The following is a 66820-nucleotide window of genomic DNA, read 5'->3' on the forward strand; positions in this document are numbered from 1 at the left end:
GATTTTCAAATCGACTTCCGGACAGCACAACAGGTTTGCTAGGAGGGGGGGCAGAGAAGCTGAAACATGGACAGCTGCTCAACAGCCCCCCAAAAGTGATCCAGATTCCTGACCACCAGAACCTGTGTGAGATGGTAAATGCTTATCATTTAAGCCACTAGCTTCGGGGATGTTTTGTTACGCAGCAGTAGCTAACTAATACATCTGGATTTCTTTAGAAGCCAGAGCCGGGTCCAGGAGATCCCAAAGGCCACTTCTGGAATGGAAGCACCTTCCTCCAAACTCAGGTCCACGGGGGGGTCCAACCTAATGCTGTGATGTGGGCAGTTCAATGGCAGGAACCTAATTTAGATCTGGGCATTATGATGTTAGGGTTACCAGGGTACAGCCCATAGCAAGATGACCTGGGTTCAAATCCCAGCTTAGCCACTTAGTCGCTCTGTGACTCTGGGGAGGTGAGTTAACCTCTCTGGATTCGTGGCAGATTGAGTGGGTGGTTGTAACTACTTAATTTTTCTTCTGAGCCTGTTGAGAGGAGAATTGGGTCCTTCAAAAAGATTCCTTTGAGTCCTAATCTGCCAGTATCTGGGAATGTGACCTTATTTGCAAATGGCATGATTTCAGGTGTAATTATTTCAGTTGAGGTCATATTGGAGTAGGATGGCCCTAAATCCAGGGACTGGTGTCCTATAAAAAGAGGGGAATTTGGACACAGACACACACGGGGAGAAGCCCGTGTGAGGACTGACACAGGGATTGGAGGGATGTGTCTAAGGACAGGGGACACCAAGGAATGCTGCCCCCCCAACAGGAAGGACATGAGGAACCCTTCCTTGGAGCCCCAGAGGGAGCAGAGCCCTGCCACCAGCTGGGGTTTGGACCTCCCGGCCTCTGGACACCATCGAATGGATTTCCATTGTTTGAAGCCACCGGTATGCCCTCAATTGTCACAGCGGCCCCGGAAAAGAACAAGAGCCCCTCTCCACCAGATGGCAGAAGGCAACCTTCCATCGATTCTGGGTAATTCAATAAAATCACTTTTCCTGGGGCTAGGTCTAAGTTCAAGGGCATTCCGGGGGCCTCTGAGGGCGGGGCAGCTGAGGGGCACCCCACCCTTGAGTGTCTATCACCCAGCGCAGCCGCCGTCCTGAGAGGGCCCCGGTCCTTCCGCCTCTTGGTCATTCATCCACTGACTGGACACCAGGGTCCTTCCACGGACGGGCTTTCTGCAGCTGCTCGTTCCCCTCCGTCACTTGCTCACAGGGGCCACTGGCATGTCCTGGGGATGGGGGAGAGGACGGCGGCACAGGGGGCTGAAAGCTGTCACCCCCTCCCTGCTGTCCCCTCCCCGTGGTCACTCCACAGCCCCCTCTACACCCCAGGCTTTCCCTTGAGCCTTCTGCCTGGCCTACACCCAACCCAAGTAACCCTGGGCCTCCGGGCGCCTGGGTCTGAGGTCGCCAGGACCTGCCAGGGAATTCCAAAGTTTGGAAACGCAAACCCCTTCTCTGTCAAACTTCCTTCCAGACCTGGGGCTTCCAAGTCAACCGCAACAACTCAAAAGCCAAGAAGGAAATCTTTGCTGCCTCCTCCCCTCTCTGCTGTGCCTTCAGCCCTTCCAGAGGGCTCAGGGACGGCTGTGTCCCTGAGGGGCAGACTGAGGGATGCGGGGGACAGCGAAAGGAAGGACAGGGCCCGCTGTCCCAGCTCCTACCCTGCCCACCTGCGGGCTTCAGCAGGAGAAAGTACGATGGCTCCTGTGACATGCTTCCGACCTCTGCGTGGACCTAGGGATTCTCCTTCTTCAGGAACCTCAGATCTGTCCTGTCCGCTGGAACTTTCTGCCACGAATCTAGGATGCTAGATTTGCACTGTCCCGTGGGGATGGTCATCCCCACTACGTGGCTGCTGAGCTATGGACACGCGGACAGTGAGCCTGAGGAACTGAGTTTTTAATTCTACTTCATTTTAATTTGTTTTAAATAGCCACAGGTACCCAGTGGAAACCGTGTGAGACAGACAGCCTTGGATAAACTGGTGTGCCCAGCGACCACGAGAGGAAGAGAGCCAAGCGCACAGAGGGAGGCAATTAGCAGGCTGGTCCATAAATAAAATACGCTTCAATTAAGGGCCAGTGGAGGGATCATGGGTGAAAACCTTTTTTTTTTTTTTTTTTTGCGGCTCACACATGGCAGCCCTCACTTTCCCCTCCATATAGACCAGCCACAAACCCAAGTTGTGTGTTTACATTATAACCTCTGGGGACCATGCATCCCAAGATCTGAACCCCCCGTGTGCCCCTCCCCAGACAAAGCACAGAGAGGGGCAAGCGGAGTGTTGTCCCCCACCTCCCCCAAGCCAGCATACCTACCCGGGTGCCCCGGGTGCCCCGTGGCTGGTGCAAGAATGTCTGAGAACCCCATCAGCGGTACCTGAATTTTCAACACAGCAGGACTTACAGCCACTGAGATTACAACAAGATTAGTGCCAATTCTGGAGAAAAATTAAATAAAAAAGGGAGAAGGGCAGTGGTGGTGGTGGAAGTTCATTTTTTAAAAGGGATGTGAGGGGAGGCCTACGGAGGTGGTGACCTCTGAGGAAAGAGGGAGCAAGCCAGGGGCTGTCAGTGGGAGACTATTCCAGGTAGAGGAGGGAATGGTTAGTGCAAAGGCCCTGGGGTGGGCAGGACCACAGCACAGGCACACCTCCTGTAGGCATTGCAAACCCGGCCACAGCACAACTCTAGAATCCCTGACACCCTCCTACAACCCCCACCCCTTATCTTTCTATCATCCCAGGCCTGGAATACCCACCACCCCTTTCTACCCTGGCCTCGAACCTGCAAAAATTGTACCAGCTTCAAGGCCTCCGGAGTTCCTGCTTTTGGTTTTCAGATCCTGGGCTTGAGGGACAGTTGGGAAAATTCACTGACAAAAGTACAGAGCCCAGGCCTTGGTGCCGGATGAAAGGGAGCTGTTGAGTTTTCCCCATTAAAGGGGCTGGAAGCTTCGTTTGAACTGCGTTATTAATACTGAGGGAAAAGCTATTAGCCCCTATCTAAGGATTGGAACAGTGTGAAGGATTCTGCCCTCATTCCCAGCCCCACCCCTAGCCCTAAGCCACTCCGGGGCACCGCTAAAAATGCTCAGGCTTTTCACTAAACAATGCAACTACACGCCGCCCAGCCCCTTCCCAGGTAGCACCCTCTGACCCCAAGCCCCAAGGCCTTCTAAATATCCTCGCCCCAGTCTGGACCCCAAACTGCCTGCGGCTCTGCACGAGGCCCTTCCCCACAGCGGTACCTCAAGGGTTAAGCGAAGGCGCCGCGAGCGCTGATTGACAGCCCGGCCGGCGGCTGGGGCGAGCCGACCAATCAGCGATAGCGGCCGCGGCCCACGTGGGCAACCGGCCTCGCGATTGGCCAGTGCCTGCAGCGGCCGCCCGCGGAGTCCGAGCCCACGTGCAGCTGCTGCTCTTTCATTGATCATCCTCGTGGTGCAGGTGGCGGCGGGGCGGGGCGGGGCCGGGGCGGGCCGGGGCGGGGCCCGACGGGTCAAAGGGCCCCGAGAGGAGGGGAGGTGCCGAGGGGTGTTCATTCTGGGCCTGAACTTGGTTGACCCCCGCGGCTTCCTCCTTGCTGTCCTGGGCCTCCACCCTAAGGGAGGTGAGTAGGCGGGCGGGTCTCCTGGAGGACCCCAGCGTGCCACGGGCTGGGGAGGAGGCTGGAAGGCCGTTGAGGGGGCAGAAGCGAAGCAAAGGAGCTTCGTACCGCAGGAGTGACTGGGGTGGAGAGAGGTCTCTTTCCTCCGAATTCACCTGGCCAACTCTTACTCATCCTTCAAAACCCCTTCCCAATGATGTTCACCCATGCTTTAGGAAATTGTCTCAAAATTAAGGTTGAATTTTAGCGTCTTTCCCTGGGGTCGCCCAGCGGTGACAGCTCCTGGCAGGGAGTGTAACTGTTGGCACCATCTCCCCTCTACGTCGTGGAATGACGTCCCTGGGTGGAGCCCACTGTTAGTTGGGGCAGCCGGAGTCACCAGAGTTTGACAAATAACAGGGTATAGGGCATGCGGCGGGGTGCTGGAAGTCAGGGAGGGGGCTGGGGGTCCGGGACTGGGTCCTGGAGGGGAGGCAGGGGTGGGGTGGGGTTGGTTCTGTCCCTGACTGTCTGGCCTTCTGCCCTTGGGACCTGCCATCTCTCCTTGTTATTTTAGAGTCCTTGGCTTTAGTCCTTGGGCCTCCTTCCTGAAGATGACCTCTTGGGGCCATCTCAGCCCAAGGAAGCACCCTCCAAGGATGAGGAGGCCTCCGGGAACTCCGGTGAGGAGGGTATTAACCCCTATGGGGAGAGGGAAGAGCCTGGAAGCTGGGCTCAAACCTCATTCTCCTGTTCCTGATGGAGGGACAGGGCAGGTGGCCAGGCCTTTTGGCCGGGGGCTCTAACCCATCATACTACTGACAGGTGCCAAGGCACTTTCTTTTTAAATTAAACTTGCTTCTCATCACCCAGGTGATAAAACACATGACTACATCCTCCCTGGTTAATATTTTACAAGCAGAAGCCCCTCTCCTCCAGAGATGGCCCTTTTCAAGTGTTGAGGCCGGGGTGGGCAAACGTTCTCTCTCACGGTCTCTCCAGAGAATCTGTATTTGAGACTTTAGGTCAAGAGGCAAAATGGAAGGTACTCGGTGGAGACTGAAGTAACCAGAGAGAGCAGATCGCCTTCAGGCGTCAGGAGGTCCCAGCCCACCCCCTGGGGGGCTGATTGGAGATGTGACCCGAGGGTGGGAGAGTGGGAGGCTGGGCTTTGTCCACAGCCTCCTGTGACCTTCCCAGGCTCCTTCTGAACTGAACTATTGGGGTGTTCTGGATCAGCTCCGGCAGGAGTTCCCCAGGTGAGGGTGACTCTCGGGCCGGAGGTCCCACGGTGGCCCATGGAGGGAGGGAGAGCGTCCCCTGGGGTCTGAGGGGGTGGGGGCACAGAAACCCTGGCCCAAAAGATGGATCTGGGAACCCGAAGCAAAAGGAAAACCACCAGTACCAATCCTGGCCTTCATTTAAATTTTCGAGTTGTCCTTGTTTAGCGTGAATTTACTTGCATGGATTATAGGTTGAAAAACACGGCACTAAGATGGCATCTCTGATGCCACCTTGGGGTGGCTCCTTGGGGGGGGGCACTGGCCAGGCCCGGCGGGGGCGGGGCTGGTTCCAGGGAGGGGTCTTGAGGGCTCTGCTGGGTTTTCTTCCCCCAGGTTCCCCCCTCACCTGGCAGCCCAGGTGGAGAGCGTGTATTCCGAGGTGAGCCACACCAGGCAGTCCTGGGCAGCCCCCAGACGGCCTCGAGGGGCTGTTTCCTTTGGCCTCAGGAGCCGGGTTTGGGGACACCCTCTCCTCCACTTGTTCCTGCTTCCTTTGGGCAAGGGAGCGCACCCATGCAGGCCAGCCTCTTCAAAAGCATTTTTCCTCATGAATACTAACCTTGCTACAAAAGTTAGAAATTCCATATTTACAGGAAACGTTTCTGTGGCTGACAGCTCATCATTGAGGGACAGGTAACAGGAGTCCCTGCTTGTGAGCAGCGTACGTGCTAGTGTGGTGCTGTCTTCTAGAACTTTCTGCGGTGACGGGAATGTTCTGTACCAACAGTGCCCAATATGGCACCCGCCAGCCACGTGTGGCTATTGAGAACTTGTAAGGAACTGAATTTTTAACTTGATTAAATTTAAATAGTCACACTTGACTACTGGCTAGCTCCATGGACAGGGCACCCCTAGGGGGAAGAGAGAGACGAGTCAGTAGAGAAACGAGATTCACAAAATTTAACTTCTATAAAGAAAACAGAAGATGATGGATACACATGAGTAAAGATTTTGAGCTAGAATAGTCAGGAAGGGCTTTTTGGAAGAAGTGATGTTCACCAGGAGATAGGGAAGTTAAAAAGGTTCCACCATCCCTGAGAGAGCAAGGAAGGGTGGGCATTCCAGGCAGAGGGCACAGCCTGTGCAAAGGCCCTGGGGCAGGACTGGGCTTGGTCTGTTGGAGGAATGAGTGAGGAGGCCTGTGTGGCTGGAGCAGTGGGAGAAGGGGAGGGTAGGGAGGGGAGGGGGCAGGTGTGTAGGGTCTTCTGGTTATGGGGAGTCTTGGAACTTCACATCAAGCATGAAATCCAAGGGTCTTCCTAATTAGCTGCCACTCTGTGGTGGGTGGTATCCTATTTGATGAGTCTAGTGACCAGAGAGGTCGAGCAGCTCGTCCAGGGTCACACAGTCAGGGAGAAGTGCACACAGCGTTTGATTCCTCCCTCGGCCACCGCCGGCCACCGCCCGCCACCACCCGGTGCAATCCCTGCTCTTGCCTTGCAGATCCAGAAGCTCCGGCAGGGTCTCCAGGAACACCACCAGCAGGTGAGTGAGTAGCCAGGAGCTGGGCCGTGGCTGCCGCTCCTCAAAAGGCAGGAAGAACATAGGGAGAGAGGCCATGCGGGGGCCAGGTTGTGGGGGCCCTTGTGGGGACGGCGGGGAGGGCTTTTACCCTGAAGGAGGTGGGAGCCCTGGAGGGCTGTGGGTGGGGGTGGGACCTGACCTGGGATCCCCCAGGGAGCAGTGGATCTCCCCCCACCCCAAACACACACACCTTCCGGATGCGTCTCCCACCCTCCTGGAGGCTCTTCCTTCCTGGCCCGCTCTGCATGGCTCAGAGGAGGCCAGAGGCCTTTCCAGCACGTTGCAGGTCAGCTGCTTCCGCTATGAAGGGCCTGTTATGTGCCAGACGCACCCGGATTACGGCCTTCCATGTGTCTGAGCATTCTCGAGGGCCTGGATCACACGTGAGCCGGGGAGGTGGGGGGGCAGGTCTGCACGGGGCCCAGGCTCCCAGCACAGGGCGCCTTGCCCAGGCTGAAGCACGTCTTGCACTCCTGCCTGTCCTCCCACCACCTGGCCCCTTTCTCCTGGGTGCCGGCAGGGCTCTCTGCCTGTGCCAGATGTGCCTGGCAGAAGGCCAGGGCCGTGTCTGCAACTCAGCGGGGCCCGGGGTGGGCAGCGTGGGGAACTGGGAGAGACGGATCCAGAGTGAGGGGGGCCAGGAAGCAACCAGAACACGGTTATTCATTCAACAGATATTTATCCATCAGGTTCTTGCCAAGTGCTGTCGTAGGCGCCAGGGAAATCGCAGAGAAGGACACAGACAAACCTGTGCCTTGGGGTGGCGGGAGCTTGGTAAACAGAAGTGTCAGATGGTGAGGGCTGGTCGAGGTGCAGGGATGGACGAGAGCAGCTCAAGGGGATACGAGGGAAGGGGTGAGAGTGGGCCGGCTTGCTGAGGTGACATTTGAGCAAACTCTTGAAGGAGATCGGAGAGGGAGTACAGCTGTCCGGGGTGGGAGGAACAGAATAGACAGGGCACTGCTCATGCAAAGGTCCTGGGGCAAGACAGTGGCTAGTGTGTTGGAGGCACAGAGGAGGCCCCCTGGTTGGAGAGTGAGGAGGGGAGGGCAAGGAGGGGACAGGGCAGGTCCTGTGGCATCTTGGGGGCCCTGGAGAGGACTTGGGCTTTTCTACCAGGGAAGTGGGAGCCCTGGAGGGTTGGGGGGGAGGGGGACAATGGCGACAATGGGACCTGACTCCTGCTCACGGGCGCCCTCTAGAGGAGAGACTCTGGGGGCAGGGTGGGAGAAGGGGCTATCCGGGCGGGTCACTTAGACTGGTGGTGAGAACCAATCAGATTGCGGATTCGGGGGTGATCCTGACATAAGGATGTGAGGGGGGGGGGGTCTTGCCCCAAATAGCTGCTGTTCAACCCAGGGGCCTTGCTGGCCCTGGAGTCCCGCCGAGATTCCCCACTGTCCTCTCCCCTCGGCCTGGCTCCTTGTTTTCCCAGCCTCCCTGTTGTGCATTAAAAATCCCGAGCCGCCGCCGCCCAGCCAGCTCTCGCTCTCCCCAGGGAGGGCCGGCTAGCAGGCAGGAGGGAGCAGCGCTTTTCATGCTGACTGCATTCAAGTGCCAGTAAATTGCGCATTAACGAGCCGGGGCGCACTGGGAAGGCTCCCCTGGGTCTGTGCTGCTGGGAGGCCCAGCTGGGGAACCCATCACCGGCTGCCCCAGGAGGCGCCCCGAGCTGTGGGCTCAGAGAGGGGGTCCCGCTGCCTGGCCCCTCCCTTGCCATTCTGCCTGCCTGACCAGGCTGCCGACTGAAGCAGGTAAACACTGCCCGGCCCCTGTTCCTCCGGACCTGGGCAAATTGGCTTTGCTTCTCAGGGCCTCTGTTTTCTCATCTGCAGAATGGGAATGCCAGTCGTTCCCGGGACTGACTGCAGTTGGCACTCATGCTGCATTGCTTTAGTCATTCTTTCTTCGTGAATCAGAACGTTTTCCCCAGGACTGGGGAGTTGGCCTCGGGCCAGACAACTCTGGGGAGCTTCTTGGGGTCCACCAGGGAGGGGTGTGCATCCATGAGGCCCAAGGGCACTGCTGGGCATGTAGACCAAAGACCTGTCTTCTCCGGTGGCCACAGGACACATGTGGTTATTTAAACTGAAGCTGACCTTAAAACAAGTGCTGGACAGGCACACGAAGCTAGCAGCTACTGCTTTAGGCCTAGAATGTTCTCGCTCTCCCTAAAGATAGATGCACACAGGCACGTTCCCATCGAGCGCCTTATCAGACCCAGAAGCTGGGTCTCCCCATTCTGAATTTCTGGAAACACTGGCCCCGGGGCTCCCGTCTCACCGGGGCTGCCCTCGGCCTGGACACCGGGCTTGCGCTAGGGACCCGTTCTTGGCGTCTGTGCCACTCGCCTGACGTGGCTGTTGAGCCCTTACGTGGGACTGACTGGAGCCATCGCATTTTTAACCGGACTTCACTTTATATTTAATAGCTGTCTGCGGCCGGTCGCTGCCGGGCCGGGCCGCGCCATCTCGAGGAAGGAGCATGTTTCCTAAAAGGACAGGCAGGTGCCTGCTGGTCAGGGGGAGAAGGGAACTTAGAGCCCTCGGGCCCTTCCCGGCCCGTGGAAACTGTTCACTCGGACTGAGAATTGCTGGTCGTCACGTGGCCTGATTTTTAAGTATAAAATAACGTGAGGTGACTGGCCCATGGGGGTCCCCTAGTGTCCTGCTGCCCACCCTCCTCCCCGAGAGCTAATCACCGGGGTCTGAGTACCTTCCCCGCACAGAGGAACTTACCAACGAATTTGCTCCTTGAGGCCGTTTTAAGCAGAATGGTGTTGAGGCTTTAGTTTTTTCTTTCTTTCTTTGTTTCTTTCTTTTTCTTTCTTTCTGTTTTATTTATTTGAGAACATGAGGGGCAGAGGGAGAGGAAGAAGCCGACTCCCCGCTGAGCAGGGAGCCCAATGCGGGGGGGGGGGGGGGGGCCTGGAGCCCAGGACCCTGAGATCGTGACCTGAGCCAAAGGCAGACGCTTCACTGCTTCACTGACTGAGCCCCCCACGTGCCCCAAGGCTTTAGTTTTCAAACAACCTAAGAAAAGCACCTGGGAGGGGAACCTAGCTCAGACCCTACTTTCTACCACTTGATGATGATGACGGGCCTTCAGGGTCAGGCTGCGGCGTTCTGGGTACAAATGGGTACAAAGAACTTGCTTTACGCTCTGTCTAGTGGGGAGGGCCCTGCATTATCATGAATCTACCCCAAAACCTTCAAGGCAGGCCGGATATCCCCATTTCGCACCTGGGAAGCTGGTTTGCAGGACGAGACCTGCACCCAGGCTGTCTGATGACAAAGGCTTAGCTGGGATGTGTCCTCCCCCGCCCCCTCCGTCCCATCTAGGCCGAGAACTTCCTGCGGACCATGGAGACCTGGAGCCGACCTCTGGGCTTCCCGCCGGGGGAGGTGGGTACCTGGGCCCTGGAGGAAGGGGGGACCGGCCCAGACCACAGGGCAGCCTGCGCCTGGCAGTGCACACAAGCCCGGGCTCTTCTGGTAAGCAGGCCGACCCGGACTCCTGGGCGCCAGCTAGCCCCGAGGCTTCCCCGCACCCAGCAGCCAAGACCCCACAGCCCTCTGGGCTCCGGGGGCCCCCCTTCGAAGATGTCCTGGCTGCAAGGTCCTCAGACTGGCTCAGGCAGCTCTCCAGAGCCAACGCTGCCCCCGTCCCCCAGCCGGACACACAGCCCTCCTGGGACTCCGAGCCCCGGTTCTGGCAGGGTGTTCTCACCGAGCAGCTCTGGCAGATCTTTGCGGGGACCCACAAGAAGGACCAGCCACGACGCAGGAGTGAGTCTCCCTGGGGGTGGGGGATGGGGGTGGCCTGGGGATGGGGGCGCAGCAATGGTGAATCATGTTGTTCTACTTGCTCCCCCTCCGATGTCCCAGCGACAGGACAGTCACCGGGCCCGGTGAGTAACTGTGGCACCTGGAGGGGTGGGCTTCTGGCTGGTGGTTAGCTCAGGCGGGCTCTCAGGTCGGGGTGTCCGGGTTCCTATGGGGTCAGTCTGCGTCTTCCGTCCTCAGCCCCGAATGCCCTTAGAGGACTCGTTAACCCCAAGACTGCAGCTGCACCCGAGATAGGATTCGGGCTGTTAATGAGGCTTGTCTGCACTGCCTGGGCCTCCCCAAGGTTCTCTGGATCTGAGACTGACCCTGGGCAGGTCCTTTGGTCTGAACTGATCGCCCCAATTCCCATGGGCAGGAGAGCCAGGACCCAGGACCACACGCCTTGGGACTGGAACCACATAGCGAAGACACTCTGGGTAATCCCGGCGCAGGGGGGCAGCCTGCCCTGAGGAGCCCACACCTGCCACTCACCTGTCTTATCTCCATCCAGTGCCCAGCCCACTCGTGCCCTCCCCCAGCTCCCCCGAGGGCTCCCAAGAAGGGAGCACAGAGCCAGGCCCTGAAGCAGAGGGGATGCTCTCCCCCAGTGTGGCCCAGGTGAGGCCCCGTCCCGAGCAGCAGCCTCCGTGAAGGCTGAGAGGGCTGGGGCAGAGGGAGCTGACGTGGCTCCGCGTGACCCTCCTCCCACCGCAGGAACCTGCTGGGAGAGCCTCTCCGTTCCTGAAGCCCATGTAAGTCTCCATGTTGTCCCTCTCGTCTGTACCTCCATCCCTGGCAGAGGGGGACCAGGGGTGTGGGTGTGTCTTCCCCCTCCCCCCACCACCCTGCTACTGTGCTCAGTGACCAGAGCTGAGGGGCCTGTTACAATCAGGTCAGCATTGCTGTCTCTCCCAACATAACTGGCTCTGGGTTCCAGGGATCTGGGGAAAGACCGCCCATGGAAGGAGGGTGTTAGAGCTAGACATAGATAGTCCCAAGCTTGTGGTCTGAGGCTGGGAGAGCACGGAGGGGGACGAGAAGGCTTTCCTGGAGGGAAGGGGCATAATGGTTAGGATCTTGATGGATGAGTAGGAGTTTCCTGGATGGGGCAAAGCATTCCAGGTGGAAGGGAGTGATGTTTGGTTCTAGGAGAGGGAGAATCCTCGAGCAGCCCCTTAGGGGAAGCCCGTGTAGTAGGGAAACCAGGCCTGAGTGAGAACCTCCCCCATCTGAAGAATGAAGCTCCTCGGGGTTGATGGGGGCCCCCTGCAGGCAGAGAGGCTCACAGGTAGGCCAGTGACCCCAAGGCCTCCCCTCCCAAGATGCTGGGACCCTGAGGACTTCGAGGACATGTGGAAGAGACCAGATGCCTTGCCCTGGCAGTCCAAGAAGGCAGCCATCCCACATGGAGCAGAGAAGACATGGACGCTAAAGCATGGGGAGCCGGTGCTGGCCACGGCTGTCAGCAGCTTCACGCGACACGCGTTCACCTGTGGCCGGGGTGGCGTCAAAGTGTGGAGCCTGGTCGGCCAGGGGCTGGAGGACCGGTATCCTGAGAGCCACCTGTCTGTACAGGTGGGGGAGGGGCTGGCTCGGGGGCGGGGCTCGTGGGAGCAGGAAGAGCTCCGCGGGGGAGGACGGTCACCTGCATCTGTGCCCCCCCCAGACCCGCCAGGCCTACCTGAGCACCTGCCTGCTGTCCCCGACCAGCACGACCCTGCTGACGGGCGGCCACAACCTGGCCAGCGTGAGCGTGTGGGACCTGACTGCGCCCTCCCTGCGCATGAGCCACGAGCTGCCCTGTGCAGGCCTCACATGCCAGGCCCTGGCCTCCGGCCCCGAGGACACCCTGGCCTTCGCTGGCTTCACGGACGGCACAGTCAGGGTCTGGGACCTGCGGGACCAGAGAGTTGTCAGGTGAGGCCCAGGGCTGGGTGGGCTCATCCTGACAGCCCCTTCTCACCTCAGGGCTGGAGCAGGGATCCAGCAGTCCTGAGGCTAAAAGCCCCTTGACTGCTTAAATTTGCATTTGAGAGTATCAGAGGCCTGGGTTCCGATATGGCTGGGTTTCTTCAAAGCCCAGTCATGGTACTTGTTGTCAGCCTCAGTTTCCCCATCTGTCACCTGGGTGTGATTGGCTGGTGGTATTTCTGGGGCTCGGGCTCAGAGTCTCAGCGCTGACCCCTTCCCCATACCCCTTCTGGCCAGGGACCTGCTGGGCCCCCCGAATGGAGCCAAGAGCATTGCTATCAAAGACCAGAACATCTGGACGGGGGGACTGGACACCTGCCTGCGGTGCTGGGACCTGAGGAGCCCTGGGAAGCCCCTGGAATACCAATTCGAGTCTCAGGTGTGCAGGCTGGGATGGGCCTTGGGCTAGAGAAGGAGCTGGATGTTGGGGGAGGGGGATAGTGGGACCTCACGTGTGAGCGGTGCTGACAGAAATAGGGTTATGAGAAACATCCTCCCCCCAGGCCCCAATAACTTCGGACGCTTTCATACTCTGTATCGGGCGCTCGTAGCCCCATTTAGTTGCTGCAATATCCCTTAAGGTAGAGAGCACTAACCCACTTTACAGATGAGCAGACTGAGGCCCGGAGGTGTGAAGTTGCTTGTCAGGGCCTTGAAGCCAGGAAGTGGGCAGGAGGTCAGCTCCTAGGGTGGGTCCCTGTGCCCCTGACCATGCCCCAGGCCAGGCTGGGACCTGACCGGCCTCTTCCCTGCCACCCACTCCCCAGATAATGAGCCTGTCCCCGAGTCCCCAGGAGGATTGGGTGCTGGTGGGCACAGCCAATGGCCAACAGTGGCTGCAGTCCACCCAAGGGGGCCAGAAGCACATGGTGGGCTGTAAGGATAGCACCATCATGGGTCTCAAGTTCTCTCCACTTGGTGAGTGGCCAGGAGGGGGTAGGGGAGTTCCCTGTGGCCCCCAGCCTCCCACAGGGTCCTGTCCCCCCCTTCCTGACCATCCCCCATCGCCCTTCATCGGCAGAAAGCACTCAGTGACGCTCTCCATGGGGGCATGAGAGAGTGGGGTGCTACCTCTGTGCCCCAGGTCCCCGGGGGCCCTGCCCTCAGCTGCCAGATTTCCCATGACCCGGTCCCTCCCTCCCCTCCCAGGCCAGTGGTGGGTGAGCGTTGGGCTGGATGACCCAGTCAGCATCTACAGCATGCCCGCGGGGACCGTGGTGTTCCAGGTACCACCGTGGGCCAGGCACGGGGCAGGGGCCGTCCTCAGCTCCGGGTGCTGAGTGCAGGGGTCCTGAGAGGGATCAGGCTTGAAATGATGGGCAGAGGGTAGGGGCGGGGGTGGGCGAGCTCCCCTCAGCTCATACTGGCCCTCCACCTTCCCAGGTACCCGAGACCTCCTCTGTCCTGTGCTGTGATGTGTCCCCCAACAGCCGCCTGATGGTCACGGGGTCCAAGGACCATGCGTCGGTGTACCAGATCACCTACTGACGGTGGCACGTTCGTCCTGACTCGGGGCCCTTTTGTCGTCCTTTTCCCCCAACAAGGTGGAGGGGTTTCTTTCCCATCCCACATGTAGTAAAGCAATTGGAAAAAGCAGAGGGGGTCTGTGCTGCGTCCTTTCCTGCCCCCACCTATCTTGTAGACGTTTGGAAGGACTTGGACCAGCTGGTCTCCCAGCATCGAGTCCACATGCAGAGAATCTCATCAGAGCCACTGACCCCCACCCCACTGGAGTGGGGATGGGGTCCTCCACCCTTCCCAAGACACCTGGTGCATCTCACCTGGGGGTGAGCCCAACCCCGGGGGGCACATGGCAACATCTGTGGACATTAGTGGTCATCATGACTTTGGGGGGGTGCCTGGCATCAAGCTAATGGGGGCCAGGGATGCCACTTGGCCCCCCAGTGCCTGGGACGCCCCCACAGAGAGTGATGGGTCCTGGCAGTGGCAGTGCCCTGCGGGGAGAGGGTAGTTGACACAGTAGCTGGTTGGCTGGCTTCTCGTCCACCCTCTCCTGCGAGGGGGCTCTCACGACACCCTCGCTCACCCTGTCCCTCCAGGATAAGCGTCCCAGATGATGCCAGCGGGGCTGCTTTCCTTACCCAGAGAATTATCCTCTCCCCAAAAAGTGCCTCCAAAACTCCACGGGGGTGTGACTTGTTTTCCCCGGCACCCCGCCATCTCCACCACGGGGGTTTCAGCAGCATCCCGGCTTCACCCCCAGCCCCGCCACAGCCGCCCATGGGAGCTTCCAGAACACAGACCTGATTCTATGGCCCTGCCCCGGGCTGGCACCCCTTCCATAGGCTCTCTCTGCTTCAGCCTGGGCTGGAGGCCTTGTTCTCCCTGGAGCTGAGGAGTACCCTGCCCGCCTGGTTTCCACCTGGCCAAGCTCCTCACCTCTGAGCCTTTGCACATGCTGTTCCCTCTGTACCCACAGTCTTGCGTGACCACCCTGCCCCCAAGCAAATGACTGTTTCTCCTGTTAGCTCTCAGTTTACCGTCCTCTCCCCTGGGACTGTGGTGTTTGCTTAGCACCTTAGGGTGGGCCCAGGCATCGCCATGCACCAGGCTCTCAGGAATTTTCCATGGGTCTCAAAGGCAAGCACCCCAGAGAGCTATGTGCTCCACTATATTCCCCAACCCTTTGTATGTGGGCAGCGTCTTGGGATGATTCTGTCCAAAGGGCTGGTGGTAAAACAGACCCACGCAGCTCCGGGGCCGAGCACGGGAAGCCTGTGTGACTTCCTCTCCCCTGCGACGTCAGACCCTGAAGCGACCTATGGTCATGGCAGAAACTCCACCATCCTGGAGCCCTGAGTGTCTACTGGGAGCCGAGCCCCCAGCCATGTGGACACAAGCGAGCGATCAGCGTCTGTTGTGTTCAGCCACTGAGGTCCGCAGGCTGCGGGTGACATGGCGTCACGTAAGCCGTGCTGCCCCGTGTCACACCTGCTGCTTCCGCCAGACCCGGCGCTATTTCATGCAGGACGAACTCCTTCATCGTCCAGAAAAGGCTAAGAGGCTGAGAGAAGGAAAGCCGCTTCCCCGAGCCGCACAGCCGTCCCCCAGCAACGGTGCCCAAGAAAAACAACAGTCCCCGGTTCTCCAGCCCAGGACAGAAAGGCAGTTGTGATAAATACATTTATTTCCCCAAAGTCCACCTGCCTGCCCAGCCCCACGTCCAGCAAGAGAAGATGGGAGGGAGTCAGCCAGAGGGCAGATGAGACTTAGCACTCACAGGTATGAATGGAGAGGGGGTGTCGGGGTCTCTGTCCGGGATGCCCCTCCCCCAGGAGCTGGGCCAGGGGTGCAGGAAGATGGGGGGGGGTCTCAGTAGACCACCTCGTACACGGTAGCCTTCTTGTCCCCTGAGCCTGTCACAATGTACTTGTTATTTCCCGAGATGTCACAGCTCAGCACGGAGGAGGACTCCTTGGACTATGGGCAGGGATGAGGGGAGGGAGAGAAGGGGCAAGTGAGGCCGGGCCTTGCAGGACATTCAGAGGGAGGGAAGAGGCGAGGCGACTGGGGGAGTGCCGGCCCCCAAGGATGAGCCTATGGTCAAGGCTGGAGCCTAGACGGGACTGAGGATAGGGGAGCCCGCAGTGGGGGGCCAGGGCTCTCCCAGTCGGGGGGCAGATGATGGGGGAAGGAGGGTGACCCATTTTTCCACAGGAAGGGCCACTGGACTCGAGCTCTGGACCGGAGACAGTGCTCCTGGGAAGGGTGGGGCCTCTGTGCTCCTGACACCGAGGGATGGGACTGAAGGCCTGTCCTTCGGAAGGAAGCTCAGAGCGCAAGGGGCTCGCTAGGGCTCAGCGCCCGCTGACCCACAGCAGCAACCCTTTCCTGCAGAGGGCCCCACGGGAAGTTCTAGAACAGGCCTCGCCAAAGGTCCACACAAGTCTCTAGTCAAGTCCAGAGGCCAAATAAATCTGTCACATGATTCTCCTTTTGTTTTCCTGCCCTTTAAAAACGTAGAACCCCCCCCCCACCCACTAGGCTGGCGGTGACCAAGAAAGGCCCTAACGAGTGTCGGTGAGGGTGTGAGGGTTTTGATCCCGCGTGCGCGGTGGGTGGGGGGGAGCACCGGGCAGTCTGGCAGTTTGTCCCCAGGTTACACAGTGATCAGACATTCCGATCCAAGACGTCCGCCCGAGAGAGAACGCGTGCCCGCGGCTGCAGGGTTCACAGCAGCCAAAACGGGGCAGCAAACCGGGCGCCCAACCACTGGTGAGCGGAGAAGCACAATGCGGCCCACGGGCACTAGAGAGCACGACCCGGCCCTCGAACGGAAGGGAGCCTGACAGCGGCCATGACGCGGACGGGCCCTGACACCTGCCACGACGTGCACGGACCCCGAGGATGCCGGGCTCAGCGAGAGCAGCCAGACCCAGAAGGACACGCCCCGCAGGACCCCACTCCCAGGAGGTCCCCAGAGGAGTCCCGTCCACACAGACAGCGAGGAGCTGGTGGGAGCCAGGGCTGGGGCCGGGGGTGGGGGAGTCCGTGCTTCCTGGGGACAGAGTCTCCGTGTGGGGAGATGGAATGTTCTGGAGATGGGGGGGGCGGTGGCTGCAGGACGGGTGAGCGTGCTTCACGCCACTGAACGGTATACTTAAAAATGGCTAAGATGGCAAATTTTATATGTCTTCAAAAAATTAAATACACACACACACAGAGACACAGACACACACAGAGACACAGACACACACGGACACACACAGAGACACACACACACAGAGACACACACAGACACAGAGAGACACACACACAGACACACGGACACACACACACAGACACAGACACACACAGACACACACGGACACACACAGACACACGCACAGACACACACGCACAGACACACAGACACAGACACACACACAGAGACACACACACAGACACACACGTACAGACACAGACACACACACGCACAGACACACAGACACAGACACACACACAGACACACACGGACACACAGACACACACACAGACACACAGACACACACGGACACACAGACACAGACACACACAGAGACACACACAGACACACATGCACAGACACACACACGCACAGACACACAGAGACACAGACACACACAGATACACAGACACACAGACACACAGACACATACAGACACACACAGAGACACACACAAACACGCACACAGACACACGCACACACACAGACACACACGGACACAGACAGACACAGACACACAGAGAGACACAGACACACACACACACACACACACAGACACACACACACACACACAGGACCCAGGCTGCAGGCAGATGGCTTAATGGCTGGGGTGGGGGGGACTCGGAGGACCCCGGGGAAGTTCCGCGGTTTACCCACCAGTGCAGCCACCCTGGGGCCCCCGGACGCACGGCGCCCCGCCCCGCCCTGCCCTGCGGTACCTGGAAAATGCTGGCTCCGTACGGCGTCCTCCAGGCGTTGAGCAGGTTGTCCTTCCCGGTGCTCAGGAACCAGCGTCCTGCGAAGGGAGGGCAGGGAGTTCTCGGAGGGAGGAACGGAGACAACCCGGAGGGGCTGGCCTCTCCCTTTCGGGCACCTCTGCTCTCACAAGGGGCACACTGGGCCCCAGCCGGCTCCGTCTGGCCTTCGAGAAGGGGGAGCCCCCAGGAGAGGGTTGCCAGAGAAAATCTGGGATGTCCAGTTACATTTGAATCTCAGAAAAATCACAAATCCCTTTTAGTACCGACGCCCCATGAGTATGTCATGATTTATTATTTATCTTTCGTATATGTGTGTATCCCGTGCAATACCGGGGACGAACTCACACTACCGAACAATCTGCTAAGATTCGGATCCCGCCGGGCATCCTGTGTTTTGTGCTGTGGGTTGTGGTGTGCTGTGTTTTGGCGACCCCGCCCAGCGCCCTGCAGCCCTGCCCAGCCCGAGGACCCACCGCAGGAGGCGAATTTGAGGGCGAGCACGCAGCTCTCGTGAAGGTGCAGCTGGTACTTCTCGGGCTTGCGGACGTGCAGAACTTCCACGTTGCTGCTCTCCATGCCCACCGCCAGCCAGTCCTGGTTGGGGCAGTGGCCCAGGGAGAAGATCTGGGGGGTGCAGAGGGAAGAGGGGAGGTCAGAACCCCCTTCAGATGGTGGAGGACACCCAGCGGGGGAGGGGGGAGGTCCGGCGCTCTCCCACCGCAGCCCCGCGCACGGAGAGGCAGCTGGCCCAGGGCCTGGAACACAGCAGGCAACCGCATGTCGAATCATTAATATTAATCAGAATTACACGGAACCCTGGGGCCTCACATCCATTATCCGCTCCAAACGCACAACAGCTCTGGGAGGGAGGGGAGCGGGGAGAGCGTGAAGCTGGCCGAGGACAGTCGCCCCCCATGAGCAGATGGTGGAAGGCAAGCTGAGACCCCGCTCGCTCAAGGTCATGTTTCCACGAGGGATCAGGCCTTCGGACTCCCAGCTTGGAGCCCTCCCCGCTTGCAACACCGCTTCTGACTTGGATCTGAAAGGGTTCGGTGGCCTCATGATGCCAGGCCCCAGCCAGGCACCGGGAGGAATAGGGCCCTGTTCCACCCCAAACTTCTCAAATCTTACTGACAGGACACGTGCGGAAAGAACCATAAACTGACAGCAGAGAGAAGACCAGGTTTTACAAGTTCTCTCCTGGCCATACAGAAGTGTTCCTGTGTAAAGACAGGGGGCCCAGTGGGATGGGAGATACTCACCATGGGATCCCCAGAGAACAACCCACCTAAGTGTCAGGGACAAGGGACGGACAACTACACCCACCCACACCCCTGACTGCCCTATCAAAGAAACTTTTAAGCTAAAAACAAGAGAAGGTAGAACAGAAAGAGTTTGGGGGTTCAAGGAAGGGGCAAAATGGAGATGGGTTTTGAAGGATGAGTAGGAGCTCACCAATTTGGCAAAAGGAAGGGGAAAGCAAGTCAGCTGGCGGGAACAGTCAGTGGAGAGGTCTAGAGGTATGGCTGGGCATGTGAGACTAGAGCATGGAGGCCTTAAATGTCAGGCCAACGAGCTCATGCCCTGCCCCCAAGGCAATGGGAAAGAGGATCTGACCCAGCCCTGAGGAGCCCCCCGATTCTGTCCAGCCCCTTCACCATGTCCTTCAGCCTGGACTCCCACAATGCCCTCAACAGAAACCTCTCTGCCCAACTCCCATGTCAACCTCTACCTGTCCCCCCACACTAGTGGCTCCCCCATGGTGTGTCCCGGGAGGGGGTGGTGGTCAGGAACTCCCAGTAGGGTCAAGAGGTTCAAGGCCAGGAAGAGAAACGAAGGAATGGGGGAGTGGCTTGGCACAAGCATCTGGGAAAGCGATCTGAGGGTCTAAGTAGGCCCACAGCTTAAACTGAATCAGTTCCTTTGTGTTTCCCTCTATCTGTCTTTGGAGAATTAAGGGGGAAGCCTGTGGGCGTGTCTGAAGGACCAAAACGATGGACAGACGGCAGGTATTTGGTCCCACTCGGCCTGTGGAAGTGGGTGGAGAGGAGGGGACTCCGGATTTCGGACACTTCTAGGGCCCTCCGAGCCGAGCCGCTGCAGCACCTGGGAGCTGAAGTCGTGCTGCTGCAGCTGGCGGCCCTCCCGCAGGTCCCAGCAGCGCACCGTGCTGTCCAGGCCCCCGGTCCAGAGCCGAGTGCCGTAGTCGGAAATGTCGATGCAGCTGGCACCGTCGGTGTGGCCCTGGAACTGCCTGCAGGGAGAAGGGCCCAGGCGGCTGTCGGAGCGGGGACCCTCCCAGGCCACTCCCCCGCCCCCCACAGCGTACAAGCCAAGGGGGCGGGGGCCACCCACCTGACCATGGTCTGGTTCTGCAGGTCCCAGACCACGATGTTGCCATCGCTGCAGCAGGAAAAGCAGACCTTGGCGTCGGGGCTGACCGCCAGGGCGTAGCAGGCGGGGGCCGAGGAGGTCAGCTCCGCCTTGATGCGCGGGGTGGGCGCCGCCAGGTCCCAGATGGACAAGGTGCTGGCCTCGCCGCCCACGATCAGACTCCGGCCGTCCGGCAGCAGCTTGCAGGAACGAATGTAGTTGTCCCGGTTCTGGGACGCAAGAGAGGCGAGGGTGTAGGGCTGGCCCTCCGGACCGGGCCTCCCAGCGCCCCGGAGCCCCGTGCGCTCCCGGAGGCCGCGAGCCCCGCCCCCGTAGGACAAGCCCCGCCCCCGGCGGACAAGCCCCGCCCTCACCAGGCAGTCGAGCTGCGCCACCGGCGTCTTGGCGCCCGGCTGCCCCACGTCCCACACTTTGACGCAGCCCTTGCCGCCCGTGTACACGTGCTGCGTGGAGCCGCTGATGGTGACCGCGCACACCACCTCGCCGTGCGCCAGCGTGTGCAGCTGCCGCGCGTGCCGCGGGATGCCCGCGCCCACCAGCGCGTCCGAGGGGAAGGGCACCGGCTGCATCTGCCCGTCGGCAGACACGTGGAAGGAGTAGGCCCTGCACAGGAGGAGCAGAAGGGCCCTGACGCGCGGGGAGGGGACTGCCCTGGAGGTGGCGGCCCGCCCACGCGCCCCCCGGGGCCTAGCCCCCCGCCCAGCCTGGTGCCCCCATGCGTTTGGGGAAGGAACCCCATGACCACAGGTGACCTGACAGTCACTGCAGTCAGCGCGGTACAAAAGAGGAGGGGGTCCTAGCCCGGCAAGCAAGCACTGAGTAAACGCTGAGTAGAGAGGATCCAGGGAAATGCCGGAAGGGCTCCAAAGAGGGGACCCAGTAGTAGCCACCAGCCACATGTGGCCAATTAAATTCAAAAGCATTTACAACTTCAGTTCCTCGGTGGCAGAAGCCACAGGTGGCCGATGGCAATCACTGGACAGCTGTAGGTCCAGAACATTCCCAGCGTGGCAGAAAGTTCCGGGGTACTTGGGGCTGGGTCCATCTCTGGGTCCATGCCCTGTAGGGTGCGCAGCAGTATCCCTGGCCCACACCCACTAGGGGCCAGATGTGGGTGTCACAACAAAGAATATTACCAGACATGCCAAATGTCCTGGGGTGGGGGTGGGGAAGGCAAAATACCCCTCCCCCCTCGTTGAGAAACAGCTGTCTACATTTTGCTTGTTACACCTCTCTCTCCAGAGAGCTCCTCAAAGAGAGCTTCTGGAAAGGCAGCAAGGAACCCCAGCCCCCACCCCACAACGTAAGCGCCTGACAGGAGATACTCACGGCTTTCCGCCAGGGATAGCGGGCAGGGAGGAGGAGATGGACGACCCCCGGAGATGTGGGTGACACTCAAATGCCATCTGCCAAAGTGCCAGAGGGGGTGTCACAGCGCAGGTGACTCAAGCCCACCTGTGCCTTCCCCCAGGCTCACCTGCCGTATTTCTCTGTTTATCAGAGGATCCCGATCTGCTCATCAGCCCCTCCCCAAGAGGCCAGAGATGCCCTGTCCTCCACCCGCACTGCAGACAGGAGAGCAGAGGCTTGCGGGAACCCCAAAGTCTCTGCCCAGGGAATCCTAGAATCCCAGAGTTGGAAGGACCCTGAAGAGTCTTTCTGACCTGCTCTAGAGCCAAGAGTTGGCAAACTGTGGCCCCCTGCTTGTTTTTGTAAATTTTTATCAGCACATAGCCTCACCGATTCATTTACGTTTTGTCTGTGCTGGCTTTGAGCTGTGTGCCGGCAGAGGTGAGTAGCTGTCACACAGACCAACTGCCCAAAGCCAAAAATATTTGCTGCCTGGCCTCTTGCAGAAAATATTTGCTGACCTCTTTTCTACAACGTCCCTCACAAGTGCCCTCCCAGCCTGGGGTCTGGCATGCCCCCAGGGACAGCATTTTCTTCCCTCTGGAGGCGTCCTGGTCCACTTCAGTGCAGCTCACTCTATCAGCCATCTGTCCTTGCACTGCCCTCTGGGGCCCACACAGTCCCTGTCTGCTCCCTCTGCCCCAGGTCAGGGGTCTCATGCCCCATTCCTTCAACTCCTTCTCATGAGACCTCCCTTCCAGTCCTCTATCCAGGCTAGTCCTTCGTCTTCAGTCTACCAGGATCATTGCAGTCCCTTAGGGCTACCAACCGGACGCCCTCTGCCAGGAGGCTGAATGGGACCCTCACCCCTGTGGCTAGGGCTCTCTGCTCCTTAGAATGCAGCATAGTTACTGTTGCTTTTTCCAGTTATAGCTGCTTTGTATTAAGCTTGTGGGCTGCTGAGACCCTCAGATCACCTTCCCACACCCACATGTACTTGCCAAGCCGGATTCCTATCCCTTTCCCTATTCCCTTGTCTCTCCTTATGTAAGTGGTCTCTCCTCTCGGCCCCCAGCCCCCAGCCCTGCTGGTACCTCCTGGTGCCTCCACGCCGAGGACTCACCATGGGGGACCGTCCATACACTACAGAGCCGCTGACCTGGGGGGACAGGTGGAGGCTAACGTAGGAGCTGGGCACAGAGAGGTCCCCATTAAGGGCGCTGTGGGAGCTCAGGCTGAAGGACGTGGTGAAGGGACTTGACAGTGTCAGGGGGCTCCTCAGGGCTGAGTGAGAAGAGACAAAGATAGGTCTTCAGACACCTCGGACCCAGATCTGGCCTTCCACGGCCTTGGCTGGTCATTTGGGGCTGCTGTGCTCTAGTCCCACAACCACCACACCCTTTCATGTTTCCAGATGTTTGTCCCTCTGGCCGACATGCTCTTCCCTGTCCTTTCTCAGCTGCCGAGCTCCTAGTCACCTTTCAAAACCTAGACTCAAAGTCCAGCAATATCTCAGAAATATCACTGAGCCTCCTCACCCCACCCCCAGCCTCTAGCCTTGCCCCTTTGGGTTCCCTCCCTCTAGCCTAGTCACGACCACACAGGGCTGGGAGTTTTGGGGTCTGGGTCTCCTTCCCCACCATCTGGGAGCTCCTCGAGGGTAGGTTTCAGGGCTGATTTCTTTTTGGGACCCCAGGACCAGCACAGGGCCTGGCTGTAAGACACGAAAGAACAACGTCACCCCCCTCCCCCCCGTTAATGGTGGGGAAACTGAAGCTCAGAAAGGTTGAGTCACTTGCCCAAGGTCACACAGCTGATGAGTATCCAAGGCTGGCCTCAACCCCAAGGCTGTCTGACTCCAATCCTGTCTTGCCAGTGCACTAGGCTAAAGCTCTTGAGTAAATGACTGCCCCTCTGGGCCTCAGTTTCCCCACCTGTCAAACCAAGACAGTGAGGAGACAGAGGCCTCTGCAGAGTGAGTCAGCATTGGGCTCAGAGTCTCGGAAAGGGCCAAGGTCATGCTAGAGCTGGATTCACACCTCCTGCTTCTCCCGCCCCCTACTAATTTCTAGAAACCGCCCCCCCAGAAGAGACCTGTTCTGACAGGCCCCAGCAGAGGCTCACCAACACTGTCCGTGCAAGGCGCTGGCTTGGCCGCAAGCTGGCGGAGGTGACCGGCTGTGCTGGGCCCGGGGGTGGACGCATCCTGGGGTGGGGAGGAGTCGCAGGACTTGGGGGCAGGAGTGCTGGTGGGAAGGTCGTTCTGGGGAGAAAGGTCAGGACTGAACACCCCCTGGCACCTGGCACCTTGCAGCCCACGAGCTGGTGAGAAACTAGGTGAGAGGAGGGAGCAGGTATATCTGAGCCAGGCCAGGGCTCAGGGGAGGTGCCTGCGGGCCAAGCAGCGCCCCTCTGCGGTTTCAGGGGCCTGGGCCCTGCAGCTGATCCCCGGAGCACAGGGACACAGGGACACATGAGGGCCTGCACACGGGGAGTGCGAGCAGGAAGGGGCCCAGCATCTGCCGACAGGGCTGCACACAGGCGTGGTGAGGGGGGCCCACACCCGCTGCCAGAGCCGTGCATGCGTTTAATAAGGCATGCAGGGCGATACACGGTTAGGAGTGCGGGTGTAGACTGGCTTGAGCAGGGGCACGCCTGCAAGCAGTGCGCTTGTGAGAGAAGGGGACAGGAAGTCGGGAGGCTGTCCTGTCCTTTGGGGCCAAGGACTGGGAAACTCATGGGGTGCGAGAGCAGGGGGTAGCTCCCAGATGAAGGACCAGCACCCGGCACTGGCACTGGCCGTGCCCTGCCCTGCGCCCAGGGGGCGGGGTGTCCCCGCAGCTGTCTCTCCTGTGGGAACACCTGAGCAGAGGGGGAGCGGGCCTCCATGGACCAGCTCCTCGCTCCATCCTCTCCGCTGCACCTCCTTGGCCTTTCAAGGAACTTCCCATCCTTGCCCATCTTTCCACTCTACAGTCCCACGTTGTGTGCCCGCTGCACTCACACGCCTACGAGGGGGAGTGGGTGGCGACCACGTGGGACAGGGACGCCTCGTGGGCGCTTCTCCGGTAGAACAGAGCTGCCCCTCCCCCTTGGTCTCCTGGAGTGGAGGAGGTCACCGAAGATGCCTCGGGAGTCCCAGCCTCTGCGGTTGCCATAGCAACCTGCTGGGAGGGGAGGCCTAGAAACCGACGCACTCTCTGGGTAAGTGCAGGGCAGGGGTCTGGGGAAGATTTGGGGGAGAGGGGCGGGACAAATGGAGCCCAACTGTGAACGGCCCGGGGGCGGGGGGGGGGGGCAAGCTCTTCGGGGGTTCCTACACCTGGCACTGAGAAAGTTGTTCCCATAGTAATCGGCTTGCCTTTCGGGGACGGGGACGGCAGCTCAGGGGGCGCTGGTGTATCTCCAGCGCCTCGCAAAGGCTTTAACACTTGCGGGGCTGGGGCAGCCTCGAGGGCCTCCTTTCTGCAGCTCACTGTGCATCCCCAAGGGACTTGCTATTTCTTGCAAGAGAGGCTCTGTTTCTCCACAAGATGGGGAGTGGTCTTTCCATGTGCACTTAGGGTCCACAGAGCCAGTCCACTTGGGAAAAACACTGGGATAGAGTAGAGGCGGTTTTTAGGAAGGGAGGCAAAAAATCAGGGCCCGGCTGGTTTCTCCCCACTCCACACCTAATGTGGTGGCATCTGTTTCCAGGCCCCCAGGATGAATAAAATGAGTTTCAAGGCCTCCCCTACTCCTTACCAGGACAAGCTCCTTGGCTCTGGGGAGTGGGGAGCCGAGGCTGGAGGCCAAGGAGGCCGGACTGTCCACGAGGTCCCGACGGGCGGGGACACAAATGGGTGCCTTTCCACATGGGGTGGTAGCTGGGCTGGGGGGCTCCGAGGGTTGGTCCTGGGTTTGAGGAAGCGACGTTAAGTGGAGATGAAGTGGGCTAAGGAGGACAGCCCCTCTCTATACCCCTCCCAGACCCCATTCCCCACTCCAGACCGGGCGCCTGTGATCCACCTTGGAAGGACTGTGTCTCCGTGCCTTACTTTACTCATCTGTAAAATGGGATCGATCGTGCCTACTCCATAAGCACACACGGCAACGACTATGTAAGGCCTCCTCTTGTTGTCCCCCATTGAACAGATGGGGAAAGTGAGACCACGGAAGGCAGCATATGCCCCCAGTTGCACAGCAACCCAGGGCTTGAAGCCACTTCTGCTGCCCATCCCCAGTGTCCTCTGGGCCTCAGTTTCCCCACCTGCACTACGGAGAGGAGGTCGGCCTGAGGTGCCCCCCTATCCCCTACTCTCCCTACTCCCAACCACCCTCATTCCCGCCATCCACAGAGAGGGGGCCAGGACCCCCCTTCCCTCTGGGCCCCCCAAACACTCTGGAAAACCTACCGCTGGCTGTGCCCAGACCTCGGAGTCCCAGAAGTCAGAGGCTGGACCCCGACTCACCTCGTCCACCACCAGGTTGTAATCGCTCTTGTCTTCGTCACTCTCCTGGGGGGAACAGGGGGAGAGAGCTTACCCCAGCCGTGCCCCTACCCCCACGTGCCCTGACTCATGCTCAGGAGGTGGGGGCATACCAGGGGGCGGGCAGCCCCGGTCTGATCAGGATTCTGGGGCTTCAGAGGCCCATTAGCTTGGTTCAGAAAGAAGGCTGCCATTTGCTCAGGTGCAGGGGGTGGGTGTTGGGAACAGTGGGTGGGTCCCTCGTGGAGACAAATGAGGGTTATGGAGCTGAGTGCCCAAGACTTGCCCTGGGGCCCTGAGCGCCTCCCAGCCCTCCCTGGGTCTGTTTCCCGCTCTGTGCAGTGAGGGGACAGCCAGAGACCAGGAGTCGTCCAGCCCTCCCTCCCAGTTCTCGCTCCACAGAGCCAGTCAACCTCTCAGGATCGTCTGTCTCCCCAACCCATCTGCCCACCGCCATCCCATGGCCTAGCAGACACCTCATCCCCTCCTTAGGCTCCTGGCCTTCAGCCTTGCCCCCTCCAGGTAGTCCTCCAAGCTTGCCCCAGGGGGATTTCCTTAACACCTGTCGCCACATCTGTTCTCCCTCCTCCTGTTCCACCCTTGGGGGAAACAGTGTTGTCCGGGACTGCCCTCTGGTCCAGCTGAAAGCAAGGGAAGACCAAAGCCTGCAGCCTGAAGGCCACATCTTCCCAGCAGGAGGGCGTTTCTTTGACCCCCCCATCCCCAATTTTCTTCTTTAAGACAAAATGAGTTGCTGACACATATAGAACAAGCTGTTAGGATTTTAAAGACCAAAGGCATCTCTGAGAAACAGAAGGATTGGCCGATACTGGGCCTGCCAGGCAGCTGGGACCAGGTTAAGGCTGTCCCTGTCGATGAGACAAGTGCTTCCCCGCCAGCCAAGTCCCAGCCCCCCACTTTCAGCCTGGCCCCTGGGATGCCAGAGGCAGAAACTGCAGGTGTAGTGCTCCTCCAGTGAGGGATAGGGCCCTGGAAGAGGGGGCCGGGGACAGCATCCTGCAGGAGAGAGCACTCTGGGCCTCACAGAGAGGCAGGGAGAAGGGGCATTCTAGACGGCAGGCGGTGGCGGCGGAGCCAAAGCCAGGAGGTGGGAAAACAGATGCCTGGTCCACAGCAACTACAGCTGGGCCTCCCCCACAGGGACTCTTCTGATTGCTCAGTGCTCCATGGGCAATGGGGAGCTATGGAAGGCTCTAGAGTGAGTCATGGCCAGAGCACGGCTCCAGAAGGCTCTGAGGAGCCGGTTTGGGGGCCCACCCCAGTCTTCTGCTTGCCCCCCACTTACATAGGGTCCGGACAGATCCTTGTCCTCAGCTCGCTGCTTCCCACTGCCCCCCGGGCCACCTGGTCGCTCCTCTTCCACTACACTCTCAGGGGGTGAGGGGGATGCGCTCTGCAGAGAGACAAGGGCTGGGTGGGACAAAGGGTTAGGGTCCTGGGGCCCCAGACGCCATCCTGGCCCAGCCAAGACTGAGGGTCCCCAATACCGGTATTAGGATCTGTGCCTCAAGCTTCCCGTCTGGGAAATGGGACCTTCCAAGGGCGGACTCGGTGCTAAGTTGTTGGCCTCAGAGCAAGTGGAGAAGTGGGGGTTAATCCCATTGTACAGACAGGGAAACCGAGCCTGAGGGAAGACAGGGCTGTGCAGTGAATTAGGGGTCGAAACAGGACTCAAAGCCCCCTCACACATGCCAACAATACGACCTCTGAAGGTCCAAGGCTGGGTGAGCCGGCACAGAGAACCCCCCAGCATCAACCTGCCTGGTGAGCCCTCAAGCAGTTTGCTCCTTCCCTGGGACTCAGTCTCCCCATCTGTACACAGGGGCTGCCCCACACAGTGCTTTCTCAAGCACTTTAGTTGTGGGACCAGTTCTTCAACCGAGATATTATCTCCAAGCCCAATGCAATGGGCAGATAAGAAATCCCGCCTGGAGAGCTGCCCCGCTATCTGCAAACACACACAGGAGGAAGCAAAGTCCCGGGGGCCACGATGGGGCAGCTGGGAAAGCAAGCTGGCCGCAGAGCCCAACCACGGACGGGAAAGCCATGCAGCCATTTAAAAAAGAAAGTAGAGATCTTAAAAAAAAAAAAAAAAAAAAAAAAAGTGGGGGTGGAGGGGCGCCTGGCTGGCTCAGTCAGCACAGCGTGCGACTCCTGACCTCAGGGTTGCAAGTTCAAGCCCCACATTCGGTGTAGAGATTACTTAAAAATCAAATCTTAAGAAAAAAAGAAAGTTGAGGTGTGACAACATGGAAGATGGCCAGGGTATCACTGATGTAAACAGCAAGCGTGGAGAGAGGAACTTGCATTTCTCTGAGACCTGGGGCAAGCCTCCTCACCTGTCTGCGTCTGTGTTCTCTCTGTAAAATGGGGATGGGGACAGCACCCCCTCCCAGGGCTGCTGGGAAGATCCAGCGAGCCGTGGAACCCTTGGCCTCGTGGCGCCCGGCCCGCGGTGAGGGCTCCCTGTCGTCTGTACACAACCTGCCCAGGTGTGTGCGGAGAAACATACAAACCCACGTGATACACCACGGGGTTCTCCCCCTCGGCGCCCCCAGGGCATGCTGGGGGGCTGTGCGGCATCCAGGGCCCCACCCACTCGATGCCAGGCGCTCCCCCAGTCTGAGAGCCACAGATGTCCCCGCACATGGCCTGCTGTCCCCCCGGAGTCATGATCTCTCATTTGACAACACTCTTTCCTCCTATCCGGTGCGTTCCCACCACGGAGCAGCGCCTGTCTCTGTGCGTGGGGCGTGCATGGCTCCGGGGAGCAGCGTGCAAAGAGGAGCGCAAACTGAGGACAGGAGTTATTTAGGAGAAAGAACTTGGGCGGGGAGCGGGCGGTGGCTCAGGGCAAGGCCAGGAGAGCCCCAGTCCCTTTCCTGGGCTGAACAACGTCCCCCAAAGTTATATGTCCAGCCAGAAGCTCAGAACGGGACCTCATCTGACAATAGGGTCTTTGCAGAAGTAACTCGTTTCGATGAGGGCATACTGGATCGGGGTGGGACCTAGTGCAATAGGACTGGAGTCCTTTAAAGGGGAGGGACACACAGACACACAGGGGAGAAGCCACGTGAGGATGGTGGCAGAGACGGAGTGATGCAGCCACAAGCCAAGGAGCCCCGAGGACCACCAGACGCCACTAGAAGCTAGAAGAGCCAAGGAAGCATCTTTCCCTAGAAACGCTGGAGGGAGCAGCCCCGCGCCCACCTCCGTTTCTAGCCTCCAGAACCAGGAGAGAATGAATTTGTGTTGTAAGCCACGCAGGGCGCGCTAATGTGTTCTAGCAACCCCAGGAAACAAATACGGTCCCTTCCCTACAGGAGCCCGTCCTCTGTAGGGACTGTCTCCTAGTAAACAAGTAAACAAACAGGGCCAGTCAGCAACTGGCAACATTTATCCCAAACATAATCCCTGCCTGGGCAGAGGCGTGCACGGGAGCGTACGGGGCGGACATTCTCTTATCTGACCCAAAGGTGTTCCTGTGAAGGTTTCCGGCAGGCGCTGGTTATCACAGGGAGGAAGGGAGACATGGTCTCCAAGATGCACTGTTAAGCAAGCAAGACCCAGATCGGGGGCATAAACCGCTACCCCTTGTCTACCCGTACTTGAACATATATGTACATACATGTTACATACAACATAGAGAGGCAGAGGCGCCCATCTCCGGGCCCAGCCAAGGCAGAGAGCCCCACCACTGTTCTCAAGATCTGGGAAATGGGACCTTCAAAGGGCGGACTCAAGGTGGTCGTGACACCACAGATTGTAGTGCCCCGCGGGGCACTGGCGCAAGCTGGGATGAGCTCAACGAGCAACATGCACTTGGATCTTGGAGATTCGGCCCGATAAAAAGAACGTAACATGTACCATTAATAATCCGCATGTTGATTACGTGTTGAAATATTCCGGATACATGGTGTTAAGTAAAATAGACTCTTGGGGTTCATCGCCTCTGTTTAACTTTGTCAATGGGGCTATTGGAAAATGTGCCATCACACAGTAGATCTTGATGCTGTTAAAGGCTGCCCTGCAGGGAACTGCGGACAACCGCACAGGCGCATGCGCTCACGCAAAACAGCGCCGGCCGGCAAAACGCCGGAAGCGGAGTCAACTGTGGGGTTTGCATTGTGCCCGGTTTCCCGCATTCTATACTGTGTTTTATACAAGACTTTACTGCTGGGGGAGGCTGGGCAAAGGGGTGCCCGGGGTTCCCCTGTACTTTTCTTTGCAACCTCCTGCGCATTTATAATTGTTTCAAAATTAAGCAATTAAAAAAAAAATTACACGCAGGGCTCACATTCTATCGGGCAGCACTCAGATAGGTAATATCGGATGGCTGATGGATACATTAATGAGTGCAAGGCTGGGAGAAATGCTCTACAGGCTCGCACTCACTTATTCAATTGCAAAAAAATAGCTCAAGGTGGAGAACCTTCTGTAACGAAACCTCTAGCCTGATGGGCACCTCCCACCACCAAAAGGCTCCAGGCAACCCAGCTGAAAACCCGGGTCTTGCTGTGAGGACCCTGTCCGCTCAGAACCACCAGCTTCAGCCACACGCAAATACAAAGCAAAGAGCACACAAGGTCCTGGATGCCCTTCAACTTACCCTGCTCGGGGCTCTCTCCACTGGCAGGTTGGGGGTGAGGCAAAGAGAGAGAGAAAAAAAGATGAGGGTTTCATAGCTTCTGGTGCCAGAGGGCACACCCATCCAGAGTTTCCAGAGCCCTCTCCCCAGCTCAGAACCTCCCTTCTCCTTCCAGCAGCCTTGCAAAAGAGTGGGTTGTTCCTCCCCTGAACCATTCAGATAGATGCCCAGAGACGGGCAGTAACTCGCCCAAGAACACACAGCCAGTTGGGAGTAAAGTTGACCCCCAGGGCCCTGCAGGCCCTATGACTCACTCCCTCACACTTCAATGAGTTTGGTGCTCTGGACAGGGTGGCCTGCCAGTCCCCCTCCCCACCTTTGTCCCCCTGGCCAATGCCACCCTGTGCTGCCCACTCACCTCTGGGTCCTTCAGCCTCCCCACCTGCCCGGTCTTCCTTGGCGGCCGCAGCCAGCTGAGCCTGGGCAGCCAGTGCTCCAGACAGGGCCAGCAGCCCCGTGGCACTGCTGCCTACCAGGCCAGCAGGGCGAGGGGTGAGGGGCACAGGGGGGGCATGATGGGACAGCGGCTGGAGCTGCTGCTGCTGGAGAGAGGAGGGGTGGGCCAGGGCCGGGCCGCAGCCCAGCAGTGCCCCTGGGCCAGGAGGCAGCCCAGAGCTGACACAGGGTCTGGGCAGAGGGGGCCCCCAGAGTCTCCAGGGAGGCCAGAGCCCAGGCCAGCTGCCCACCCGGCACCCCCAGCTTTAGCACCTACTGGGTGCCAGGGACCCGGGGGTGGGGTCTCCCCAGGGCTGGGGAGGGGCAGGGGGCACTCACCCCGATGAGGCTGTTCAGCTCCCCCACGGTCACCTGCTTGGCCCGCTCCACGGCCTGTAGCACCTGCTGTTGATGCTGGGAGGTGGGGGTATGGGAAAGGGGGTGCTCAGACTCCCTGTCTGCTCGCCGCCCCCATCCGCCCAGGCAATGCCCTCTGAGGCCCCACCTCCCCCTCCCCCCACATCTTTGTCCCCAGAACTTGCTATTTCTCTTCTCTCTCCCGCTTTCCATTTAAATCAGACAAACACAAAGAAACAAAGCATAGATGGGGCAGTGGAAACTAGTAATTATAAATCGGGGTTGATGGGTCAGGATCTCCCTTGGCACTGGGCACTGTGGACATCGGGGGGGGGCGGGCGTCCTGGGCACTGTGGGGGGCGGAGCAGCATCCCTGGCCCACCCACTCCATGCCAGGAGCGCTCCTGGTCCTGACGACCACAACCGGGTCCCAGATACTGCCCAGCGTGCCCTGGGGGCACCATCGCCCCCAGCAAAGAACCGCGGTCTAAATCAGCACCCAGGTAAACGCTGCCGGGTCAAAAACTAGAAACTGGCAGCCCGGAAAAGCCCCAGTGCCTCTGCCCATCGTATCGCCCTTCTTCCTGCCTCTCCCTGCCTCAAGCAATGACAAACGGTCCTCTACGCTCATTGCTGGATAAGGACGCTGCCGGCCACACGTGGCTACCGAGCGCTCGAAATGCGGCCGGTGCAAGTGAAGAATGAAGTGTTCCATTTAATTGAATACAAATGTAAGTAGAAACTTAATGTAATATATTTAAATCAAAATACAGATTCCTGTATATTGAAGGGACCACACGTGGCTGGTGGCTGGTGGCTCCCGTCGGAATACATGATATACCGCTGTTCATCCACACTTCCGAGCTCGGGGATCTGGGCTGTTCCCACCGAGGACGTGTCAGATGCTAATAGGAAGTCCTGGGTATGGCACACCTGTGTGCAAGTGTGTCTAGGCCGAGGGTTGCTAAACTTTTTCTATAAAGGGCCACAGAGCAAATATTTTCAGTGTTCCAGGCCAGAAGTTCCCTGTCGCAGCTTTTCTATCTGCCATTTGATCGGGAACGCTGCCGCAGAGATCGTGTGCATGAATGGGCATGACGGCGTACCAATAAAGCTTTATTTACAAAACAGGCAGCGGGTGGGATTTGGCCCTCGGACTACAGTCTGCTGACTCCTGGTCTAGAACGGAGTCGCTGAGGCACAGGTGTGTCTTTATTCACTTCCTAGTCTTTTCATCCTCTTTTCTTCCCGTGTGGCCCTTCTCACCACGGCCACCTTGTCCCCACCCTTGGCTTCAGACACGAACTCTACAATCTCAGTCCGGCCAGGATGTTCCGCCATCCCAAGCTTCCAGAAAATCTCAGATTCAGTGGGGTCCAATGCAGGATGAGCATCTCTCCTGGTTTTTTTCCCCATCACAGCGAGGGCCCCCCATTTATCCACCCTGCAAGGGAACCTGCCCTCATGTCTCTTACGGATAGAACGCTCCAGACAGAAGCAGGGATCGCTGATGCAAAGGCCCTGAGGCTGGCAGGTACATGGAGAATTCTTACAAGGGCTAACATTTGTTTAAGATTCAGGGAGGTGTTCATACTGCTTTACTATGCCATCTGCCCTGGTTCTACCTTTTTATAATTATTATTGTGGTTACAGATACGTAAGAGTCACCATCATAACCGTCTCTAAGTGCACAGCCCAGCAGCATGAAGCTCACTTACACTGTCATCCAACCACCCCCACCCTCCGTCTCCAGAACTTTCCATCTCCCCAAACTGAGACTCTGTCCCCACAAAACACTGCCCATCTCCTCCCTCAGCTCCTGGCTCCCATCTCCTCTCTGTCTCTGGGGATGATGGGTCTCCTTCAGGGACCTCCTGGGAGAGGAACTGGATGGTATTTGTCCTTTTGTGGCTAGCTTATTTCACTGAGCACACAGAAGGGCTGACTTTTACTGGGTGCTCCCTTAGCACCTAGTATCACCCTGGCATGTATCAGCTTGTCTAAACATCGCCACAAAGGCACAGACAAGGCCAGCAGCCAAGGGCATGCGGCCAGGATTTGGACCCAAGCGGCCTGGTGGCAGGGCTGGAGCCCCCACTCCTCACCCTCTGCCACCACCCCCCTCCATCCCTGAAGCCCCTGCTCCAGCCCGGTGCCCCCCAGGCCACCCAGCGGAAGCAGTGCCCGCCACACTGAGCCAGCCCCCCTCCCCCAGTCCTCTAGCTTCCCTCTGCCCCAGCAGGCCCACTCACCTCCTGGGTCAGGAAGGGGATAATCTGAGCACAGATCCCACTGAGACGCTTCACAATCTCGGCCTGGCAGGAAACAATGGGGACGAAGCTCGGAGGGGAGACCCTCCATCCAGACCCTCAACTCCAGACATAATAGGCCTTGGCAAAGCCCGGGAGGCAGGGGGCTGTCCCCAGCAGGTGCAAACTGGGGACAGCACATCCAGAGAAGCAGAGGCTCAGGGGCAGACCAAGGGGCTGCCGAGGAAGCGGTCGGCTGAGTGGACGCCCAGGGCAGCTGGGAGCCGGAAGGCGAGGATGGATCCACTAGCCGCCAGACACAATCAACAGATTCCCAGGGAGCAGCCGCACAGACGCCCCCTCAGATGGGTGGCTTAGAAGCTTGGGGGTCATCAGAAACAAAGGAGTGGCCCTCACAGGCCATCTCTCCCGGGCACGGGCTCTCTCTGGGTCTCCTCTGCAACCCGGGGCCACTGGCAGGCAGAGACCCCCACGCACCACCGGGGAAGGGCTCTGTGGTGGTGGGCTCAGAAAAAGAAATTTGTATTTTGCTCTCTGTCCCCAGGTCCTGGCATAGAGCCCCTAAAACTCCCGGAACTTCTCGGCGATGGGCAAGGGGTGGAGGGGGGGCGACTTTTGTGGCTCCCAATAAGCCCCTTTCAGCCATACCTGCGTTTATTAGAGGGATGGAGGTCAAGTTGATCGCCAGTGGCTGATGATTTAATCGGTCAGGCCTATGCAATGGAACCTCCATAAAAATCCCTCATGGAGTTGGGGAGCTTTGGGTGGGTCAAAGTGTGGAGGTGCTAGGAAGGGGGCGCACCCAGGGAGGCCACGACGCTCTGCGCCCCGACCCATGCCTCGCGCTTCGCCCTTCCTTCATCTGGCTGTTTCTGAGCTCCATCCTATCTAATGAGCGGGTAACCTAGTAAGTCAACGGTTTTCCTAAGTTCTGGGGACTGTTTGGGCAAATTATTGAACCCAAGGTGGGGATTGTGGGAACCCTCAATTTATATATAGTTGGGTGGTCAGAAGTTTGGGCCGGAGACCCAGACTTCCGATTGGTTTCTGAAACGGGGGGCAGTCCAGTGCAGCCGAGCCCTGAACCTGGGGTCTGTGCTGACTCCAGGCGCACAGTGTTATGATCTTAATCGTAGGCCATCTGCCGGTGTCGGAGTTGGAGAATTGATCGGTGTGCGGAAACCCACGTGTTTGGTGTCAGAAGAACAGGGAATGGAGTGGAGACAATGAGGTTTGACTTGCAGGTTTCATTGGGGACAAGGTCTGGGTGCCCCCAAGAGGCCGAACAGAGGGAAGAGGGTGGGTAAGGGGGCAGGTATGGCATACCCAGCTGTGTGCGGGGTCAGCCGATATTTTGCTTCTGCCTGGGTTAGAGGGGTGCTGGACAGGGTTTGAGCTCCCCCTGGGAGGGCAGAGACTGGGCCCTAGCACCTGCCTGCCACCCTGCCACCTGTAAGACGGTGTACTTCATGCACCCATGGGACCACGCCCTGCTCCAGGCAGATCAGCCCCCTCCAGCCCACACCAGAGCCAGCAGGGCCCACACATACCCAGAAAGGCACCCCCAGGCAGCCCACACTCTCAGCCCACCCCTCCCCTCTTCCCACCCATCAGGAAGCCTTCCCCCCCACCCCCCACCTTTTTTTTAGGCTCCACCCACTGTTCTGATATTCAGAGGGACAGAATCTAAGAGTCAGTCAACCTCACAATCTTTCAGGGCCCCTCTTATCCATCAGAGAACCTTGAGATCAGTGTCAGGTTCTCGGGGTTAATTTTTTTTTTTTTTAAGGAGGCTCCGTGCCCCGTGTAGAGCCCAACGTGGGGCTTAAACTCACGACCCTGAGATCAAGGCCTGAGCTGAGAATCAAGAATCGGATGCTTAACCAACTGAGCCACCCAGGCTCCCCATCTCGGGGTTGATCTTGAACAACTGGAGTCAATGTCAGAACCTTCTGGTCTAACTCAGAACCTTGAATTCCACACAGAAGCTGACGAGAGTCTCAGAACCTCAAAGCATAAGGACGTGTCTCCCATGCTTCAAAGCATCAGAAAAGCTTGAGGGCCACCTCGGCCATCAGGACCCATCTCCGAACACCAGACTCTCTCGGCTGAGAGGGGACCTCCAGGACTGTCCGGCCGGCTCCTCCCAGCGACAGAAGTCACCTCCACTGCCTGCCTGACCTAGCTGCCAGCCTCTGTGACAAGCCCTCTGTGACCGGGACACCTGGCTCCTGCCCACTTCTTGCCTCCCTGCTGGACTATGTCTCTAGAAGTGCAGAATTGTTTTCCTCTTGTGAGGCTGAAATCTGGCCCCCTGGTCCCAGAGATTTCAGGCTGAGATCTGTGCCCCTGGGTCTGCTTTGCCCCAGACTGCCTGAGTGCCGGATCTCTCCCACAGCCTGCAGACCCTCACCCTTCCTATCGAACACTGACCCCTAACACAGTTACCTGCTTGTGCATTTCAATGTTGAGCCCGTAGGACATCTCGTAGTACTGCAAAGGAAAAGCCAGTCGGGAACGTCCAGTGGCCCAGTTGGATGCTGGGTCTTCCAGGAGCTCCCAGGCTGGGGGAATCACAGCAGGGCACAGAGCCTCCCGGCCCCATGAGAGCCCAGAAGGGAAGACCAGGAGAAAGTAGGGAGGGGGGCAGGAGGCGGTGCCCTGAGACCCTGGACCCTCAAAGATGTCCACGGGGAGAGGGGACATCCTTGTCTCATTGTTTGTAAGAGTTGGGAGGGCCCTCATAAAGACAGCCTGGAATCCCAACCAGCCCAATTTACAGACAGGGAAAATGAGGCCCAGAGTGGCAGGGTGAGTGGGGGTTCACACCCCTAACACTTTTACTCACAGCTGAGCCCTCCTCCCCACTGCCCGGTACTGGCAATGATGAGCCCCTCACCATGACATAATGGCGTTGCATTTCTGTCTTCTCACTGGCCAGCTTCTCACATTCCAGCTTGAGGCTGGGAAGGATACGGGACATGGGGATCCCACTCGGCTCTGCCTCTACCGCGACCCCACCTACACAGCACCCCACCCTGCCAAAGACGCAGGGACACCCATCTGGGCCACTTTCCAAAGTGATGGGTTTGGCTCTTTCCCCTCTCCCCACTTCCTTATCCTCGCCCCACTTCCTGGTCCCAGTCCCTTCCCGCCCCTTCCCCGGCTCAAAGTGTCCCAGTACTGAGTGTCCCCATCCACCTCACCTGCCTTCTACCTGGAAGCCCTCCCACGCCCCTGGGGGGGGGCTCCTTCCTCCCGACACCCCGGAGGCCCCGCCCCCCGCCTGGCTGCGCCCCAAGGCCCCCAGCGGCCGGCCCCTCTCCCCGGGGCTCCCAGGTAAGCTCCCAGGTGAACTCCCGGGTCCCCTGGGGCGCGGCGCCCCCGCCCCCCCTCACCTGTGGTACTGAGCCTGGAGAAACTGGAATTCCTCTTTGATGCGGTCGCAGATCTCCAAGATCGAGAACTTGAAGGGCTGGCCGGACTGAAGCGGGGTCTGGGGGGGGGACCGCGGGGTCTGAGCTCCCGGACGCCCGCGCCCCCACCCCGCGCAGCCCGGGCCCCCCACTCACCGGGTGCCTCCCCTGGGGGTACATCCTGCCGATCCGGAAAGCCCCCGCGCAGCCGGAGCCCAACGGTCCCGAGGGGGGAGTGGGGGGGGCGGCGAGGCGGCGGCGGCGCTTGGGGGGGAGAGGCCGGGGGCGGCCCGAAGAAAGGAGGAGGGGGCGCGGCGGCGCGGGGCCGGGACCCCGGAGCGCCCGCGCCCCCCCGAGCGCGCGCGGGGGGCGGGGACGCGAGGGGCGCGGGCCGGGCGGGGGGCGCGCGGGGCCGGCGCGGAAGGTCGCGCGAGCCGCGGCCGGGTGTCGGCGGAGGCGCGGGCGGCGGGCCCCGCGCGGAGCCGCCTCCCTCCGGCGGGGCTCGGCCGGGAGCCGCGGGCAGAGCCGCCTTAAGGTGGCGCCGCCGCCCCCGGCCCGCCCACCCGGCCCGCCCGCTGCGCCCCCCGCCGCCTCTGGCGGGCGCCCCCAGCAACCCACCCCTCCCTGGCCGACGACCAGTGGGGAAACTGAGGCTCGCGCCAGATCCCGCCGAACGTCGCCTCCTCCCTCCCGGAGGGCCCAAGAGGGAGAAACAAGGAAGCCAGAAATACCTAGGGCCCCACTGTGGGGCGCAGCGTGGGGGGGAGGGGGCAGTTCGGGGTCAGAAATGGCCTGAGGGAGTGGACTAAGACTTAAGGATCAGGAGGCCAGGAAACCTGCCTCCAGGGGGACCGGGAATAGCACAGGGCGGACACCTGGGGACTGACCGAGCCCTAGCCCCCTCTGGGTCTCAGTATTCTCATCTGTAAAATGGCAGAGGCGGGGGCTATTTTTACATGAGAAGGTATCTGAATGGCCGTCAGCCTGGCCCGGCACAGAGCAAACTCCCAGAGATTGGACTTGGTGCTCCCCTTGCCACCACCAGCAGACTGGGCTGCCTCCCCTCTCAGACTATGAGCTCCCAGAAGGCAGAGGTCCCATTGAGAATGGCCGGCTGAATCCTTGCCATCAGACTCAGGCCTCTGAGTACACGGGCTCCACTCCCACCATTGACCACAGACACCCAGCAAGCAGTTCTACGCTCACCTGGGAGCTGGGACATTCTCATTCCCGTCTTGCTTATGAAAAACCTCAGGTCCTTCGTTAAGTCAATCAACAAGCATGTATTGAGCACCTCCTGTGGACCAGAGACAGCTCTAGGCACCGGTGCGCAGCAGAGAACAAACTAGAGAGAAACCCCTGCTTTGTATTAATGCCTGCATCTGGGTCAGCAGGTGAGGGAGCAAAAGCATAGGAAACCCTACTGAACAGAACAGCATCGCCTTCCAGCCAACAGGTATTTATCGAACATCTATTACACGCCAGGCATCCTTCCAGGTACCAGGAATACAAGGGTGAGTGAAGGAGAACCGATTCCTGCCTTCTCTGAGCTCTGGGGACAAGACAAGATCACAGCTTGGCAATTATGGAACTATTTGCGTGTACAAAGGAAGAGTTTGGGAAGCAGTGACAGAGATCAAGGAGAGGAACCTACTTCTCTGGGGTGCCTGGGAGAGGCCTCTTTGAAGAGGTTCACACAGGAGATGACACCCGAAGGACTGGAGGGCAGGGAGAGAAAGACAGAGCCTGAGGACAAAGATATGAGTGTGTCCTGGGGTTTTCAGTGACTCCCTCTGGTCATCAAAATCCAAACTCCTCCCTCTTCCCTGGACAAACCCCCTCCCTGCCCTTCCCTCCCTGATCCCAACGGCCTTCACCTTCACCCTCATCCCTTCTGCTCTGGACACCCTGGCCCCTTCACTGTTTTCCCAACAGCCCAGATAGGGGTGTGCCTCAGGGCCTTTGCCTTTACTGTTCTCTCAGTCTGGAATACTGTTCCCTTGCTTCACATCCTTCAAGTCTCAGCTCAAATGTCACCTCCTAAGAAAGCCCCCTCCTGGCCACCCTCCTGGCCACCTGTTTAAGCAGTGCTCACTCATTCCACCTGCTTATTCTCAAAATACTGTATCCTGTTCTCTCTCCTTCTAGGCCCCACCAGAGTTTGTTTCCGTTTGTTTTGACATGATTATGTTTCTCTGTGGGTTGTTCTATTCGATACTTGTCTCCCTTGCTAGGCTGTGTGGGGACAGATCCCATCTCTTGGGGAGCCTGGCATATACAGTAAGTGCTCAATAAATGAGGCAATGCATGCAGGGGAGGAGAAGGAACAGCTGATGCAACTAAAGCCAGAAATCAGTGGCCACACTCCTGCTGGGAACTTCTAAGAAACAGAGTTTGGTCTACAATGCCAGGAAGTCCAGGTTCTGGGGGGTCTGCGAAGTCCCCACTCCAAAACCTTTCCACGGATGTCCCCCAGGTCCCTAGATGGAGCACCTTCTCCCAGACCTGTTCCTCCCCTGTCCATCCTGCTCCCCCAAGACAGAACATCAACCTAGCCTCTTCTCTCCCCCCACCGGCCACGCCCTCCTGCCCCTACCCCCACAGCACCCCCTCGGCCTGTGCCAGCTCTTCACCCTCTTAGTTCCAAGCTCTAGCCACCTACCTCCCCCATCTGAGCAGCTTCCACTCTTGTCACCTTTTGCGAGTCTGGCCCTCCCTCACTTAAAACCTTCCCATGGCTCCCTGTGGCCCTTGGGACAAACCCCCAGATCCTCAGGCTAGCCTCAGGTGCCCTGCACCACCTGGCCTGGCCTGGCTTCACCTCCCTCCACCCGTTCCCATGCTCTCTGCTCCAGCCGCACCAGTCCCATCACCTACTCTGTGTTCTCTCCCACCTTTGGGCTTTTGCTTGTGTGGTTATCTCTTCCTGGAATTCCCTCCTGCTCGTTCTCTGCCTGGAGAAAATCCATTTCTTCAAGGCCCAGCCCCAAAGCATCTCCGGCGGGCATCTCCTCCAAAAGGTACCTCCCTCTACACACAGCAAGCACTGTTCAGGTAGGTACTTATTCTATACCCCATCCTCGTGCTGGAAGACACTGGGCTCCTAGAGAGGGCCCAGCCCCAGGATGGGGAAGTGGGGAGCAGAGTTAAGCACTCACTCCCAGACCCAGGGCCCAGGCCATCAGCAGGACTGGGGGTGGGGGGGACGGGACACGACAGGACAGGGACTGCCTGGTGAGTCCAGAGGAGGCTTCCTGGAGGAGGGGACTTTTACCCAACAGGCTTTAAATATTTCCATCAGGCATATTCCACGGGGGGGGGGGGGGCGTGGGGGTGGTAAGTACAGGTTTGTGGATTGCCTGAGAAGCCACAAGACCCCCCCACCCCAGGATGATGTGTGTGATACGCCAGGAAGCAGGAGACAGCTTGCTCCGAGCACAGGCTTTGGGAGCAGCTTTGAGAATTTGGGGAGACTCAGCTGAGAGCACTCTGCGAGATGCGATACCCTCAAGCAGCCTGACTCCATACCCCACTGGAATGCCACATGCAGCCAGGGCTGAGCAACAGTCTGGGCAGTCTAGCTAACCTTCTCATTACGCCGAGAAGGCTTCGCCCAGCGAACCCCTGCCAGGGCTTCACACCCCGTGTCTCTAGGCCTCAGTTTCCCCATGCAGCATCCAGGAAGAAGCTGCAAACTGGGGGAAGGGACTTAGCTTCTGATCTCTCTCCTCCCACTGTACAGAAAGGCTCAGCCGTGGTTCCTGGCTGGGTTTTTATGATGTGGATTTTTTTTTTTTTTTTTTTTTTTTAAGAAAAAAGCTGAGAAGCAGCGCTGGGACCCCGGATTGCTCAGACCACCTTAAATCAGGCTCGCCGCCTCAGCTACTGTGGAAATTCCTTTCTCCGCGGTGGTTGGCTGGGTGCGCCAGCCAATCCTCCCGCAGCGCTCCCACATGGGTCCGTGACATCACAGGGGGCGCTGGCCAATGGAGGGCAAGAAAACCGCAACCAATGGCAGGAGGCACTAGGATGGGCTGGGCCAATCAGAAGGCTGCCAGCGGGGTATGGAGAGTGTGGCTCCCCCTCCCTGAGAGACGCTGAGAGCCTCGTGGACGCCAGAACTCAGTCGTTTTGGGGGGTGAGGGGGAATCCAGTTCGATTAGTATCCGAAAACCGGAGTAGCGAGCCACCCCCTGAGCCTGGCGGGTCTCTCCTTAAAAGCAAGAGTCCCTTGTCCGACACACTACCTTGCAAATCTCGGCCAGCTGGCGGGGCCGACGAGGCGCCTTTCGCCCTATTTCACAGATAGGTAAACCAAGGTGGACTTTAAATCACGCCGGACGCCTCCCACCCCCGGGAATCCCCGGGAATAGCTGACACCCTCACCCGGGACTGGAGGCGCCTAGCAGGTGTCAGTTTTTGTCTCCAGGTCAGATGGGGGAAGTATAAGCCGACGTGTAGGCGGAGGGGAGGGAGGTGGTGGGTCCCGTGCCTCGGTTTCCCCGACCGCAAACGGGAGACAAGGCGGGAGCGGGGTTCTCGGAAAGACTACGATCCCCAGAAGCTCTCGCGCGGCGCCCGCCAAAGCTGTCAATCAAAGTAACGTGGGTCCCTCTCCAGGCCCGCGCTCCCCCGCCCGCAGCCTCTCTCCTGCCAGCTCCCGCTCCCTCCCCGCCGGCTCCGGGCCCGGCGCGGTATAATTACAGCCCATTGATCCGACCCGGGCCGGGAAAGCGGCTCCCTCGGGGAGGCCAAGCCTTTGGCTTCCGACTTCGCCAACCTCTGCCTACCGCCCCCCCGCCCCCAGCCGAGCTGCTGGGCCACCAGCCAGGCCTGTCCCCTCCTGCCGGCCAGGGCTCTCAGGTGACCTCTGAGCCTCTGTTCCTGCCAAGGCTGGCGGCGAGCCCCGGTCAGAAGAGTCACACACACGTTTCCCTCCACCTGGGAACACTGGGAGCCCTCCCCGGGGTTCTAGCGCCCCCCCCACCGTGACTGTAAGACTCTTGCGGGCTTCTGTCTGGGCCTCAGTTTACTCACCTGTGTTAGTGAGATGGTTGGACAAGACTTGTTCGCAAGCCAATGCTCTTGGCGCTCTCCGCTTTCCAATGAGTGAGCAGCGAGGCTAGGCCATGCTGGGGATTCACGGAGGGGTTCCCAAGTTTGGAAAAGCAGGGGAGACCAAGCAGAACCCTCTCAGCCCCCTACAGTCAGGGCTGAGGTGGAGGGAGGGACCAGGACTGTTGGTGGGGGCAGAGACAGAGCAGGACTGAGGTCCCTGCTTGGGAAGTTGGGAAGGCTTCCTAGATGTCAGAGGGGGGTGTTGAGACTGGGGTTCTGAAGAATGCATAGGAGTTGCCTCGTTTGAGCAGTGCATTTATACCACCCAAACCCGAAGGAGACTCAGAGGAAAGCTGGGGCAATGTTAATTCTTCCCCTGGGATTGAGGGGCTCTGACCCCTCACCTTGCTGGGTGGACCTCTGACCACACCCAGGCTGTGAAGTGGGGGGAGGTGGACACGCCCATGGGCTGAAAGTCCCCTCTGCCTACTGCCACAAGGGTAGCTCAGGTGAGAAAAGAAGGGGCCACAGCAAGTCCACGATGGCCCCTGCTCAGTGGGTTTCCTCATCTGGAAACTGGGGTTGATGACAGAATCTTCTGATTAAGTGAAGGCTGATCAAGTATTTAAAAGGACTCCTAGATAAATGCTCCACGGGGGGTGGGGGTAGCCACTGTATGGCCATTACGGCCCAAAGGCCCTCTCTCCCACCCTGGCTTCACAGTCACAGAGAAACAGCCAGCAAGAGAGGGAACACAGCAGGGGAGTGGGAGAGGAAGAAGCAGGCTCCCAGCGGAGGAGCCCGATGTGGGACTCGATGTGGGACTTGATCAGAGGAGCCCGATGTGGGACCCGGAATACTGGGACCACGCCCTGAGCCAAAGGCACATGCTCAACGACTGCGCTACCCAGGCGCCCCCCCCCCCACATCTTTGATCACTCATTAAAATGGCTCAGTGGGTAGAGCACGTGACTCTTCTTAATCTCAGGGTCCTGAGTTCAAGCCCCATGTTGGGCATAGAGATTTACTTTTTAAAAAAATTTATAAATACACACACACACACAAACACAAAATCAGATCCCATCCTTCCTCTGCTCAAGAATCTTCCAGAGCTCCTAGTCACCCTCAGAATAAAATCCAAACTCCCCCACTGTCTACATGATCTGACCCCTGTCTCCTCCCTGTCCTCATCTCCTCCCTCTTTCCCCCTCGCCCTCTCCCTTCCAGCCTCTCATGCCTCTTGGCTGTTCCCCTAATATGCCAGGCAAGGTCCTGTCCCAGGACCCTAGTATGGGCTGTTTCCTTTGCCTGGACCGTGGCCAGCTCTTCTCCCCCTTCCAGTCTTGGCTCCAACACCACATTCTAGTGAGGCCTTCCTACCTGATCAGCCTCCCTCATTTTATTTCCTTCAGTAAACCCTCATCCCCTCTGAACACTTACTGATGATTTTATGGCCAGCCCAGGCCCAGCATGGGGCCTGCTCCATATATTTGTTGGGAGGATAAAGAGGCAAGCCTAGGGAGGGCCTCCGGCGCTAACCTAGCTCGCAGGGATCAGTGGCCACCTGAGGTCACACTTCCGTTGAAGGCCTGGGTTCAAATCCTACCTTGCAGCTGTGTCACCGTGATTCTGTAAAACCAGGGGAATGGTGGAAACTTCATTCTGTGGTCGTAAAATCACACAGCTGGACAGCTGAACTGGCTTTGCCTATTAATATTGTGTGAGCGCGCACAGGGGGAAGCAGGGCAGCTGTTGGCACAAAAGGGAACCTCTGTTTGGGGAGCTCCTGGTCATTCCCCCATCCCAGACCCCACAACCCCCACACCCTCTCCATCCCAAGTCCTGGCCTCGCACTGTACACGGCCCCACCTGGAGACACGCTGGCGTCCTGGTGAGCCCTGCCTCTCCATCCCTGCTCTTGGGGGGCTCCTCGCTGGACCCCAGATTCGCCCAGTCCCCAGTAAGCATCGCACAGATGTGTGTGGGACAGACTGTGTGGGCATTTTGGATCTTGCTTTTCCCGCTTCTGGTTCGCTGTGAGACCTTTCATTCTGTCTGGGCCTCAGTCTTCTCATCTTGCAAAGGGGTTGACAATGCTGCCTCCCGCTGCCGTGATTGCTGGGCAGCCTGGATTATTCCCTTGACCTGGTGTCTGGGGCTCACAACAGGCCTCCAAAGTAGGGGATGATCTGCCAGCTGCCTCTGGGCTTTTGCCCTCACCGCTCTCTCCGCCTGAAGCCCCCCCCCCCCCCGCCCTCACTCCCCCTACCCCTCTTCCCTGGCAGGCTCCTGTCGTCCAGGTCTCAGCTCAGGTGTCACATCCGTGGAGAGAGGCCCCCTGTCATTCGTCTCCTGCCCGTTGGATTTTTCTTTGTAGCATTTGACTGGTCTCTGAAATTATCTTATTTGCTGGTTTATTTGTTATCTGTCTTCCCTAGACGCTGTGGGTTCCATGAGGGTCATGAGGAGTTCCGACCTGGGTCCCTGGGCACCCACCACAGAGCCTAGTACACAGCAGGCGTCCAATTAATGGCAGGTCTGTCTGGCCCGGGAGCCGGTGGAGTGGAGGCAGCGGAGCCTAGAGACGCCTAAGGACCTGTCCAAGGTCACACAGCACCGGCGCTTTTCGGGGGCCCCGGGGCCACCCCTCCCCGCCGCTCAGGTCGGCCAGACCTCGGCCAGACCTCGTACCAGGTCGGCGCGTTACCCAACAGGCCCCGTCAGGCCCAGCAGGGCACAGGGAGCGCGGGCCCCGCCCCTCCCCTCCCCCGGGCCGGGATCGGGCGGCGGGGAGGGGAGGGGAGGAGAGGAGGAGAGAGTGGGGTGCGGGGAGGAGGCAACGCTGGGGACAGGGGGAGGAGGGGGAGGAGGCGAGGGTGGGCGGGAGGGGAAGGGTGAAGGGGGCGGTGTAGGGAGGGGCGGAGGGGCGGGGGGAGAGGAGGTGGGAAGGGGGCGGAGGGTCAAGGGCGGGGGAGGGGCGGGCTTCCAGGTCCGGCTGGCGCCCAGCAACGTGGCCCGGGGGCCGGGGTGGGTGGAAGACGCCTGTGCGGAGAGGTGGGGGGACCAAGGGCGGGGGCGGCTGCGAGGCGGGGATGGCCGGGAGGGGGCACAGAGCGGGGGGGGGGGGCACGTGGGTGAGTAGGAGGGAGAGATAGAGAGGGAGGAGAGAGAGATCTAGAAAGACCTCGAAGGACGGTGGGGGCGGGGCGGGTGAGAGAAAGAGAGGGAGGCAGGGGAGACAGAGACTCTGGAACGCCCCGAGCCAAGGGCGGAGACACACCGAAGGGCAAAGATAATGGGAGGGACCCTCAGAGGGGGGGGTCCCTGGCGGGCAGGGCGTTTTGGGTGCATGGGCTCCCTCCTGCAGCTCCTAATGTCAGAGAGCGTCTAACTAGGACCGGGCCTCCTCCTGAGCCCCGGCCTGTGCCTCCGCTCCAGCCCGGCCCCTCCGTGTCCCCGGATGTGCCCCTCCTCTGCTCAAACACCTGCCATGGCTCCCAGGCTGGCAGGCAGGCCCGGAGGGACTGGCTGCGCTGCCGTGTCCTCTTGCGCCCTAAACCTTCACTAACACCTAGTGCGTGCCAGGCACAATTCTAAGCCTAGAGATTCAGGAATGACCAAATCAGACCGAATGCCTTCTGCCGCGGAACTCAGAGTGGGGGGCAAGGGAGAAGAGGGAAATATCTGTTGACTTAAGTTGTGTGCAGTGACTGATGCTGTGAAGATAAAGCAGGCTGGGGAGGGGGTGTTGGTGGCGGTGATGGCAGTGAGGGCCCAGCACTGCGAGGGCCCAGCTCTGGGGACAGTGCGTTCCAGGCAGAGGGAAAGGCCCTGAGGTGGTATCAGGCTTGGTCACCCCCAGGCCCGGAGAAGAGGCCAAGCATGGTTAGGAGGAAGGCCTCCAGCAGGGAGAGGGGGGCAGTGCCTCAAGGAGCACCCCTACCCCTCACACCGTCCTCAGTCCTGCCTGTCCGGCTGTCCCCTGACCTGCTTGCGAGCGCCCCCTTGAAGCCCTCCCCTCCAGCACTGGCTCCAGAAGATTTCGCTTTCTCCGAAAATGGCTAAGATCCTGGACCCCGTCGTTCAGGCCTTCCTACAGCAGGATCCATCCGGGTTCCTGGCTGTGCGCTCTTGGGCAAGTCACAGCCTGTCTCGAGCCTCAATTTCTTTATCTGTAAAATGGTCCTTCCTTCACAGGTATTTTCAAGAAGTAACTGAGAGATGGGGTGCCTGGCTGGCTCAGTTGGAAGAGCACGTGACTCTTGATCTCTGGGGTGGTGGGTTCGAGCCCCACGTTGGGTGTAGAGATGAATAACAATAAACAAACAAACAAATAAATAAATAAATGTAAAAAAAAAAAAGAAAATGAAGGAATTAGCAGAAGCTAGTCCAAACCCTTAGCCAAGGCCGGGACCATAACAGATGTTCAAATTGTAGATCTTTATGATTTCTGTTATCCTTATGACTTGCTTGGCCTTCCGGATTATTTCTGGTTGCTCCTAGTGGGACCAAGAGTTCCAAGAGCTAAAGCTGGGGCCAGGTGACCCGCCATGGCCCGGCCTTGTTTTGTGGCCTGACAATTTGCTGCAGTTTTGCTGTCTGCAAAGTGGGCACAGTGACGCCATTTCCAGGTCCCGGACCCCACCGTCAGTGGCGGCCGGGCTGCTCTCCGCTTCTCCCCCAAGACTATTTGCAAGCTGCCAACACCCAGAGGACTCAGGAAGGAGGAAGGCAGCAGGTGGACCTGGCCGGCCTGGGGCCTGGACCGTGGCCATTTCATGTGTCATGCGGGGAGTTCCAGCTCAAACCAGGAGGAGGAGGGCTAGCGCTCTGGGGCTGGGGTGCTCTCAGACTCAGGAGTCAGTGGAGGTACAGAGGGGTGGGTGCTCTCAGACTCAGGAGTCAGTGGAGGTACAGAGGGGTGGGTGCTCTCAGACTCAGGAGTCAGTGGAGGTACAGAGGGGTGGGTGTATGGAGACAGGGCCTGGGTCCGGCTCAGACCACTGGGGCCTGCAGGATTCTCCAACACTGAGGACATTAGGACCATTGTATGGACAGGAAATGGAGGCACAGAGTGGGGGGGCCCAGACATCTGATGCACGCAGATCCCCCTGCTAGATAGACTCTTCTCCAAAGGGGAGTGGTGGGAGAAGGGGAGGAGCTTTTGAGAAGGAGCAGGGACCCCCTGAAGGGGTGGTGTCTGAGAGGGGGGAGGTAGTCAGAAATGGGTGGATTCATCCCATCCCCGCCACCCCCCTCCTCAAGGCCTATGCCCAGAGAGCTGGGGGCATCGCCCCTCCTCCCTTTCCTCCCTAGGACCCCTCCTCGAGTTTCTTCGCCCCTCCCGCTCAGCTCCCTTCCCCCTCCCCTCTGTTTCTCCCGCGCTCCACCTTCCCTCCTCTCCATCCTCACCCTCCTCCCGTCCCCCTCTTATCTCTTCCCCCCTCCTCTTCCTTCTTCCCCTAACCCCCTCCCCGCCCTTCCCTCCATTCTCTCCCCCTCCTCCTCTCCCCTCCCTTCTGCCCAACCTCCTCCACCCCTCCATTCTCTCCTCCTCCCCACCCCTTCACCCCCTTCCTTGTCTCCCTCCTCCCTCTTCCCCTCCTCCCTTCCCAGCCCCCCTCCCCTCCCTCCTCTCCCCACTCCCACTGCATTCTCTCCCACCGCCCCCTCCTCTTCTCCTCCCTCCTCTCTTCACCCCCCCACTCTCCTCACCGCCCCCTCCTCCTCTCCGCACCGCTCTCCCAAACCCCCTCCCCTGCACTCTCTCCACCGCCCCCTCCGCCCCCTCCTCCCGCCTCATTAGGCGCGGCCGCGGCGCGGGGCCCATTAGCGGATCAATTAGCCGAGGTCGCCGGCGGCGCGGTCGTTAAGCGCGGGAGGCCACGGCGGGGAGGGGGCTCCGGAGGCGGCCCCTCTGCACCACCCGGCTCCGCGGCGGCGATCGCGCACCCCGGGACCTTCTCGTCACCGGGCCCCACCGGGGGCTCCTGGACCCTCCCCAAACCCTCGGGGGACCCAGCCCCGCGGGCGTGATTGGGGGAGGGGCTCCAAGGCCCAGGGGAAGACCCCCGAGGTCACAGACCCTCCCTGGCAGGGCGCCCCTTCTCTGGAGAAGACCCCTGGTTTGGGGGTGTCGGGTTTGTGGCCCCCCTCCCACGGCGCCCTTCATCTGCCAGCAACATCAGTAATAATAACATCAGCTGACAGCTTGTGAGCCCTTGCAGGCTTCCTGCTAATTCTCGGGAACAATTTCCCAGAAACTGAGATCAGACAAGTGACTTCACTTGCCTCAAATCACTAGTTAGGGTCTGAGACGGGTACAAACTCAGGTCTGCCCTCAATACATTTGCTAACATTTATTGAGTTGCTTCTATGAGCAAATTAAGAAAGAAAGAAAAGAAAAGAAAGAAGAAAGAAAGAAAGAAAGAAAGAAAGAAAGAAAGAAAGAAAGAAAGAAAGAAAGAAAGAAAGAAAGAAAGAAAGAAGAAAAAGAAAGAAGGAAGGAAGGAAGGAAAGAAAAAGAAAATGGAGCCAACACTCCCCATCCCTCTCTGCCTTGCTCTCTATCGGCACACGTGCTGACACGTTCTGTATTTTCCTGGTTATCTGTCTATTCCAGCCAGAGGGAGGAATTTATGTCTTCGGTGTCCCTGGGTCTCAGAGTAGGTCCCAATGAATGAATGAATGCGCAAGGCTCTGCTATAAGCATTTCCACGGACTCAGTAATATGATCTTCATAACAAGGGTTTGTTCTGAGATCATACCCATTTCACGGATGGAGAATCCAGGATTGGGAGGGGTGAAGCCACTTGTCTAGACTATTCGGCCGTGGGATGGAGAGCCAGGATTTGAACGGAGGCCCTATGCCCACAACCATCATGTGACATATTAATATGTTGTTTGTGTGGCCCCGGGGTGGAGGGGCCACAGAGCCCTGCTTTGGGGTAGGGTCGGAGTAGGACTTGAGAAAAGTGACATCTGGAAGTCTTGGAGGATTACAACCCTGGGGAGGGGAGACAAAAGAGAACACTGTTCCAGACAGAGGGAACAGCATATGCAAAGGCCACTAGACAAGGGACAGCAAGATGGTTCAGTCTGGCTGCCGCCTGCTGGAGAGGAGTCATTGGAAGGGTGGGTAGCAGGACCAGCTGCCATGGAGGCCCCCGATCTACTTTTTATGATTTTTTAAACTTGTGAAATGTAACGCGCGAAAGAGGGCACAGACTGTAAGTGAACAATTTGATGACTAGAGTGAACACGCTCATGTCATCAGCCCCCACGTTAAGAAACGGAACAGGAGCAGCCCACATGAGGCCCCTCCCCCTCCCTCTCCCAAGGGTGACCCCATGACACCTGACACCGTAGGTCACTTGGGCTTGATTTTGTACCTTATATAAACGGAATCACTTGATTTACGCTTTTGTAGCTGGCTTCTTTTGTTCAGCGTGCGGTGCGCAAGATACGTGGTGTCGGGAAGGGCGGTGACTCACTCTTTTTCGCGGCTGCATAGTGTTTCTCAGGCAGATTGCGTCCCAGCATAGCCATTCTGCGGCTGATGGGGGGCGGGTAGTCTGCGGTGGGGGGAAGTGGTGAGGAAGGACGGCAGCTCTGAACACTGCGTGGGTGCCTTTGCGGAGGCTGGGAGTGGCTTGGCTGTCGGGGCGTGAATCCAGGAGGGGCTGCTGGGTGCCAAAGAGCCTTCCAAGTGGCTGTGACAGTTGGCATTTTAACAGCTTTCACTCCCCAAGTGTCCTGAGTTTGGGTTTTCAGCACAGGATAAATGCTAGGCAGGGAAGGACACCATCACACGGGCGTTTTTAGAGGTGATGTGGCTGCTGTGGCGGAGGGGTGGGACCGAGCGAGAGGCTGATGGGACCCCCCAGTCATGCTCCCCCCTCCCCTCCTCTTCCCTCAGGGACGTGAGCCGTTGCCTCAGAGGTAAGCAGTCCACCCCGACACCACCCTTGGTCCACCTTGGGAACCCACCAGATTGGGGTGCAGGTGAGAATTTCTTGGACTCCAAGAGTCCCCCGGGTGCCCAGGTCCCTGAGGGTAGGGATTCTCTGCTGCACCCGCCCCCCTCCCCCGCCTTATCCACAGCCTCACCCCATTTCTGGGTGGGCAGCCTGAGGCCTCTTGGCCCAGGAGCCAGGTTCCCTCGGGGAATCTCCTCCTTCTGGCTCCGCCAGGTGGTCCAGCTGGGGTGTGGCAGGGAGACCTTCAAGAGGTCCTCTGAGGGTCAGGTTCAGCTGGGGGGGGGGGGTCTGCGTTCTCAGGTCTGGAAAAAGGGTCTATTTCGGTGTGCAGTGGAGATGACTTCTGCAGTCTCAAAATCTAAGGGAGAAGAACGCCACTCAGGAGCCCTCTGGCCTGAGGATCGACCAGAAGTCAGCTCTGCTCGACTTCTAGCACCTGGGCCGGGCTGTGTGACCTGGAGCCTCCAGCTGACCCTCTCTGGTCTATGCATCAGGTTGGGGAGACAAGCCACGCCGGCAAGCCAGACTCCCCCAGGGACTCTCACTATCCCACCCTGTAAGGAGGCGGGAGCTCACACATGAGGGAAGCCCCCTCCTCCCCTGGGAAGGGGGGCACCGCGGCGGCAGCCCGCAACACAGAGGCAGGAACAAGGCAACCAACCTTCTCACATCTTTATTTGAAAGGCACAGCTAAGCCCACCCTCGATACAGCATTCTCCCTTCTCTCGGCAGCGATCAAACGACTGAACACAACAAAAACTGACAGTCTAAAAGGCTATATACAGACACAGGTGTGGGTGTTGCTTGTTTTTTTAAAACATTTTTCTGTCTTTTTTTTTTTAAATATCCCTTTTCTTAAAAGACAAGCTAGTATACTGGAAAAAGGAAAAAAATAAAATAAAAACCAAGACAACTTGAGTACCCTCATCTTTATTCGGGAAGGGGAGAAAGGGAATTCTGGGGCGCCCGCCGCCCCCCCTGCTCCTGGCTAAGCTCACTCTCTCCGCCCCCTCTCTGGCGGGCGCGGGGAGAGGACAGGTGGGCGTGGGCTCTGGAACTAGCAGAGGAGGTGAGGGGGGGAGGGACGTGGGGTGCCCAGGGCAGGAAGGGGCAGCTAGCGTGGTGTCTGCATGCAGTGCCAGGGTGGGAGGCTGGGGGCGTGCACCCTAAGGGGCCCGGCAGGCCACCGGTCAGGTGCACGTTTGCGGAACGGGGCAGTGCAGGGGTGCTGGGCCTGAGGCTTTGCTGTCTTCTGACCTGGCCTCCCCTTTGTGCCTACAGGCCTCAGCTTGCCTCCTGTGTGGAATGAGCAGGGATTCGCCTACTCAGGCTGCAGGGGAGGAGGAGGGAGGAAGGAGAGGAGGAGGAGGAGGAGGAGGGAGGCCGGGAGCTGGGGGTGTGAGTGAAGCTAGGGGTGGCGCACAGGCAGGGCTAGGACCCCAGCAGGCAGCTACCATAAATACTACCAGGTTCAGCCAATCCCGAGCTAGGCTGTGTCTTGCGCTAAACATTCCTCTCTCTCCGTGTCTGTCTCCCCTCTGTCCCCCCACCCTCCCCATCCCGGCCGCCCGCTAATCCGACTTCTCGCCGTCATCCTCCTGGTGGGTGTCACCATCGTGCCCATTCTTGTCTTCCTTGGAGAGGTGGGCCTGGGAGCCCAGCGCAGACAGAGAGAGGAGGCCGGTGCCGGCGCTGACCGCGGGCAGCGAAGGCGGCTGCAGCCCCACGGGCAGTGGGGTCAGAGGCAGGGCCAGAGCCTGCAGCTGGGACAGCTGATGGGCTTGGAGCTGCTGCTGCAGGGCCGACGGGAGGAGGTTGTGAGCTGCCTTGGGCCCCCCACCAGCCCCCGCCCGCCCCCTGCCAGCCTGCCCACCTGCCCGCCAGCCCCCCTACCCGCCCACCTGCCCGCTGGCCTGCCAGCCCGCCCGACACCCAGACGTACTCGGATGATGGAGTTCAGCTCAGGGGCGGTGACCTGCTTGGCCCTCTCGATGGCTCCCAAGACCTGCTGCTGGTGCTGGAAGGGGGTGGGTACAGAGAGGGACGGGTGCTGTATGCCCTGACCTCCGTGGCAAGGCACCCCCTACCATTGCTTTCCACCCCACCAGAAAACCCCTCCCTCCAGCTGCTTCTGTTCACCAAGCCTCAGTCTCTTCCTCTGGAAAATGGGAATAAATGGTGCTTCATAGAAGACCCAAAGGGGTTGGTGCCAGATACTTAAGAAAACACCATTGGGTGAGTCATGACCTATTCAATGCCATGTGCAAAGAAGTAAATGGCCAGTGCACAACCTGGCCGACTGTACAGGGAAGTCTTGATCCTAAGAGCTCGCAGACTGTGCTCTGAGATCTGCTCATCTAAGCTCCTCTCCTACAGCTGGGGAAGGTCCAGGGGATTCTGGCAGTGCTGCAGTAGGAGTCTAGGTTCAGGGCAATCCCTCCAGGGGCAATCTGCCGCCCCCCACCCCAGCCCTCCCTACAAGTTCATCTCTCCTGCCATCAGATGCTAGAATCTGCCAATCCTCCCTTTTTGCCCTGCCTACCAGGGAGCCCGTGTCATGAAAGGAAAGCACAAGTCTAGGTCTTCAGGGCCCCAAGAACCCCCTTCTCTAGGGTTTTCATAGTGTCCTTCTGGAATGGTCCCTGAGCGTGCAGGTCACCCAAAGGCCCCAAGATAAAATCAGGGACTAAAGAGGAAATGATGAATTACTGACAGGAAACCTGGCAGGGAGCAGGAATGGCAGTGGCGGGGAATGTGGAGTGGGCCTCACAGAAAGAGTCTTAAAATCCCAAAAAGCAAAACAAGAGCTCAGCGCCTGGCTCCCCAGGGCGCATGTGTCCACAGGTCCCTGTGTACATCTGCGCCTGTCTGTCTGTCTGCATACATGTGCTGAGTGCCCTCCCCATACAGACACCCTCTGGTTTCTGGCCTCGAGCGGCCCACAGGGCCAGGCAACAAATCTCAGAAGCGTAAAAGACAGACACAAGAAAGGAAAAAAAAAGTCTTGGTGCAGCCTTTGGCATATCTGACATTTTTCCCCATGAAATGACTCACTCAGGCTGGGAATTCCACAGCAGGGTGAGGCCCCTCCCTCCACCGCCCTGCACCCCTGGGGCTTCTCCAACCTGGGGCTTCTTCTGTGTCTGGGAGGTCCAGAGAGGGCAGGTGTGTGCCCTGGGCACCCAGCACGGCTGCCCTGGAGGGCCACAGCGGTTGGGGGGGGCAGGCCCTGGGACAAGTTCATGGTCCAACTACCTCCTTCTCCCTGCCGCCCTGGGGACGCCACTCACCTCTTGGGAAAGGTAGGGTAGGACCTGGGCACAAATCCCATTCAGCCTCTTGACGATTTCAGCCTGGAACACAGGCGGCTTCAGCCCATCGCAGGCGGCGGGGGCAGGTGCAGACCAGCCCCAAGAGGCCCGCGAGTTTCTACCTAAGAGGAGGCCAACTCGGCCCAGGGTCAGATCAACATGTCAAGCCTACGGGCACCCGGTCAGCAGCCACGGTGGGATCTGAGGCTGGCTCTCAGCCCCGCAGCTAACGGGGGGGGCCTGGGTGGCCCTGGGAAGATGACGCCCGGTGCGGGGGACCGGGCCGCCAACATCATTATTTTTATGACATCCCTGCTATCGGCCTCGTCAGGGCACAGATGGCCAAAGCAAGGCCAGAGGGGTGAGGGGCAATCCGGGGGTTCACAGTGTGCTGGCACGCCACCCACCCCCACTGTCAGAAAGGGGAGTCGACAGGGTGGGGGGTAGGCTGGGGGGAGGTCTCTGCCCCTCCCCTCAGGGAGATAAACCTCCAGAGAGGCCTGAGAGAGAACAGGGGGAGGGGCTTGGAAGGTCCAGGCCCGGGTGTGGAGGCCGGTGGCCAAGGGGCTGGGCCCACCTGTCTGGGGTGTGGAAGGGGGGACGGCGTACCTGCTTGTGCATCTCGATGTTCAAGCCGTAGGACATCTCGTAGTACTGTGTGGTGGGCAGACAGAGAGAAATGGGGGTGGGCAAAGGGTGGGGGTGGTGACAGAGGGAGAGAGACATACTCGGCCATGGGGGTGGGGCGTGAGGGCAGGTGGGAGGCGCCCACACTGGGAGTAGGAGCCCGGGCACCTGGTGGGGCTGCTTGCGGGGAGCTGGGGGAATTTCAGGGCCCCAGCCAGGCCTGGCTCCCCTGGTTTCTGGAATAATTATCCAGCCCCCTCTCCAACACACATACATTCCAGGACTCCTAATCTTTTATCTTTATGTGTCTTGTCTGTGGGTGGCCCCAGACACCAGGGAAGTTTGCCTTCCTGGGTATAAATAATCAGGATAAACAAAGCCTGCTGGGTCTGGCTCTGGGGTCAGTAGCCCCCCTCCTCACGCCCCAGATTTGACCCTGCCTCCTCCCTTCCTCTAAAGCCCCTCGTGGCTCCCCATCATCCCTGGGGGTGGGGCAGGGGAAGCCAAGTTCATTCCCAGGACTCCGTGGTTTCTTCTCCTCTGCCCAGCAAGCTCCTACTCATTCTTCAACACCCTAGCTGCAATGCCCCATTCTCCATGCAGCCTTCCTCAGGCAGTGTGCCCCCCCCCCCAGAATCCCCCCTTCCCAGATCACTCTGCCCCAGCCCCAGCCCTCTAGGGCCAGGAGGGTACGGTGGCTGGCTCTGCCTCCCCCACAGCCCGCGGGGGCTGGGCTCTGGGCTGGACCAAGGCAAGGGCTTTTTGATGTAGAAGCTGCCACCTGGTGGGTATGGATCCCAGCAAGTGCTTCTCGAAGAGGCAGGGTCTCGGATATCAAGCAAAGAAGGCGGTGTCACCCCTTCCCTCCCTCCAGCCTCAAAGGATGTCAGCTTCCTGCCAGAGGACCCCCCCGCCCCCCCCCCTCCAGGAGTCCTCCTTCTGCAGCTTGGGCAAGGAGGGGTTAACGGCTGGGATGTCCGAACCATGGGGGCAGGGAGGGATCCGGCAGCTCCCCCAGTCAGTTCCTGGCTCCCCCAGTCAGTTCCTGGCGTTGGCTTTCACAGCGGGGCCTCCACGGCTGCCAAGGACAGCCGGGGGACCTGGCAGGCCCGCGCGGCAACCCGGTGGTTTGGCACCTGGGCCACTGCCTGGGCCGGCAGCCAGGCCAGCGAAGCGGCCTCAGCCAGGCCCCAGGGGCCAGCTGAATGGAGAGCAGACCCTGAATCCTCGTCCATCCCACAGGAGGTGGCCGGGGTTCAGGCAGCTGCCAGGGCCGGAGGAGGGTCTGGGGTCCCCCTCCCCTGCCCTGCACGACCGGAGGCCAGCTTACCATCACATAATGACGCTGCATCTCGGACTTCTCGCTCGCCAGCTTGTCGCATTCCAGCTTCAGGCTGAAAAAGAGCAAGGGGAGAGGGACCAGGGGCTGGGCTGAGGACCCCTGTTGTGCTGGGGGGCGGGGGGCAGAACTTTGGTGGGGGAGGAGGACGCCCTCCTCTGTGAAGATGTGGTGGGGGGGCTCAGGCTCCCTAAGTGTAAAACGAGCATCATGAAATCGGCCTTGTAGATCTGGTGGCAGAGAAAGTAATGGGTAATAACACAGATAACAAAAGTTGGAGCAAACACGTGGACACTGGGTCAGCCAGGGACTCCAAGAAACTTCTCCCTGTCCAGAGACTCGATGAGATCAGTAATATTAGTGTCACTCTCCTTTCGCCGATGACGCAATGGATGCCCAGAGAGGCTGAGTAACTGGCTCAAGGTCACACAGCCAGAACAGCTGGCTTCTGAGGCCACAGTCCTAATCACTGGGGAAAACTATCCAGCCAGGGAGGAAGGAATAGAAACCACAAAAGGGCAGAGAGGGTGGAGGGTGGAGGGCTGGCTGGCAGGGCTCTGGGTTGGGCTCACCAAGGAATCTCCAAGGGGGCCCAGACCCTCTTGTAGCCTTGATTTCACTAGGGGGTAAAAGTTCCACTGTTGGGTAAGAGAGATGGTGAGCCGCTGGCCTCTCTCAGGCTCTCCCAGCAGGGGTGAACTTAGGGCATTTCTCAAAGCCCACCCACCCCTGCCCCCAGTGAGGGCAGAGAAAGACCTAGAAAGCTGATAGCACAGACTCAAGCCAGAGGCACGGGATTCAAAGTTAGCCCTGCCCCCTTGATGCTGTGTGACTCTAGGCAAACCCTCTACCTCTCTGGGCCTGGGTCTCTGCATCGCTAAGTACCAACCTCCCAGGGTGGGGTGGTGAGAAGGAAATGGATTAACACAAGAAAAACCTCTGGAACAGTGTCTGGTATACAGTAAGCACCCAATACATGTTTGATCTTACATCCTCCCAGGGGCCTGGTGTTTCCCACCAAACTGACTGTGCCTTGTACGCCCAGATTCAGAGATGAGCCACAATTTGTGTTGCAATGGCCCCCAGGAGTTTGTTTTCTCTCATTTTCTTTAAAAACGCTATTTGTTGATACCATTTTAAAAAACAAAAAACAATCAGGCAATTTCACCCCAAACTCTGAATTTATTTCTGGCCCTTCTTGAAGGTCTGGGGAATCTTGTGTGCACCCCCAATGTGGCAGGACCCCTCACTGTAGCCAGGCCTGCCAAGCCAAGTCCCTAAACAATTGGGAGGCCAGAACAAAGTTCCTGGGGCCTGCCTTTCAACCGCCTGTGCCTCAGTTTCCTTGCCTGAAAAATGGGCACAACAACAGGACAATGGAAAGATTGAGCAAGAGATGTCGGTTCAGTATTTAGCACATGGGGAGCATGGAAAGTACCCCCAGAAGGTGAGATTTTTGAGATTTATCTATATATCTATATATCGTTATTTCTCTTTCTTCTTGGAGAAAACCCGGGATCCTCCTTGGAACACTTTTATGTGGGCAAACCAAGATCCGAAGAGGGCCCAAGGCCCTGCTGGGATTTGTCACCGTGACCAAGGACTCCCTTCTCATTCCCAGGCAAAGCCCCCCCACTCCGTAACAGAGCCTTGAGAATCTGCATTCTTCAACCAGAGATTGGCAGCAAATCTCAGTTTGCCACTTCTCTGCTGTGCATCCCCAGAAAATCTCTAACCTCTCTGGGCTTGAATTTCTTTAACTGTGAGATGAAGACAGTACCAGGTCCTTCCCCTTAGATCCTGCACGTGGCAAGCCCTTTACAAGGTCAGAACGTTAAATTCTGGAGGAAGAGCCGCCTCCTCGGAGAATGTTAGGACGCCAGAAACTCCTTCTCCAAAACTAAGCAGAAAGAGATACAACAGGCTACAGAATGTTTTCTTCTGGGGGTGGGGGTGGGGTGGAGGGTCCATCCCCCAACTTCTTGGGAGGTCTTTTATCCAAGGGGGATTGGGGTGGGGGGTGGGGAGAGGGATTCTGAAGCCACACAGATAGCCGAGTCTCTGGGCAAATAATTTAACTTTTTGAGCCTCAGTGTTCTTACCTGTGAAATGGGCTGTCTTGAAGTCTACATGAGTTTAATATTAGAAAAGTGCTCACGACAGCGCCTATCACATAACAGGACGCTCTCTACCCACATTCTTTCAAATATATGTATGTAGCAGTGGCCACAACCTTCCCTCCAGGCCTGGGGGGGCCTCCACCATCCCCCCTGCAGGGCCTGTGGCCCAGCTCACCTGTGGTACTGAGCCTGCAGCAGCTGAAACTCGTCTTTGATGCGGTCGCAGGAGTCGGAGGTGGTGAATTTGAGTTGCTGGGGTAGGTGAGACGAGCCCTGTTGGGAGGGGGTGGCCCGGTCAGGGCCAGGCGGGGCGGGGCGACCCCCGAGGCAGGGGCCGGCCGGCGCAGCTGCAGCGCCCCCCCCCCCCCCCGCCCCACTTCCCGGGCCCGTGTTTACAGCCCCTGGCGCGGCCCCCGCCTTAGCTTCCTGCCCCCGCCTCTCCTGGGGGAAGGCGAGGGGGTGGGTGCGCCCGGAGCCGCCTCGTTCCCCGCCACCCCCAGGCTGTGGGGGTGCGTTTTAAGGTCAGCCCTTGGTGGGGGGCAGCGTGCGCCCTCTACCGCCCCTCCAAAGCGCCGGGGGGGGGTGCACATCCGAGAGCCCCAACGGCCTCTGCGAGGGGGGAGAAGGCGTCCTAGAGTCCTCCTCCCCAAGTTGGTGGGGGCGCAAGGCCTCCCTGCAAACTCCCCTTGGGGAAGGGCCCTCTCCCAGCGCCCGAAATTATCCGGGGGGGGCCCTCCACCACAGATTCCCAGCACCCTTCTTTCCGGCCGCGCTCTTCCGGGAGGGGTGCGCCTTGGATCTGCCCTCACTCCCAGGCCCCAAAACCAGCCCCGGTGCTCGAGATGCCCGGTGGGGCTCCCGGGGTGCCCCAGGCCCGAGGCCAAGGCCGCCTGAGGCCTGGCCTGGCTGGGTTGTGAGGGGGGGGGAAGCATGCCCCAGGGGCTGGGGGAGGGGGAATCCGGGCCGGGAGCTGGAGAGGACCGGGCCTGGGAACTAGGGGGCGAATCCGGGTCGGGAGCTGGAAGAGGGACCGGGACCTACGGGGGGTGGGGGGAGCCCGGGTGGTGGGGGCGGCGGAGTAGCGCTGGGCCCGGAGCTGGAGGGGACCGGGCCCAGGAGTTGGGGGAGGCGCCGAGCAGGGAGCTGGCGGGGGTGCGGGGGGGGGGATGGCCGGGCTGGGAACTGGGGTGCCAGGCGCCGACCTGGGGGAGGTGCGCGGGCCCGGGACTTGGGCGGGGGTGGGGAGGAACGGCCCGCATGAGAACTGGGGGGTGCCCCGCGCGGACCTAGGGGGATACCGGGCCCGGACCTGGGGGTGGGGGGGCGCCGGGCCGGCGGGCCCCGCTTACCGAATGCCTGCTTTGTGGAAACATCATGTCAGTCGCGGCGGGGGGCGCGGGCTGCGCCCCGGCTGTGCGCCCCGGCTCGGGAGGCTCGGGGCGCCGGGCTGCCGCGCCTTTGTCCCGGCGCCGATCGGCAGCTCCCGGGGCCGCCGCCGCCGCCTCCCGCGCCCGGCCTCGCCCGCTTCCTGCGCCCCCTCCCCGCGCGCCCGGCCCCGGCGCGCCCCGGGCCCCGCTTCCTGCGCGCCCGGCGCCCCTCCCCGCCCCTCCCCGCCGCCCGCCTCCCCGCACGCCCGGCCGCCGCTCCTATTGTCTAATGGCGGCGACGCCGGCAGTGGCCGCGGCCTCGGCTGCGCGGAGGCTCCGGCTCCACCTGCTGCCGCCGCCGCCGCCGCCGCCGCCGCCGCTGCTGCTTCCCGGGCCCCGTGCGCGCCGCCGAGGGGGGCGCGCGCCCGGGGAGGCCTGCGGATCCCCACCCAGCCCGCCTCCCCTGCCGGCCGGCGCGGTGACCTTGGGCACGGCGCGCCCCGCCCCGGGGCCGCAGCCCCTCCCGGCGGGGTGGCCCGGGCCGCCGCCGGGCCTCGGTTTCCCCATCTGGCAGAGAAAGGGCCCGGCCGCCCCCATCTAAACCGCCGACTCTGTCATGGCGCGACCTGGACGCGTGCCAGGGACATGCTCTGTAACCTTGGCTCCCTGGCTGCTTTCTCTCCGAGCCTCGGTTTCCTCTTCTGTAGAGAGGCCGCGGTAATCCCGCCGACCTCAGGGGAGCCATCCCTTCAAGACACATTGATTGAGCGCCTACTGTGTGCCAGGCCCTGCTCCAAGACCTGGGGGTGGGTTGGGAGGGGGGGATACAAAGTCCGGACCGCGGTGGAAATGACATGAGACAGACAAATGCACGAGCCAAAATCCCTAGCAGGTCAGCGGGGCGTAACTGCTATGGGGCAAATGAAGCAGCGGGGAGGGCCGGGGAAGTGCGATTTTAAACAGGGGAAGGTCAGAGAGGCCTCCTTGACCTGAAGGTGAGAGAGAGCCCTGCTAGGGGTGGGGGCGGGGGTGGCTTAGGCCAAGAGGCAGGAGTAGCAAGTGCAAAGGCCCTGAGGCAGCACGGAGCCTGGCACTGCAGAGCAGCGGGGCCGGGGAGGCAGGGCCAGCGGCTGCATGCGTTCATACAGGGGCCCTGCACTCAGAAGTGCTTGTGCTTGGGTTTGTGACCTGATGTTGTGGTCTGGAAATTCCTAACAGTTTTTGAACAAGGGGTCTCACAGTTTCTTTCGTTCTACGTTGGGCGAAGCGAATTCTGTAGCTGGTGCCAGGGGCATGACCGATGATGCAGGGCCTTGGGGGCTGTGGGGGAGACTTGGGCTTTTACTCCAAGGGAGGCAGGGAGGCTGGAGCCCCGGACCAGGGAGGGCCAGCCCAACTGCGATTTTGATAGGATCTCTCTTGCTGCCAGGTGGAGAACAGGCCCTAAAGAAGCTGGTGAAATAATGCACAGCTAACCCAGCAAGGGCTAAACGCAGTCTCTTAATTACCATCGCCGTCATTATCAACTACGCAGCTCGCCTCCCTGGATGGGGATGACTTCTTTGGGCCTTAGGTTTTCCCAATCTGTAAAACGGAGAGTTAGGACCCCAGACACCTTTCCTGGGCAGATGAAAGGCCAGATGAGTATGAGATGAATAAGCAAACTTTAAGGCTTCTTCCTGTTCCCCCAACACCCCAAAACAAAACCCTTCAAGATAAGTACTACTATAATGTTTTTTAAAATAAAAATTCATGCCAAAAAAATTCATGATGAACAGAATATCAGTGTGTTAAATAAAGACAGTATCGGATGGGGCCAGAGATGAGTAGGGAAAATGTGGGTCCCCCTAGTCCCGATGCTATAAGAAAAAAGGAACACCTTTTTGGAAAGTTCTTCAGTATTCCTATCGGGTTCTGGAACACACAGACCCCACAAATCATATTAGAGTCCCCGATGCAGATGGGCTATAGAATTTTTGGGCAAGGCAAAATGAAAATGCAGGGTCTCTTGCTGAAAAATTACTAGGAATTTAGGAATTTCAGGATGTTGACAACAGAACACTAAACCAAGTTCAGGTCCTGCGGGACAGCACGAGCCACATGCCAGACACCCTTTCTCCAGGGAAGCCACCTGCGTGTCAGCCTGATCTAGTATACAGGCATTCGGGGACCGAACACTCCCATTTTAGCAGACCCCAGGCTTGGCTGGCAGGGGCAGAGCCGGACACCAGAGACTCCCAAGTCCAGTGGGGTCAGGGCTGGGCCTTTCAGCAGGCTGAGAAGCCCAGAATTGTGTCTCGGACCGTGCATAAAAACAATCCAACCAAGCTGTATATATTTTTACCATGTGTCAGGCTCCGCTTTAAGGATTTTAACCTTTGGTATTATGACCATTTGAAAGATGGGGAAATTAAGGCACCACGAAGTGAAGTGACCTGGCCAGAATCACACCGCTAGAATGTGGGAGAGCCAGGATGTAAAGTCAAGTACTTGGGCCTTTAACCACTGTGTGACCCAGCCCCTGCAGGTGTGGCGTGAAGGTAGGGCATGGTGGGGTAGGTCAGAGAGGGCCAGGAGGCTTGAGCAAACAGGACCCTGCGTTCTGGACGGAGATGTTGGCGTTTTACATGGAGGGCACTAGGGAGCCATGGGAGGTTTTAGAGCAGTGTTTCTCAGTCAGCCGCTGTACTCTTGACATTCTGGCCTGGATCATTCTCTGCCAGGGGCCATCCTGGGCACGTGGGTGTGGAGCCACATCTCCAGCCCCAACCCGGTCCATGCCAGGAGCACCTCCCTGCCCAGTCTTGACAAGCAGAGGCGTGTGCAGACGTCGCTGAGTGTCCCTGGGGGCCAAATCGTCCTCAGCTGAGAAGCCCTGGCTTAGAGCGGCATAGAGGGTCCGCCACGTAGAAGGCTGTGCTGGTTGCCGGAATGGAGGAAGGCAAGGGGGGAGGCCAGCAGACCGGGTAGGGTGCCCGCCCTACGGTTCAGGAGAGGGTAGGCCTTGCTGGGCCACTGCAGGTGCGAGCGGTGGGTGAGGGAAAGGCAGGGAGGATGCCGCAGCCCTGGAGGGAACAGTCTTGACTAGATAATTAATTTGGGGGTATGGGCGCGTTCGACGATCTGACTGTACACCCATCAGCTCCCACCCATCCCCGACTCTGGGCCCACATCCTGGTGCTTCCCCCGCCTGGGGTTCTAAGGGCCTATCTGGGAGCAAGGCAGGGCAGGGATCTGTCTCATGGATCGGACCGTCTGAGACCAGCCTTGCAGCCTGCTTACAAATGAGCGCTGGGCCCCACGGCCTCCGGGGCAGAGCCAGCACTGGCTGGTGCATGACGGACGGGCTGCAGGGCCATTAATCACAGGCGGGGAGGAAACAGGTGGCCACCGCCCGCTCGGCTGGGGACCTCCCTCTGGTAGGCCCACTGGAGCTGGGGCCTCAGCTGTCCAGCTCTGGGTTTGAGCCTCTGGCCTGCCATAGCCCAGCTGGGTGACTTGGGGCAGTGCGAGTTTCCTACCCTGCGCCTCTCCCCCCACCAGCCCCCAAACGGAGCTGTCCCTCCTTCCGTCCCTAAGTATCTACCGCACCTACTATGTGCCGAGTAGGATTCCAAGTGGAGGTTTAGGGCGCTGAGTAGGGATGATGAAAATCCCTCCCCTTGCAGAGCTAACAGGCTTTAAAAACTTGACTCAAGTCCTGTCTTTCCTCTGCCCACAACCCTCCAGGGCTCCCACCTCCCTGGGGTAAAAGCCCATGTCTTCCCCAGGGCCCCCAAGGCCCTGCTTGAACTGCATCATCCCATCCCTACCCTCCTCTCCTCTTCTCTCTCCCTCACTCACTCTGCTCGGGTTAATCGGGCCTCCTTGCTGTTCCTCCCACACACCAGGCCCAGTCCTGCCCCAGGGCCTTTGCATGGGCTACTTCCCCTGCTCTGCTAGGCATCCCCAAATGCCATTTTGGCTAATTCTTTCCTTTCCTTCCAGGCTTGGCTTAAAGGTCACCTTCTCAATGAGGCCTCTATGTGACTACCCTATTTAATGCCGGCAGGGCTGGGACTAGGGTAAGTGCACTTTTGAGTGTAGCATTTTCTTCAGGCATAAAGTTTAAGGGGGCACCGAAAATCTCCGTTGGCATGAGACACACTGTTTTAGTGCAATCTATTTTTCTTAATTGTGGTAATATACACATAAAATTCACCATTAGAAACATTTAATCCATTCACCATGTTGTGCAATTATCATCTCTACCTAGTTCCAGAACATTCTGTCACCCCAAAAAAGAAGCCCCGTCCCTACCAGCAGTCACTGCCCATCCCCACCCCACCCCCGAGCCCTGGGCCCCCACAAGCCCTCTTCCTGTCTGAGCCTGTTCTGGACGTGTCACACACGTGGACTCCCACGCCGTGGGGCCTTCTGTGTCTGGTTCCCTCCCTGAGCATTGTGGGCTCAGGGGCCGTTCCCGGGGCAGCACTTGTGGGCACCTCGCTCCCGTGGCGGGGGGACCGTGTGTGTCTGTGTTCATCTGTCGATGGGCACTTGGGGTGTTTCCACTTTTGGGCCACCGTGAACCCTGCTGTGCACATTTGTTTATAAGTCCTTCTGTGGATGAATAATTTCATTTGTTTCCAATATACATGCAGAAGCAGAATTGCTGGGTCACCATGGTAATTCTCTTTCATTGGTGAGGAACCGTGAACCTGTTTCTTGCAGCGGCCCCGCGCTCGGCCCGCCCCACCCCCAGCCATGCAGGCGGGTTTCCATTTCTCCCCATCTTTGCCAACACTTGCTGTTGTCCTCTTTAAAAAAAAAAATACAATAACCATTGTAGTGGGCGTAGAGTGCCCTCTCTGCGGTTTTGACCTGCGTCAGGCAATATTTGAACCCGTCGAAATTAATGAAGAAATGTCCGTGATGAACAAAATTTCAAAATTTTATGTATTTATTTTTTAAAAGATTTTATGTATTTATTTGACACAGAGAGAGACTGGGGAGCAGCAGAGGGTGAGGGAGCAGCAGACTCCCCGCTGAGGAGGGAGCCCGATGCGGAACTCGATCCCAGGACCCCGAGATCATGACCTGAGCCAACGGCAGACGCTTCACCGACTGAGCCCCCCAGGCCCAGTTTCAAAATTTTAAATAATAACAGGATCCAATCCTGCGCGCGCATCCCCTACTTCGCCTGCCTCCCCCCCCCCCCCCCCCCCGCCACAGCCCTGCCCTCCCCAAACCAGTAAGGGCTCCACTTTCCCTCTGCTCCCCAGGACTCATCAGCATCTGACAGATGACGTGTGTTAGGAGTTGATTTTGTGATTCTCTCCACCACGGGAATGTCAGCTCCAGGAGGCAGGGATTTTGGTCTGTGTGGCTCACGGCTGGCCGTATCCCCAGCACCCGGCTCGGGGCCTGGCTCCCCCTAAGGGCCGGTGGAGTGGCGAATGGGTGAACGAACACAGGGCAGAACGAATAAATGGAAGCATCACCCGGAAAAGCACTTTGCACGCGCGGCTGTCCCAGGACACCTGGGCGCAAAGAGTGCGGCCCATGAGTCCGGCTGGCCAGGGCGTGACACGTGACATGCCCTCCCTGGCATTCTCGGCGAGGCCTCTCTGACCAGTCTGCTGGGAAGACAAAAACACCAACATCCAAACCATGCTTCATTGCGTCTGCCTGTTTTATTATTATCTGAAGCATCGCGTATGACTCTGAAAAAACCACCTTGAAATATGGCCTGGTTTACTCTCCGTCAGTGCGTCAGAGTAAAGCGATCCAGGCTCTCCTGTGTCCCGGGCGCCCCAGCACGCAGCGGGGTCTGGCCAGAGGAGTCCAGGAATTTCTGCGACGAGCGGATGACGCGCTGGTTCTTTCCCCCAAATTCCAGATGAGGACACTGAGGTTCAGGGGGAACAAGGATAGATTCTACTTTTTTTTTTTTAAGATTTTTATTTATTTATCCATGAGAGACACACAGAGAGAGAGGCAGAGGGAGAGGGAGAAGCAGACTCCCTGTTCTGAGCAGGGAGCCTGATGTGGGACTTGATCCTAAGACCCCGGGATCATGACCTGAGCTGAAGGCAGACGCTTCACCGACTGAGCCACCCAGGGGCCCATGGATTCTAATATTTATGTGTCCATCCCCACAGCTCAGTCACTCAACAAGCATTTATTAGGCACCCCCTGTGTGCCTGACTCTGGTCCAGATGCTAGGTAGGGACTCAGTGACCCACACAGGACCCCAGCCTCACAGCCTAGCAGGGGGGCCAGACGTTAATTTTTGGGTTTTTTTTTTTTTTAAGATTCTATTTATTTATTTGAGATTTGCTGTTCCTGGAACGCTCCAGTGAGCAGAGCTAAGCAATACCCACACACACTCCCATTCACACATTTACACCTAAATCTATAAACTACCTCCCAGTCTATCAATCATATTGATCTTATCTGCTCTCCATCATCATCTACCCGCCATCATCCACTTATCTTATGATCTATTACCTACTGGTCATCCGTTTGTCCCTCAGCTGTCTGTCTCATCTTAGGAACTGGGAGTTCCCGCTGATGGTTCCAATCCCACTGCACCGGCCCAGGATGATTTCTTCCCTCCTCCGTAGTTTAACTCCTCCGGCAGGGGAACCGGGCTCAGGGGGAGAGTTTTGAACACAGAGATGAGGTGGTGTCCCTCCCTGGATCCCCTCATACTTTTTTTTTTTTTAAAGATTTTATTTATTTATTTGACAGAGAGAGACAGCCAGCGAGAGAGGGAACACAAGCAGGGGGAGTGGGAGAGGAAGAAGCAGGCTCCCAGCAGAGGAGCCTGATGTGGGGCTCGATCCCAGAACGCTGGGATCATACTCTGAGCCGAAGGCAGACGCTTACCGACTGCGCCACCCAGGCGCCCCCCCCCATACGTTTTATTACTTTCTTTTCTTTTCACAAAATGACTATGATTTTACTGTGAGATTCTCACGGATGGAAAACTGAATTGAATATTTATTCTGTCCATTTCATTATACCATGTATTTCAATTGCCTGTTTAGTGAAAAATAAAGAAACCTATAATTTTTGGCTTAAATTTTTAAAAATGTGGAACATCTCATGAATTTTCGTGACATTCTTACGCAGCGGCCATGCTAATCTTCTCTGCATCACTCCAATGTTAGCGTGCGTGCTGCCGAGGAGAGCACCTCATGTACTTTCAGTGAGACCCAAGGTTCTCCCCGCGGTCCCCAAAGCCCCTCTGACCTGCCTCATGCCCTCCCTCCCCTCCCGTCCTGCCTCTCTTCCCCCTCGCTCACTTCTGCTCCAGCCACACGGACCCCTTTGCTGTTCCTCCAACACACCAGGCCCAGTGCTGCCCCAGGGCCTTTGCATGGGCTGTGCCTGCTGCCTGGGAGGCTCTTCCTCTGGAAATCACCTGGCCTATCCCTCACGTCCTCACGCAGGCCACGTTGGGCCTCCCTAATATAGCCTGACATCCGTTCACTCCCCGGTCTCTATTTTTCTTTATAGGAACATCTCTATCTTCACATTTTCCTATGTGTGTTTATTGTTTCCACCAGGACCTGGCTCCACAAGGCAGGGATTTAGGCTTTTTCGTTCCCTGCACAGAGCCTGTCGCACAGTAGGTGCCCAGTAAGCCTTGCTCGGTATGAAGATCAGCTTTCTCAGGACGAGGTCGCGCCGCAGAGCGCGGGGCGGCTGGATCAGCCCAGGCCCGCCTGCCCTGCAACCACGCGCCGCGGCCTGGACGTTTAGAAACCAGGAGGCCCGATTTCTCACCGTTCTGAGGCTGGAACGTCCCCAATCAAGGCGCTGGCGGCCCGGGAGGTCAGCTGAGAGCTCTGTCCCCGGCTCACAGACAGCGGCCTTCGGCTGTGCGCTCACGGCCTCTCCGCCTCCGCGTGCACGTGGGCAGCGCTGGCCCCCCACCCAAGGCTGCCGGTGCTATCCGATC

General features: G+C 58.9%; 3 protein-coding genes, 2 long non-coding RNA genes and 1 other non-coding gene across 18 annotated transcripts; 2 read left to right on the plus strand and 4 right to left on the minus strand.

The window, feature by feature from the left end:
• The first annotated feature begins 3571 nt into the window (after positions 1-3571).
• On the plus strand, positions 3572-13841 carry TLE6 (TLE family member 6, subcortical maternal complex member). Of its 9 annotated transcripts, none has more exons than XM_048226981.2 (17): positions 3572-3664; positions 4218-4323; positions 4666-4899; positions 5257-5302; positions 6367-6408; positions 9789-9851; positions 9950-10235; positions 10335-10357; positions 10651-10711; positions 10786-10892; positions 10989-11026; positions 11597-11849; positions 11941-12191; positions 12483-12624; positions 13013-13163; positions 13395-13471; positions 13629-13841. In XM_048226981.2, exons 6-17 carry the CDS (start codon positions 9810-9812, stop codon positions 13731-13733), a joined length of 1536 nt encoding a protein of 511 aa, XP_048082938.1. In that variant the 5' UTR covers positions 3572-3664; positions 4218-4323; positions 4666-4899; positions 5257-5302; positions 6367-6408; positions 9789-9809; the 3' UTR covers positions 13734-13841. The 9 variants fall into 9 exon arrangements, 8 of the variants coding, with proteins under 8 accessions (XP_048082938.1, XP_026336798.2, XP_044233882.2 ...); XM_026481013.4 differs by having other exon boundaries at positions 4841-4899; XM_044377947.3 differs by having other exon boundaries at positions 4841-4899; positions 10121-10235.
• Positions 13842-15375: 1534 nt separating this feature from the next.
• On the minus strand, positions 15376-37365 carry TLE2 (TLE family member 2, transcriptional corepressor). 4 transcript variants are annotated; one of them, XM_026480997.4, is made up of 20 exons: positions 37225-37365; positions 37051-37148; positions 36552-36615; positions 36101-36145; positions 33635-33697; positions 31365-31439; positions 30949-31129; positions 30552-30571; positions 27228-27335; positions 25904-25948; positions 25197-25346; positions 23577-23715; positions 22576-22736; positions 21432-21508; positions 20456-20705; positions 20064-20311; positions 19815-19962; positions 18182-18332; positions 17670-17746; positions 15376-15686 (listed from the first exon to the last, which is right to left on the minus strand). In XM_026480997.4, the coding sequence occupies exons 1-20, from the start codon at positions 37246-37248 to the stop codon at positions 15579-15581; spliced, it is 2232 nt and encodes a 743-aa protein (XP_026336782.2). In that variant the 5' UTR covers positions 37249-37365; the 3' UTR covers positions 15376-15578. The 4 variants fall into 4 exon arrangements, with proteins under 4 accessions (XP_026336782.2, XP_026336783.2, XP_026336784.2 ...); XM_026480998.4 differs by having other exon boundaries at positions 22612-22736; positions 30949-31132; XM_026480999.4 differs by having other exon boundaries at positions 19875-19962; positions 30949-31132.
• Positions 37366-41853: 4488 nt separating this feature from the next.
• LOC123000180 (uncharacterized) lies at positions 41854-44799 on the minus strand. The gene is made up of 3 exons (XR_006407989.3): positions 44396-44799; positions 43733-43875; positions 41854-42200 (listed from the first exon to the last, which is right to left on the minus strand). It is a non-coding gene; the product is annotated as an uncharacterized LOC123000180 (long non-coding RNA).
• Positions 44800-50755: 5956 nt separating this feature from the next.
• TLE5 (TLE family member 5, transcriptional modulator) lies at positions 50756-59013 on the minus strand. Its single transcript, XM_026481033.4, has 7 exons — positions 58852-59013; positions 57678-57775; positions 55374-55437; positions 54026-54070; positions 53396-53458; positions 52048-52122; positions 50756-51898 (listed from the first exon to the last, which is right to left on the minus strand). The coding sequence occupies exons 1-7, from the start codon at positions 58876-58878 to the stop codon at positions 51677-51679; spliced, it is 594 nt and encodes a 197-aa protein (XP_026336818.1). The 5' UTR covers positions 58879-59013; the 3' UTR covers positions 50756-51676.
• LOC130543654 (uncharacterized) lies at positions 57936-65948 on the plus strand. Of its 2 annotated transcripts, none has more exons than XR_008959153.1 (3): positions 57936-58023; positions 62857-62933; positions 63850-65948. It is a non-coding gene; the product is annotated as an uncharacterized LOC130543654 (long non-coding RNA). The 2 variants fall into 2 exon arrangements; XR_008959154.1 differs by lacking the exon at positions 57936-58023 and adding an exon at positions 59696-59761 and having other exon boundaries at positions 63850-64040.
• On the minus strand, positions 65944-66050 carry LOC113243040 (U6 spliceosomal RNA). The gene has a single exon (XR_003312059.1). It is a non-coding gene; the product is annotated as a U6 spliceosomal RNA (small nuclear RNA).
• Between the last annotated feature and the right edge of the window lie 770 nt (positions 66051-66820).

Source organism: Ursus arctos, unplaced genomic scaffold (genome assembly GCF_023065955.2).
Source record: "Ursus arctos isolate Adak ecotype North America unplaced genomic scaffold, UrsArc2.0 scaffold_14, whole genome shotgun sequence".
Lineage (NCBI taxonomy): Eukaryota > Metazoa > Chordata > Mammalia > Carnivora > Ursidae > Ursus > Ursus arctos.

What these genes read in the sequence shown, in the direction of transcription:
- TLE6 (XM_026481013.4), top strand. Translation starts at nt 4,255, where the DNA reads ATGACCTCTTGGGGCCATCTCAGCCCAAGGAAGCACCCTCCAAGGATG. An exon ending in TCCAGGAACACCACCAGCAG is followed by an intron (nt 6,409 to 9,788) that starts GTGAGTGAGTAG and finishes CGTCCCATCTAG; the next exon opens with GCCGAGAACTTCCTGCGGAC. An exon ending in CGGGGACCGTGGTGTTCCAG is followed by an intron (nt 13,472 to 13,628) that starts GTACCACCGTGG and finishes CCACCTTCCCAG; the next exon opens with GTACCCGAGACCTCCTCTGT.
- TLE5 (XM_026481033.4), bottom strand. Translation starts at nt 58,878, where the DNA reads ATGATGTTTCCACAAAGCAGGCATTCG. An exon ending in TGCAGCGTCATTATGTGATG is followed by an intron (nt 54,071 to 55,373) that starts GTAAGCTGGCCT and finishes CCCACCACACAG; the next exon opens with TACTACGAGATGTCCTACGG. An exon ending in ACATCGAGATGCACAAGCAG is followed by an intron (nt 53,459 to 54,025) that starts GTACGCCGTCCC and finishes CCTGTGTTCCAG; the next exon opens with GCTGAAATCGTCAAGAGGCT.
- TLE2 (XM_026480996.4), bottom strand. Translation starts at nt 37,248, where the DNA reads ATGTACCCCCAGGGGAGGCACCCG. An exon ending in AGGATCTGTCCGGACCCTAT is followed by an intron (nt 25,949 to 27,227) that starts GTAAGTGGGGGG and finishes TGTTCCCCCCAG; the next exon opens with GAGAGTGACGAAGACAAGAG. An exon ending in GCCTTGCACGGACAGTGTTG is followed by an intron (nt 22,737 to 23,576) that starts GTGAGCCTCTGC and finishes CTTCTCACTCAG; the next exon opens with CCCTGAGGAGCCCCCTGACA.